Source organism: Pipistrellus hanaki, assembly GCF_964339955.1.
Source record: "Pipistrellus hanaki genome assembly, chromosome: 6".
NCBI lineage: Eukaryota > Metazoa > Chordata > Mammalia > Chiroptera > Vespertilionidae > Pipistrellus > Pipistrellus hanaki.
In genome coordinates, this window is record NC_140508.1 from 49,200,172 (window position 1) to 49,272,260 (window position 72,089).

Below are 72,089 nucleotides of genomic sequence, written 5' to 3' on the forward strand. Positions count from 1 at the left end.
TATTGTAGAGACTATAATATTAGGATTTATTCCAGATCCCAGACTCCACTACACAAATAACAGCCTCTGAGAGCTTGACTTTTTCCCAGTCCTTGATGATTTTCTCCCCTACTCAGAGAAAGAAATCAATGAATGCTTATTGGGAATATTTATAAGCCATGTCCTAATGCTGCCACAGAACATGACGAAATACTTTTTGGAGATAAATCAATCAAAGAGAGGATTAGGAATCTATTTGCTGCAATGTCCTAAATTTATGTAATTCAAAATTCCTGCTCTTGAGTAGGAAAGGCCTTCGATGTAGCCTCTCTCCAGTCCTGTAACTGATTTGTAGTCAGAACTTTTTCATAATTCCTGAAGCCATGAGCAGGCCAGAGGTGTAGAATCAGCTGGCAATCCCAAACACTTGGCAGAGGGCCAGGGATGTTGTGTTTGTTAGAAGTAGATGAACCTACTGTCCTGTGGGTCAGGCAATCTATTGAGCAAGGTGTCATCCTTTGACCGGAAAGAGGAATCACCTCACATTTAATGCTGATTTTATTTTTAAAAAATTGGTATGACTTAAATTTTTTTTTTAACTAAAGTTGGTGACCCCATTCTGTACCCCAAACCTATTAATGGTATGTGGATGCCAGCATTTGAGAAGCATCATGTAGATTCTCTACCTGTTTTCCCAATGGTGAACATGAAAATAGAAAAACTGCCCTTCATCTTTTAAAAAAACACACATATTTTTATTGATCTCAGAAAAGAAGGGAGAGGGAGAGCAAGAGAGAGAGAAACAGCAATGAGGAGAGAGAATAATTGATCAGCTGCCTCCTGCATGCCCCCTACTGGGATCCAGCCTGCAATGGGGCATGTACCCTTAACCGAAATCAAACACAGGACCCTTCAGTCCGCAGGCGGACACTCTATCCACTGAGTCAAACCAGCTAGGGCCCATTCATATTTAAAGTCCATCTTAAACTTTAATAATTTCTCTTTGTGTCTGTTTAATAATGTGCATAATATCAAGTACAGTGATAAGTATGTATACTTATATGAATACTAGAGGCCCGGTGCATGAAATTCATGCAGTGGGGGGAAGGTGTCCCTCAGCCCAGCCTGCACCCTCCTCAATCTGAGATCTCTTGGGGGATGTCCCCTGTGGTAGCGGGCTTAAACCGGCAGCCGGACATTCCTCTCACAATCCAGGACTGTTAGCTTCTAACCGCTTGCCTCCCTGCCTGCCTGATTGCCCTTAACTGCTTCTGCCTGCCAGCCTGATCACCCCCTAACCATTCCCCTGCCAGCCTGATTAACACCTAACTGCTCCCCTGCCGGCCCAAACACCCCCAACTGCCCTCCTCTGCCAGCCTGGTTGTCCCCAACTGCCCTCCCTTGCCAGCCTAATCTTGCTCCTAACTGCTCTTCCCTGCAGGCCTGATCTCACTCCCAACTGTCCTCCCCTGCTGGCTAATTTGGTTCTGATTCAGTTTCTATGTCAGCCAGTGTCAAAAGCTCCATCTTCTAGGCTGTCATTGGCTCCTCACAGTGCACCAGTTAGTTCTGATTGGTCAGTTCCTATGCCAGTCAGAGTCTTTGGGCCTATCAATGGGGCCTGATCAGAAAGGCGAGGCTGGTCAGCAGCCCCAGTGGAGGCCTGGAGAGAAATGGCGGCATGGCTGCTGGCCAGGCCTGGAGAGAAAGAGAGAGGCAAATCCTGATCAACAGCTGCCACAAAGGCTATGGATCAGATCCTGCTTCCCTCTTCAGGCCTTTCTCCAGGCCTGATTCGCAGCCCCCTCAGCAGTCCAGTTGGTTGAGCTTCCTTGTGAATATGATGGACCCAGGGTTTTTATATATTAGGATATGTAGAGTACAGAAACATACTCCATTTTTTTTTTTTAATGGATGAGGACCCTCAATCAGAAAGTTTGAAAATAGTTGACAGATTCATTAGGAATCACTCATATACATATTGCCAGAATTGTTTGCTTCTTTTAAGTCATTTAAAAGTATTTAAATCACATCAACTTTGCAAACCGTCAAACTTGTGTTTTGCCTCGATAGCAATGACCATAGAGAGAACTCATGCACTAATGGTCAAAGGTCACCAGCAGGAGGCTGATCCTCAGCCTCCTGGGGTCTATGCAGGCCACATCAGCCTCCTGCTGCCTGTCCTTGAGCTGTGCTGGAGCTCCATGGGCCTCATTCTCCATAGAACCAGGGAATTTGTGGAGCTGAAGATGGCTGCCCCCAGAGCAGTTTTGTCTACTACTGTCAACACTGGAACCCAAAGCCTAAGGCCAGCACTTGCGAAAGACCATGAATGTTCTGTTCATTAGAAGTAGACAAAGCTACTCTGCGGAATACCATGCAACTCTCCACTCCGAGTAACACGGATTGTGGGGGACTGAGCAACCGACCTCAGTTCCTACCTCCTGTTCTCATTCTCACCTCTTTCCAGGATGCTGTGTGCTTATCTTCTCAGTCTCACCATCCTTGCTCCCTGTGTGCAGAATGTCACAAATGAGAAGCCAAGACAGAATGACTTCACTGTCATTGTGCATATGCAGTTCATGTTGTAGAAGCAGAATTGTTGGAGATAGTTTTCTCTTTCTAACATGTTTTTAAAATTTTTATTTAAAAAAACGAATACTATAAGAACAAGGAAAACAATGATAGACAGGCTCAGCCAGAGTTGGAGCATCGTCTTGTGCACGGAAAGGTTGCCAGTTCAATTCCTAGTCAGAGCACATACCTGGGTTGCTGGTTCAATCCCCATTTGGGGCACATATGGGAGGCAACAGATTGAAGTTTCTCTCTTACATCGATACCTCTCTTTCTCTCCCTCTCCCTCTCCCTCTCCCTCTCCCTCTCCCTCTCCCTCTCCCTCTCCCTCTCCCTCTCCCTCTCCCTCTCCCTCTCCCTCTCCCTCTCCCTCTCCCTCTCCCTCTCCCTCTCCCTCTCCCTCTCCCTTTCCCTCTCCCTCTCCCTCTCCCTCTCCCTCTCCCTCTCCCTCTCTCTTTTTCTTCCTCTCTTCCTCTCCATAAGCATGTCCTTGGGTGAGGATAAAAATAAAGGAATAAAAAAACTGAAAAATTAAAAAGACCAGACAGTACCAGAGCAGGAAGATTATAGCTCTCCCTGGTCTCTCCTCCCCAGCCTGACTTCCCAGGAATTATTCCAGATACTTCCGGAGAGAGGTTGTTTTAAACAATCACGTGCACCTGTTTTTTAATCACAAAATTATATTCTTTATTCTGCACATTTTCCCAATGAAAAGTGTCTCAGCAAACTTTTCATATTGGTGTGTCTTAAGTCTACCCCCATTCCAAGTGTCAGTAAAGAATTCTAATGTATATATGTACCAAGATTTTCATTTTGGCCTCTTCTGGTGGACATTTAGGTGTTTCCATTTTTGCTATTACATTGTATGATGCAATGACTCTCCTTGTATCAGTGTGAATTATAAATGCTTAGTTACATGTGGGCATATTTGTAAGGTTGATTATAATAAATATGGCCACGTCATAGAAATTTATTTCCCCCCCAACTGTATATTTAGAGAGGTCATTTGCCTATATCTGCTTTAATACACAGTATTAAAAAATGTTTTTATTGTTATCAATCAGATAGTTGTTAGATTAACAGTGTATCTTATTTGCATATCATTAATTGTTAGTGAGGTGGAGCATATTTACAAATGCTTGAAGACAATCTGCACTTCCTTTCTCTCTGAAAATTGCTCATATGTGTCTCATTTGGTGGTTGGATTTTTTTTTTTCTGATTTGCAGCAGCACTTTTTAATTAGTAAGGACGTTAGCCTTTTCATATAGTATGTTGCAATAACTTTCCCAGTTTGTCACTAGTGTTTTGACATTTGGGTAATAGTGCTTCACACAGTGAAAACTTGTTATGTAGTCAAATTCCACAGTTTTATCTTTATGATTTATAAGTTTTGTTTTATACTCTTCAGACATCCTGGCATGCTGTTTAAATAGCCATCTGCAAAGATTTGGTGAATTTTTCTGTCTTTCTGATCCTACTCTTGCAGCTCACAGGGTGTGAATCTCAAGAATTTATTTCTTTATTTTTAATTAACATTTACTTTTTGTCTTCTCTCAAAAATCATCTCTTTCTCACAAACGAACAATTTTTAAAAAAAATGTATTTTTAAAATATTTTATTGATTATTTTACAGAGAGGAAGGGAAAAGGATAGAGTTAGAGACAGAAACATTGATGAGAAAGAAACATTGATCAGCTGCCTCCTGCACACCCCCTACTGGGGATGTGCCCGCAACCAAGGTACATGCCCTTGACCAGAACCTAACCTGGGACTTTTCAGTTCGCAGGCTGACGCTCTATCCACTGAGCCAAACTGGTCAGGGCTGAATAATTTCTTAATTTGCAAATTTGCTGACAAATTTTTTAGTTTTTAAAATTTATTTTTCAAAGTATCATTGACATATAACACTAGTTCCAGGTATACAACATGATGATTTGATATGTTCATACTAGTGGCTTGATGCACGGATTCATGCACATTGAAAGGAAATTAATTAGAAGAAATATTTTAATATCACTATTCGCCCTTTCTCTATAATAGAAATGTCAACCAAATTCATGATCAACAATGACAGATTGAAACATACACGTGTGATAGGCGCCAGTGAGAGCTTTATATGTATTGCACATGCGCAAGTCAATGCCTTTTTTGAATTGCCAGTGTGCGTTTTAGGTACTGACTGGTTGGGTTGGACAGTTGGATGGACGTACGGTCAGCCACTTAGCCTTTTATATCTATAGATATTGCAAAATGATCACCATAATGTGTCATTAACACCTGTCACCACACAGTTACAATATTGTTTTTCTTGTGATGATCTTTTAAGATCTTCTCTCTTAGCAATTTTCAAATATTGATATATGGGGTAATACAGTATTAATAACTACAGTCACCATGCTGAACCTTACATCCCCATGACTTATTTGTTTTACAGCTGAAAGCTTATACCATTTGCCCCCTCCACCATTTCACCAACCACCCAGTCCTGCCTCTAGCAAACTGTTCACTGCATACAGTATTTGTCTTCTCCTTCTGGTTTATTTTACTTAGCACAATGCCCTCAAGTTCCATCCTTGTTGTCAGAAATGGCAACATTTCCTTCTTTTTATGGTTGTATAATATTCCATTGTATGTATGTAGCATACTTTATTCATTTGTCTGTCATGGACACTTGGGTTCTTTCCATAACTTGGCTACTGTGAACAATCCTGCAGTGAATATGGAAGTGAATTCAGGATTTGTGAAAGTGACTTTTTTGTTTTAGTCCAGATAAAATCAAGTCCAGAATGCTCTCGTCCTTGTCCCAGAAGTCTGCCCCCCCTTCCTCTGTGTCCCAGAGGTCTGCCTCCACCTCCTCCAGGGCTCTGCCCTGCCTTGTCCTCCATCCTTCAGCATCCTTACTGGCCTCTGGACCAAAGAATCTGGCTTGGACCTAACATGGGATTCTCAGGCAGGAACCCATTTAAGTCTCTCACAGTGTTATGCTTATTTTCTTTCCTGAAATTAATGCATGCACAACCAGAGGCTAGTATGCTGCACATACTATGTTCCTTGTCACCTTTTATGACTAAAGATCACATGCCTCTTGACTAAGTTCATCACCAGGAAGCTTAGTGAAGCACTGCATTCTGGTGCTATTGTTTATTCTGCAGCTTTTGAAAAAAAAAATTAGGCATTTACTGAATGTTTATAATATTCGAGGTGTCAGAGATCAGCCACTTAAGTCCATGACAGGGGTGAGCTCACAGTTCCACCGGAGAAGATACAAGCTGAGAGACTGCAGTACAAGTGATTCATGCCACCACGGAGAGGCTGTGAGAACACAGGAAATACACTGAGAAGGAGGGTGCAGGTGATGTGACTTTGAGCTGGGACCTGAAGCGGGCATATGAAGTAGAATTCTTTAAATATGTCTTCTTTTTTGCAGTGGCTATTTCTTTGTACACGAGGCCATCCATCTGTTTTGTTGAGTAAAGGTAAACCTTTGTTTAGTAAAGGAATTGCAGCAATGAAGAGAGACTGTGTGGAATTATAACTCTAATTCCAAAAAAATCTTAGTAGGTTTTGTCTTCCTTCACACTGTAACTAACACTCAGGGACTTTGTTTAATGCAGTGTTTAATAAATTGGCCAGCAGAGGGCGCTGCCCACTGACAGTATCTCCACACAGGCAGCTCAAGGTATCACAGCACTTCAGGTGGTTTGCAAGTGCTTTGCTACTGTTTTAGATGAAAATACATGCCAGAAATTAAAAAAGGACTGTGCAGAAGGAACCAGATAAATGGTATAATTTTTCTTATTTGTGAACAAAGAGAAAAGAATGTCTGTCTATGCATCCACGTCTACATGATTATGAATGTACCTATATCTGTTTAGGAAGGTGATATGAAACATTAATTTTCTGATAAATAGCAGTGCTTCTAAATTCACTTGAAAATGGTTTTTATTCCATTATGTGATTTAATTTTCAATCTTACACTAAAGTAAAAGACCAGTTCCTAATCCTATATAATAAAAACCCAGTGACTGAATGGCGCAACGACCAGAACAACCAGTCAACCAGTCGCTATGATGTAAACTGACCACCAGGGGCAGATGTTCAATGCAGGAGCTGCTCCCTGGTGGTCAGTGTGCTCCCACAGGGGGAGTGCTGCTCGGCTGACCAGGATGAACAGTGCTCCCACAGTGGGCTGATCCCTGCAGGCCATGCCCCCCACCAGTTCACAAATCCTGTGCACTGGGCCTCTAGTATATTATGATGTAAACATTGAGGTAGATATTGCTTGAGTAGTAGCTTATTGTTTGAATAGTAGCAAAATATTGTGGTTCTGCAAAAAAAAAAAAAATTCTTATCTGTTTGCAAAGATATTTTAATTTGTTCCCTTCTAGGAATCCATGGATTCTAAAAGATTTTTTCAAATATTGATATATGTTTTATTGATTGTTTACAGAGAGGAAGGGAGAGGGATAGATAGTTAGAAACATCGATGAGAGAGAAACATCGATCAGCTGCCTCCTGCACACCTGCAACCAAGGCACATGCCCCTGACTGAAATCAACCGGGGACCCTTCAGTCCGCAGGCCAACTCTCTATCTGCTGAGCCAAACGGATCAGGCCTAAAACATTTTTAAGAGCATAATTTCCTCCCCTCCATCTTCTGCTAAAAAGGTTTAAAAAGTATCAATGTTTTTGAACCCACCTGCACTTGGTGGCAATCTGGAAAGCCCTTTGCTAGCATGGCTGGCACTTTAAGTCAATGCACACATTTGTGTTTTTCATTTGAATTGCAAGTTAAACTGGCCCCATGAATGCCACTGCCCTAATTTGCTGAAGCTCATCTATCCTATCTAATAAAGAGGGAATATTCTAATTGACCATCACACCCTCACAAAGATGGCAGCACAGCACCCATAGCCAATAGGAGGGAATATGGTAATTGACTGCCATGCCCTCAAAGACGGTGGTGCCCAGTCCCCTCAGCCCCGTTGGGGTGGCAGGCACGCAACATGACAAGCTTGCCCCCAGGTGGGTCTGGCCACTCCATGTGCCTGCCTCTGGAGTCCCCCAGTCTCCTCAGCCCCCCCAGCTGCTCAGGGCTGGCCCAATGTGCAGGCAAGCCTCAGATAGTGGCCGCCCAGCTGCCTAGGGTCACCTGAGGCTCAGGTAACCAGGGCTGGCCAAGGCTTGCACTGTCGGCAGGGGCAGCAGCAGAGGTGTGATGGCAGCATTACCTTTCTCTGATCACCGGGTTGCCTCCTGCCCCTGAAGGATCCCAGCCTGTAGAGGAGGCAGGCCGGGCTGAGGAACCACCCTGTTCCAGGCCTCTAGTTTGATATAAATATGGATTTCATCACGTGCAGACTGAAGACAGCCTCCAGGCACCAAGCCCTGAGTCATAATCACTGTCAAGAACCTACTTCAAATTTCTCATCTTAGGACAGTATTTATATTCCCAAAGATGTAAACTCCATGGCCTAATGATTTCTTACGAATTTATCAAGATATGTTTGATGACAGTTTGTAGCAAGTTCCTACTCTGATAGCTGTTGTGTGGAATCAAAACCCTTCTCTGATGCTTTAATCCACAGTCAGTGTCATTACTAACTTTACTTAGGTTTATGGGGTGGCACAATAGAAGTTTTAACCAGATAAATATTTTGTGCTTTACTGCCCCTCCCCCCACAAAGATATTGCCAAACTCAGACCATTAAATATTACTGGGGAAGCTTTGAAGGGAAATGCTTCTAATTTGGAATAATGCCAAGTAGCAGTTATGCATAAGTATTGAGATTTTGATAAAAATTAAAACTACTACTTTAGACTAAATCATGGCTTGTCTTAAATTGGAAGCAAATGTCAGCCTCAGGGGTGTTATAGCGAGAGGTCTGAAGATTAGCTTTGAGTCATTGGATTTAGCCCCTTTGCCCTGAGCGGCTGCCGGGGTACCTGTGGCAATCTTCAGCCATGCATCTTTGTGCAGACATAATCCTTCCATAGCACTGGTGGTTGGCATCTTATGTTCATTTTGGATTGGTGAGGCTACTGGAATAGCATTACTTGGGGTTGGTTCATTATGTAAAGGTCAGATATTGGTACAGGCTCCACTGGGAAGAGTAATGACAGCCTCAAGGTGTTATAGCAGAGGGCCTGAAAATTAGCTTTGAGTCACTGAATTTGTACAATCCTTTATTTAAAGTGACCATTGCTTGCAAATTATTGTTATCTTAAGAAAACCTTTTCTCTCTTTGTCCAGATCAACAATGACTGGTAATGGATTCAGTATAGTGGATCATTGCTTCGTAATTACCTGTAAATGTTCAGCTCAGGCCTGATCTATTTTATCCTGGGGAGTGAATACTGTGGACTCTAGCTGTCTGGCCAGGGGTCCAGTCCTCTTTGTCTAAATAACATTAATGCCCCTAACACAGTACGAATTCAAGGATTCCACTTCCACCCTTCCCAAAGCAGGGTGAGTCTTTCCTCCTTTGATAGCATTTATGTGGCATTCCCTAGGAAAAAGACGCTTAGATTCTTGTGAGGACCTAGGTATTAGAATCAAATAGACTCTGGCCTACCAATAACCAACTTTGTAGATTTAGGCAAGCAATTCAACTTCACCACCTCAGTTTTACCATCTGTAAAATGGGCATAATCACAGGCTTCTCTGAGGATTAAGTACCAACATGTAGTATGTAAAACATTGAGCAGTCATTACTGGTTAATTGTTAACATCAGAATTGTTGCTCTAACTGGACTTTCCTATATACTTAACATTTTAAAAAATTAATATTCTTTTTTAGGACAGTTTAGGTTTACAGAAAAATAGAACAAATAGTTCCGATACTCTTCTACGGTACACATAGTTCTGTCATTAACAAACACCTCCCATTTGGATGGCTCATTTGTTACAATGGATGAGCCAATATTGATACGTTATCATGAACTAAAAAGTCTGTGGTTTATGTTAAGGTTTGCCCTGGTTGTTGTACATTCTGTGAGTTTTGATGAATGCATAATGTCATGTATCCATTCTTACAGCATCATACAGAAGAGTTTCAGGGCCATAAACATCTTCTGTGCTCCACATCTTTGTCCCTCCCTCCCCTAACCCCATGTTACCACTGATCTTTTTACTATCTCCACAGTTCTGGCTTTTCCACCCTTTTCGGAATGTCAAGTAGTTGGACTCATAGTGGATGTAGCCTTTTCAGACTGGCTTCTTTCACTTAGTCATTTGTATTTAAGGGTCCTCCATACCATTTTGTGGCCCTACAGCTCCTTTCTTTGTATCCATGAACTAGAAGCCTAGTGCACAGATTCGTGCACTGGTGGGGTCCCTCAGCCTGGCCTGCACCCTCTCGCAATCTGGGACCTCTCAGGGGATGTTGTAGTGTGAGAAGTGGCAGGCGGCTGGGGAGGAGCTCGGGCTGGGCACTGTGCCGCTCCCGCTCATCCTGGCCCCACCGTGCTTGCTGTTGCCACCCGGTAGTATTGCCACAGAGGCCGGAGAGGCTCGCGCCACTGCAGCTGCGCTTGCCAGCTGTGAGCCCAGCATCTGGCTTGCATTTGTCAGCTGAGCAGCGCTCCTGCTATGGGAGCTCATTGATCACCAGGGGGCAGCTCCTGCATTGAGCTTCTATCCCCTGGTGGTCAGTGTGTGTCATAGTGACCAGTTGACTGGTCATTCGGTCGCTTAGGCTTTTATATCTTCTATACATATAAAAGGCTAATAGGCAAAGTGTCCCTGCAGGCATTTGACTGGGAGACTGGGAGTTCTATCACTCACTCTGATGTGTGCTGACCACTAGGGGGCAGTGCAGAATGAAAGAAGGCCCCAGCTGACAGCTGGAAGTTGGGGAAGGGAGGCCCTGGCCAGTAGCCAGAAGGCCTCAATCAACCCTGATTGCCTAGGGACCCTACCCATGCACAGATTTCGTGCACCAGGCCTCTAGCATATAGATATTTCATTGTGAAGGTGTTCCACACTGTTTATCCATTCATTTCCTGTTTCCTGTAGAATCTTTACTGCTTCTTTTTCTGTGTTGCCCACGACTGTGAGCCAAAAGAAGAACAGTACCACACATCACGGTGGCCTTGGGATCTGGGACAGTGCTTACCAAATAGCAGGTCTGCAATACATGTTTGTTTAAATATGAGGAGTAGAAAGAAAGGGCTCTTAAGTCAGCTTTGGTAGGATTCACTGTGGGAGGTGCTGCTGTGAATGGATTTTAGTCATTTGCTTGTTTTCTTCTTGGGAACCCAGAGGGTTTGGTGGTCTTGGGAACAGACCCCTTGCTGTTGAGTCTGCACTGACCCTGGGTCATGGGTCAGCTGGACATATTTCCAGATGTTTCCAGCTATTGGGAGGACCTCTAACCTCCCTGGAAGATGGCTTGATGGTGATTGTCACACCTCTGCTCAGAGAAGATTGAGTGTGGTTGGGGTTATGGAGACAAACTGGCATGTGACGTGATAAATTGTAGTTCCCTGGGGATCCCTACAAATACATCTCTAAACCCTGGAGTCTCTAGGCTAAAAGTGTTGCTTTAAAGTAGGGGTGTCGAACTCAATCAGAGAAGGGGCCAAAATCTAAAATCCAGCCTAAATCGCGGGCCGAATGGTTTACTGAACAGTCATAAACTGACAATGTCATAAACTGACAGCGGAGTGCAGTGATGACAGCGCGGTGCGGGCCACATTGCAAGGCCTGGCGGGCTGGATTTGGCCCGCGGGCCTTGTGTTTGACACATGTGCTTTAAAGCATTCATTATTTAATGGCTGCAGCAGAAGTTTTAGAATTTTCATAGATCAGGCAAGGAGAACATAATTTTTGTTGTAGGTGGGAAAGTTGCTCTTAATATCAACATTATGTGCATGAAAGAAGAGAAATGAAGAGTAGATGTGTATATATATATGCTCATTCTTATTATCAATTATGAAATGTGTCATTTTAACCACCTCCTCATTCCCTTGTTGGTGAGGGACAGAGTCCCTCCCTAGGGAGTGGGGATGGTTGAATGCACAGCACCGGGCTGTGGACAGAGGCTTAGTAGTCACTGCCCAGAGGAGACATGCATGCTGCCACTCCACCTGGGGGTGGGGAGCTGGCTGGGGGGACCAGCTGGTTGTGGAAGGCAGGCTTTGTAGTAACATGAGGGGAGGAATTTCCATGGGAGGAATGTGATTGGCTTGTTTGAACAATGTCACAGACTGGCTGGAAAAGGAAACACAGGTGGGATAAGCAGCGGCTGTACATGGTCCATATAAGGGACATTTGCAAGAGAATCTTTTCTTTTGGGGCAGAGTGAAGATGGGAAGTTGAGGTTAGACTCTTGGTTTCACTGAATGTCAAGCCAGCACATAATACTGAGTCTCCCCCCCCCTCCCAATCTTTATTGTAGAGACTGTTATAGATGTTCCTCCTTTTTCCCCCCAGTGCCTCCCTCCACCCGGTTCCCGCCCACCCTAGGCCTTCACTACCCTATTGTCTGTGCCCATAGGTAAAGTCAACAGAGCCAAATATCAACAGTACAACGATTGGAATTTCTTTTGAGAGCCAAATTTTTAAAACTTAAACTTCTTCTAACGCCACTTCTTCAAAATAGACTCGCCCAGGCCGTGGTATTTTGGGGAAAAGCCACACTCAAGGGGCCAAAGAGCCTCATGTGGCTTGCGAGCTGCAGTTTGCTGACCACTGTACTAGATCAAACGAAGAGAGAAGTACCAAAGAGACACCAGATACCTGTCAAGGATGATTCCTGAGCTGACTGTCTAGTGGACCAAATGTGAAATCAAAGTCCAGTTTTATACGGGGGTGCTGAACACCCACATGTGAAAGCAGGTGCGTGCGCCTGGCCAACGAAGCATAGAGTGGCCTCTGCCTGCAGGCGTGGGATTGTCCTTTATTTTCAATTACGTTTTGTCTTTTGGTGAGATTTTCCACATACCAACAGGTATCCTTTAAAGGCGCACACACAGAACAAGGTTTGCATGCCATTGGCAGGTAGAGAGGGTTGGCCATGTCATTCCTTGGACATCGGGGGCTCATTTGCTCTGTCAGGCTGGAGGGCGGGCACCGTTGATTGGAAGTGACATTTATTGTGCGAGTGCGTTTTAGATTAGCATGGGGTCGCCCACCTCTACATCTTGATGCCAACTTTAATGTTTATTCTTAGGCATCGCTGTGTGTTATTTCACGGATACACCTAGAGATATGCATGGCAATGCTGGGTCTGAATTCTCAGGTTTTGCTCAAGGGTGTTATTTTCTAGATTTTTTTTTTTTTACAGAAGCTAAGAACATAGCTCTGGCTCCCAAACTGTGGTACTTGCTCCTAATGTTTGACCCCACTGAGGGCTTCTCTGTTCCCTGAGAATAAATAGTAAAGTCGCTCACTTGTTTCTGTCTCTGCTGGGGGGCGGGTGTGGTGCGTGGGGAGGTCTGGTGCAGGCGTCACGGGGAGGGAGGGGCCAGCTCCCCTACGTGGGAATCGCAGGTGCTTCCCCGGCATCCAGGCCGCTGTTAGGAATTCTGTGACTCTGCTCAGGCCTGCCTTGGCATCACAGTGAGGGGGAGGGTTTTCGCCCAGTGGGGGCAAAGGCAGGACTGAGGCCAATTGTTAAAGTCCTGATGAGAGTTAATGCACTGAACAGGGATTTATTCTAGCCCGAGAGTCATTAAAAAACGAGTGCCATGCTGAGCTGTTTTATCTTGGCTGTGGATTTGGGAAAAGCCTCTGAGTGAAAGCATCTAAGAAATTCTATGAATAGCTTGAAAGTCCCTTCATATTGATAATAATTTTTGCGGCAGCAAAGAATTTCCAGTGTCCAGCAGTAATCAGCGGCCCACCGTCAGCCACTGGGGTGGAACTATTCCTCCAGGTGACCTCTCAGGCACGTGTCTCACCTGGGAGAGCAGAAAATGAGAATGTTTTATGTCAGGAAATGAAATCTGTCCCAGGCAGAGCAGCCGAGGGTGGCTGATGACAAGCTTGCTGTCAGTAATAATACTGTAAGCATGTAGTTGGATGGCGGAGCTGCGGTGTGCGTCAGTATCTCCATAATAGACTTCTCTCCAGATGTGAGTACCCAGAGATGTGCTTGGCAGATAATTGGCTCAGTTTTATGAGCTTTATTGTTATCTTGGTGATGTGATGGTGCCTGAGATCTCAGCCTCGGCAGAGCTGTTGCAACTGGGATTGCCCGAGGCCAGAGATTGCTAACTGTAATTACTCAGCCACCTTTGCATCGGCAGGTGACTTCAGAAACATAGAAATTCCAATCCTGGCTCTGCAAAGTTTGGTGGCGATTGTGCTTGAATAAATTAAATATTACATTTATATTGGTACCATGTGAGTAGTCTTCTAAGAAACAGCCCTGCTAATGGAAATGAAGAGTGTTGCATTAAAGATCAGACGTGTGACTTTGAAGATATCTGAGACAAGACAAGAATCATTTAACAAGCATTTATGGAGAGCCTTTTTTGGGTGTCGCATTAGAGTGTGCAATAATTGAAACCCCACTTTCTGATTTCACAGGCTTTTAATGAAATTACTGAAGGAACACATGTGAACAAAGAAGCCTGTGACCCATGTAAAATAAACCGTATGCAAACCAAGTGTTCATTTAGGCAGTTAGAAATTAATGTACATATTCTATTTTAAATCCCGAGGTTCTTTAGAGGGAGCCAAACTCCGGCAAATTAACCCAGCACTGGGGTATGCAGCCCGTTGGAACTTCACCTTCCACCCCCCTGAGTGGCTGGAGAGATAATGGGGGAGCACCTGCTGGGGGTGGAGAGGGAGGCTCAACATATGCCCAGCACATTAAAATATTCATTAGGGTTTTTGTAATTTGAAATCTCTGTGCTCTCCTAATAGGATTGATAGATTGAGCAGGTGAAAATACAGGACATCTGTTATAACTGAATTTCAGATCACCAATGAATATTCTTTTCCAATTTTAATAGACGAACTTTTCTAAAGAGCAGTTGTGGGTTCCCAGAAAAATGAAGCAGAAAGTATAGAGATTTCCCGTGGACCCTGCCCTCACTCATGCACAGCCTCCCCCTCAGCACCGTCCCCCACAGAGAGAGGTGCATTTTTCATAATCAATGAGCCCACCTTGACTTCATTGTCTCTCCAAATCCATAGCTTACCTGAAGGTTTACTCTTGGTGTGGCACATTCTGTGGATTTTGACAAATGTACAATGACATGGATCCAATGTTTTGGGATCATCCAGAATATTCCACTGTCTTAACTCTTCCTCTTTGTCTTCCCCCACACCAACCCCTGGCTATTTTTTTTTTTTTCCAAATTCTGTTAGGATTTTTTTTTTTAATTTCTTTATTGGTTAAGGTATCACATATTTGTCCTCAACCCCCCCTTCCAATCCCCTACCCCTCCCCACTGATGCCCCCACCCCCTATTGCCCCTGGCTATTTTGATCTTTTTATTGTTTCCATAGTTTTGCCTTTTCCAGAATGCCATATAGTTGGAATCATATGGTATGTAGCCTTTTCAGATTGGCTGCTTTCACTTAGCAACAAGCATGTAAGGTTCTTCCATGTCTTTTCCTGTCTTGATAGCTCATTTCTTTAGTGATGGAATAATATTCCATTGTCTGAAGACACGGCAGTTTATTTACCTGCTCACCTACAGAAGGGAATCTCGGTTCTTCAAGGTCTGATAGGTATGAACAAAGCTGCTCTAAGCCTCATGTACAGATGTTGTGTGGTCTTGTTTCTCACTGCTTTGGTTAAGTATCAGTAATGGGATGCTATGGTAACAGTCTGTTTAGTTTTGTAGGAAGTATTTTCATAGAAGTGTGTTCCCAATGTGTCAGTGATCGTGCATGCTGATGATCAAACACCTGAGGATCACATAAAATCAAGTGGATCTTATTCATGAAGTCTGTCTGTCTACTGTAAGAAAATGCCACAGCCTGTGGGACTTAAAACAACAGATTTTTACTTCTCACAGCTCTGGGAGGCTGGAAACCCAAGATCTAGCCACCTGCAGATTCCATTTTAGTGAGGACTTGGCTCCTGGTTCCTGGCTGCCTTCTTGCCATGACCTCCCCTGGGGGAAGGAGCAAGAGAGAGCTCTGCATGGTAATGGATATGGATGCACATTATGTAGTGACTTGCACTTTTATGAACACATATATCTTAATTTTTAGACTGTATTCCTTCCAGACCTGAAAGGGAATAATTTAAAAATGGCATTCATTTAGTATGCTGGGGGCTGCCATGGAAGATTTGAGGTGGACTTAATTAGATTTATTTTAATAAATAAATGGCTTCCCAAAGGCCCCATCTCCCAATATCATCACACTGAGGACTAGGTTTTAACATATGAGTTTTGGGTGGAGGGGGACAGACACATATATCCATTTCATAGCAGCAAGTAGATACAATACAAAAAGACTAGGAAAACATTGTTATGGACCTCGTTTCAATTTGGTACAACAGCCATTGGTTGGAGTCCTACTGTGTGTCAGGCACAGGGACTTGTTATTGGATCAACATGAGTGAATAAATGTCTTTCTCTGTAAAGTGGTTAGAGGAGAAATGGATGACTTACCAATAATTTAATGAACTGAACAAAGGCAATTTTAATTTTATGTAATGTTTGCCTATAATTTCATTATAAAATGTCTGTATATATATATATATATATATATATATATATATATATATATATATATATATTTAAGGCTTTTCAATGGTAATGAATGTGGATGCTGAATTGACATTTCAGTAGTAATAATGGTCACAGAACTGGGCATGGCATTAATGCCAGGAAAGAGACGGTTGTGCCAGGAAGAGGCCACGAAGGTGTCTAACCCTAAACATAGGTTAGAAGAGACTGCTTCTTAATGCTTTATGATCTTACTTTATCAACAAAATTGAAAGTACATTATGTAGTGACTTGCACTTCTATGAACACATACATCTTAATTTTTATATTGTGTTCCTTCAAGACCTAAAGGGAATAATTTAAAAATGGCATTTAATATGCCACTGGCTGCCATGAAGATTAGAGGTGGACTTAATTTGATTTATTTTAATAAATCTTTCATCTTTAATTTTTATTATTTAAAAATATATATCTCAGAACTTTCTGCTCTTCCAAAAGAGGAGAAAGAGGAATTTTTAGAAGTTGGAGCTACAGAAATACACACACTTGCATTCACCTTTGTTATGAGATTTAAGCCTGAGAGCTTTGTTGCAAATAAATCTTCTAAAATGAGAACAGCTAAAAAAAATTGCCAATAGATGTGAACCAAATGTTTTTCTAACAGGGAGCTAAACTGGATTACATAAATCAAATATAACGATGGTTTTCAGATTCCCATTTTCTCCAGGTCCATTTCACTCGATGGTTCTGCTGTCAGGGATCTTTGGTGGCACCCAGACCTCCTCTGTCTCTCTCCTTTTTTCTCTCTGTTCCTTTCATTTCATAACTGCTTTCTTCTTTAATTTGAACTTGAATCACAGTCAGTCATCCTTGTCATCTGTTCTTTCCTTTTTCTCCTTTTAGTTTTGCTTTTAGTTCTTTCAATTCTGCCTCTTAGTTCTAAACTATTTTATGCACAAATAGCTTTTATCCCAAGTTCTGAGAACTTTTCCAGCGTAAAGGTTTTCTTCACTTTAGAACAGGATCCAAAATGTATCTAGTGGAATGGGATCATTGGATTAAAAAGTCTGTGATTAAATATGTTCAACTTGATTTGTGAAAATGTTATTCACAAATAATGTTTGTGAGGGAGAAATTTAGTCTGTTTTGGTTAATTAATGGCTTTTTCTGGTTTATTTTTTTAAAAATCTTTATTGTTGAAAATATTACATATGTCTCCATTTTCTCCCATGGACCCCTTATAGCCCTCACTCCAGGCCTTCGCTATCCTATTGTCTGTCTATAACAGGAAAGATAGCAAATATTTCAAACTTTTGCAGCCACTCATCACTGTCTTTGTAGTGTGAAGGCTGCTTCGGGCAGGAGGAAAATCATGAGCATGGCTCTGTTCCAATAAAGCTTTATTTATGGATGCTGGAATTTAAATTTCATTCTGTTTTCACACATCAGAAATAATTTTCCTTCTTCTTTTCCTCAACCCTTTAAAAATGTAAAAACTGTTCTCCGCTTGTGTGCTGCTGGAGAGCCGGCAGTGGGCCCACTGGGGCCCTAGGTCGTGGTGTGCTGAGCCCGGGAGTAGTCCACAGTGCTGCTGTTGATGCAGCCCTGAGCGGTGCAGCCGGGCCTCACAGTCTCTCTCCAGAGCCGCGGGGACTTCTCCTGACAGGTGCATTCACAGAGGACTCAGCCTGTTATGAAGACGTTTTGCTCTTGGCTGAGATACCTTTGGACATGGCACACAGAGCCTTCATCCCCATGAGAGTGCCGACAAAGCCCCCTGCCTAGTGCCACGGTGGGAACATATGTCACACACGTTCCAGTGGGTGTGGGTGAATGACCTCTACTAAGTGCCCATCTGAGCACGTCTCTTCGGGGTGTGGGGACACAGGTGTTGCATTCAGTTTTAATCTCCTCTCCCCAGTGGGGCACATTTTTTGAGAGAGTTATTCATAAGTTTTATAGTTTTAAAAATTGTATGGCTCTCATGAATGGAATTTTTTTGTTGTTGTGTTGTTCACTTGTTTAGTATAAGTGTAGGGGAAAGTTATTGGTTTTTTTTCTCTGTTAATTTTGTACTCAATTATTTTTTGTGGTTTCCGTCTTACTCCTGTTATTCTCCTTCAGAGCCTACACGTTTCCCTGCCTTCTCTCTCTCTCTCTCTCTCTCTCTCTCTCTCTCTCTCTCTCTCTCTCTCTCCTCTCTCTCTCTCTCTCTCCCCCCTCCCTTCTCCCCCTGCCCTCCCTCTCCCCCTCCCCTCCCCCTCTCCCTCTCCCTGTCCCCTTACCTTCCCCCTCCTCCTCCCCCTCCCCCACTCCCTCTCCCTGTCCCTCTCCCTCTCTCTCTCTCTTCTCCTTCCAGGGTCAGCTGAAACCCTGGCTTCCATCCTAAAAGTCTTCCTCAAAACCAATTTCCTTTCCCTTCTCTCCAAAAAGAGGACCAGTCAGTCCCCTGACACAATTAAGCTATTCCATGCCATCTTTGTTGTTTCATAAACGGTTTGTTTTCTTTCCAGATTACAAACTGCATGATGACCGTGATCAGATTTCAGAATTATTCTCTTTACACCAATGATTTAGTGATGTGATCGTGAGTGTCAGTAAACAGTCCGTCTAGTACCCACTCCTACACACATAAAGCTGGTGTTAGCATGTTAACCTTCACATTCGCTGGTCCTTATAATGCTAAAAATATGCGTAAAGAACACGTGCTTTCAGAAGAATCTGCATTTCCAGTTTTTGCTTCATCCATCAATGATAACAGCTAATGATTCCCCAGGGAATACAGTCGCTTCTCTGGAAAGAATTTAAAATGCAAGCAAAATTTGGGGAAGGCAGGCTTGTGATCGCCCGGCACAGAATGACCAGGCGTCCTGGCTTGGAAGTTGTTCTGTTCCGCATGCAAAGGTTCCCCTGGCCATTTCCCAGGCGGCACGCACCCTGGGGCATTTGTCATCATAAGCAGACACCGCTTATGAGCCTGGGGCCCAGGAGGTCAGCCGTGGTGCGCGCTGCTGCCCATTACCGTTATTGATATCCACCCTGGAACCGAATCCGGGATCCTGTTTCCTTCACTTAATAACGTTTACATCGGGGGAATATGCGGGCCATAAAATTTCTCGGCCATTGTTACCCACTTCAGGGAAGCCTGCCCTCCCTGGAAACACAGCGGCTGCGTGGGTGCCTGTGTGACCTCCGTGGTCTGCTCTCCTCAGCCCTGCCCCTCAGCCCCACACCCCGGTCAGGTTCCGGGTGCCGATCCGTTTGCCCACGTCACCTGCTCAGCCGCCGCTGCACGAGCCTGGGTGTTAGCTCAGCTCCCTATGACACTGGGAGGATTAATTAAAGCACAAACCTGTAACGCATCTGGGAGAGTGCAAAATGCTTCCCTGCAGGCTCCGTGGAGCGGAAGTTGCACCAAGTCCACGGCTCTAAAACGGTGGGGTCAGAAATCACACCTTATACGCAACTGTAGGTGATGCGGCCTCTGTATTTTCTCGTGCCGTGATCATGACTGTCTCATTTCGGTTTACGGGCGGGAGGAATATATAATTAAATCCTTCAACTAATGATGCATGTGCATATGTAAATGTATCATCTCAAACTAGGTGCATGCCCAAATTTTTATAGTTTGGAAGCTCTTTCCTTAGCATGAGCGTAAACTCATAGCAAGACCCCTGGGAGTGGGCTAGACTGAGGGCCAGGTGAAGCATCCCGGAGGGAACCTTCCCCAGAGTCTTGAAAAATAGGGGAGGTTGTCATTGGTCCAGAAAGAGGAAAATGTAATAAAACTCCCCTGATTACGTCTTCCAACCCTTTGCTAATGATTAGGAAACCGTCACGTAGGCAATCTCTATAGATAGATCCCCAAAGCCGTTGTGGGGGCTGAGGGGTAATCAGAGTATTTTGCATAATATTTTCATTTTAGAGTCTGACTCTGGTGTGAATTTTATGTCCTTGCCTGACAGGCACACAGGAGCTTGGGCCTGAAATTTGCATATTCTTGAATGCTCATGCTGGGCCTCATAACGGAGATTTACAAACGTTCCCTTTTCAGGAGGCAGCCAGAAGTATATGCCCCTGGAAGTTTACTTTGGGGGTGGGGTGGGGTGGGGAAAGCCTACAGGGCCCATGATGAGAAGGCCTAACAGTTTTCTCCAGACGCCACACTACACAAGGACGTTGCATCCCAGTCAGGGTCGATGGAAACCAGCACAAATGCATGAGCCCAGCACTGGGTGTCATTAGAATCCCTGTGTCCGCAGACCCCTGTGCTGAGTTCCATGCACCTTTGCCGAGTAACTCTTCCTCTGAACCATCACAATGTGTTTGTTTGAAGATGGGTTTGATCTCCCTGGTATTCAGCTTGCTCTCTGCTAACCCTGCCTGGAGGCTGCTCCTGCGTGGACCTCAAGGAGAGGTGGAGATGGAGAGATGGGGATGCAGACACAGTCCCCAAAGGGTGGAGTAAGCAAGGTGTGCATGCAGGAAGGAGAGCAGGTTCTACACTGGAAACTCTCAATCTCGGTGCATTCAAGCAGGTGTGGAAACACTGGGACCCATGTCCCCGACAGTGACTCTGCCCGCAGGCTCTCACTGACTCTGAGTCAGCAGAGGAAAGAAAGGGGACAACCAGCACTGTCCATCCATCAGAGAGATGTTCCAGATGCAGGGGGCCTCCCTCCGGCCCCTCTAAGCCGGTGCTGAGCTTTGCCACGGGCGGGCTCTGTGTGGAGGTTTTGTTACAGCCCAGAGGGCCCCGTGCTTCTCCGGGATCAAAAGGAAACTGCCTGTGAGGGACACGGAGCTCTGGGTTTCCACCACAGACCTGGCCAGCCGCTTCCTCTCAGCTCAACCTGTGACTGCTTTTTCTGGAGACCAGAACTGCTCTGATGGGTCCTCAGTGGCACTGCCACGCTCCTCTGATTTCCCTCACCCGCATGTCCCCGTGGGAGCTGCGGGAACCTGAGGAAGAACCCACTCTGTCCCCATTAGACATAAAATGCCCCTGCTGCCTTGCACTGACTGTGCCATGTGAGAGCCAGAGGTGACGCTCACTGAAGTGGATGATGGGATTGTGCCATCCTAGGGGTGCCCTCTCTGTACCGGTTGTCAGGACCTCTGTTGGCGTCACGGCTTATCCGCCTGTGTTCTCCCAGCGCCTCGCACACAGCAAGCCCTCGGATATAAAGGCAGTGATTATTTTATGTTAAGGACAAAGCCGCACTAAGTGTGATTTGAACAGAACATATGTAGCAAAACAGAAGTTGAGGCCTTATGCTGTTAGGAGTAATAAAATAGAAAATAAAGTGAACATTTTAGGGTTGGCATCATACATAAAGGTTACGTTTTACCAGGGTTTTTGAAAGGTAAGTTGGCTACAACACAGATGCCCTAAGTAAGAACAAAGCTATTTCTTCAGAGCTTCCTCTAGCAGGTGGGTGGGCCCCCGTCACATGGGTTTGGCAGAGACTCAGCAGCAGACAGGAGGGCGGGAAGCTGTGTCATGACAAAAGGGAGGCGCCAGGTGTGCCCCGCTGCAGGTGTGGGGAGGCTGCAGGTGGGCTGACTAGGAGCGGGGCATCCTTTTTGATTAGTTCGAGGGGCCTGTTGGCTTTCTCCTGGTGATCCTAAGTTGAATGTGAGGACAAAAACTAGTTATTAGTTACTAGAGGCCCAGTGCATGAAAATTAGTGTACTTGGGGTAGGGGGGGTCCCTCAGCCTAGCCTGTGCCCTCTCGCAGTTCAGGACCCCTTGGGGAATGTCCCCTTGCTGACTTTAGCTCACTCCCCAAGAAATCGGGCCTAAGCTGACACTCAGACATCCCTCTGGCAACCTGGGAGCCCTTGGGGGATGTCCAACTAACAGCTTAGAACTGCTCCCCGCATGTCTAACATCCTTAACCATTAGCCAGACATCCTTAGCGCTGCCATGGAGGTGGGAGAGGCTCACACCACCATCACTTGGCTGGCCAGCCATAAGCCAGCTTCTGACTGAGTGGCAGCTCCTGCATTGGGTATCTGCCCCCTGGTGGTCAGTGTGCATCATAGCAACCAGTTGTTTCTCCATTAGGGTCAATTTGCATATTACCCTTTTATTATATAAGATTATTCACATCCTGGCTGCTTACGGCCGATTGTTTGGCTCTCTGGACTGGTTGCCAAAGACAATGGTTCCACTTCCTCCAAGTCAGACTTGCACATAGTAGGTTTCCTGGGCTGGTTACTGAAGGCAATGGGTTGGGTTCCTAGACTGGTTGCTGCAAAATGTGGGTCAGAGTTCAAGTTTGCCCTTATCTCAGAGTTTTTGAGACTCTGAGCACAGTGATGAGAATGAAAATATTTGAAAACATACAGAGAAGCCTTCACATTATGAGTAAATGCAGGCACACATTTCTCTCTCTACAATGAAGATTTTTCTGCTCACAGCGATTTGAAATGCTTTTGAAATGGAGTGATTCTGACCTTAATTTTTAGGAGCTCTCTAGGCCATAATTGGACAGTTCAACTGAGAGATAATTTTCCAAAGGGACAGTGGCAGAGTCCAATTTATTTTCTTTGCAATTAGAACAAATGCGATTCCTTAGGACAGTGGTTCTCAACCTTTCTAATGCCGCGACCCTTTAATAAAGTTCCTCATGTTGTGGTGACCCCCAACCATAGAATTATTTTCGTTGCTCCTTCATAACTGTAATTTTGCTGGTGTTAATGAATCTTAATGTAAATATCTGTGTTTTCTGATGGTCTCAGGTGACCCACAGGTGACCATCAGAAAACACTGCCTTAGGGCAACAGTGCTGATAAATTGTCCTGGAGAAAAATAGAGGTGGGGTGGGGGAGATAACATTTGGGAAAGAAAAGTTGGGAGAAGTGCAGGTGACTGGAGGTTCCTGCAAAAGGAATGGATACCTCCCAGGTCAGGCATGCCATCAGCCACTCACAAAGTGGAATTACAAGACCCTAGTGGAAATCCTGGCTGCCTGAAGAATGATTACAGGACCCACAGTGATCAGTTAAAAAGTGTGGAACAAGAAAATGGCTGAAAATCTGAGGCAAATCCAGGAAAATGCTACAATGACACAATGCTTTGTAGGAAGTACAGGTTGAGTCTGGTAGTTTTAAGATTGAGTACTTCTCATTATGAGAGAGAGAAAGAGAGAGTTAGGGTGGGAGGGAGGGAGGGAGGGAGAGAGAGAGAGAGAGAGAGAGAGAGAGAGAGAGAGAGAGAGAGAGAGATATCAATTTGTTATTCCTCTTATTTATGCATTCATTGGTTGATTCTTCCTTGACTGGGCCTGGAACTCACAGCCTTGGCATATGGGGACAATGCTCTAACCAGCTGAGCTACCAGGCCAGATGCTGTGGTTTAAAAAAGTCATTCCTGTCATTAAAATCTGTGGCCCATCTGCTTTGTTTGGATTGACTTTGCCTGGAGTGTGGAGACTGTTCGTGAATAGTGCCTGGGAAGCCTGGGCTCTGTGCCCTTCACAAGTTCCCACTGCACTTATTATACTTTTCTCCACATCATAAAGATCTTACGCCTTCTTCCCCCAAACACAGTCCTGGCCACTACCTCTTCTAGAGTGTCTGCTATACGCCAGGGACCTTGCTCTCTATGCATTATGGGTTCATTTTATGTTTGTCATTCAGATGCAGTTTTCTGTAGCATCAGTTTAGCTGTGTAGTATCACCAGTGTCAATTTCAATGTTCTTTTCCATTTTGAGATTAATCTACAATTCTCCCTTATTCTACTCACCTTCCATCCTGCTGGCTATTCCTTAACTTTGCACTCTTATTTCATAAAGAAAGTGCATGCTTGTGTCCTTTTCCCCCCTATTGTGGTAAAATATACAAAACATAATCATTTAAAAGTGCTGACCTAGGTTTGTGAAGTCACCCAATTGTTTAAATGCTAAATAAGACCCAAACAAAACTAAACATAAAAAATACTATGTATGCTCAAGAATATCTGGTGCATAGGCTGAAGGGACAGCTGCCAAGTGTATGACTTACGGTCTGATTGTGTCTGAACCAGGGGTCATTCTCCAGGGAAGGAAAAAGTGCCGTTACCCACTTTGGGATGAGTTTTTCTCTTAGCATCAGTGCCTTGATTTGTGATGGGGTGTTCAACTCCTTTTACCACTATTTCATGTAATTTCAACAGTAAAGACAGCAGAAAATGTCAAACATTTCTTCTTAAACCCATAAAAAAAATCCCAGTTTATCTCGGAACAAGTAAATAACATAAAATAATTGATAAGAGAAGCTTTAGACTTAGGCTAAGTGAGACATTCTGGTACTTTTCAATATTCTTATCTCTCCCATTACAGATTTCATGTCTAAAATGACTTGGATTCTGGCCTTGTCTGTGTACACCTGTGAGATTTCACCCTCGATGTGTGATCTTTCTGCTTTATCAGCAAGTGTGAAAGTTAAAGCAATATGTATACCTAAGCTCACTTTTAAAATATCCTCCTCACCGAAACCGGTTTGGTCAGTGGATGGAGCGTCGGCCTGCGGACTGAAAGGTCCCGGGTTCGATTCCAGTCAAGGGCATGTACATTGGTTGTGGGCATGTCCCCAGTAGGGGGGGTGTGGGAGGCAGCTGATCAATGTTTCTAACTCTCTATCCCTCTCTCTTCCTTTCTGTAAAAAAAATTAATAAAATATATTTAAAAAATAAAATAAAATATCCTCCTCTTCACATGAACAAGGTAGTTAAGTGTAGAGATGAGCCCATGTCTTGCTCCTGGGTTACATCTAGGGTGTTTTTTTGCGTCACGTGCAAACAGTGCCCTGAGGAGCGTGGTTCCGCTTCTAACAGGAAAGTTCAAGGCTTTCTCTCTGTCCCTGCATCTTGGCACCTGGATAAATCTGTCCAGGCTGCCATCGCAGAATGCCACAGGCTTGGGGCAACAGCAGACACTTCTTTTCACATAGTTCTAAAGACAAGAAGTCCAGGTTCAAGGTACAGCAGGGTCAGTCGGTTTCTGATGAGGTGCCTTCCCCCCTTTCCTGGCTTGCATATATATATATATATATATATATATATATATATATATATATATATATGGCCATCTCCTCTCTGTAATGTCAGGTGCCGTTCCCCTGTGCATGCACTTCCTCTTCTTATAAGGACGCTGTTCTATTGGATTAGGGGCCCACCCTATGACCTCCTTTAACCTTAATTACATTTTGAAAGGCTCCATCTCCACATGCAGTCCCATTGGGGGTTAGGGCTTCATCCCAGGAATATTGTGGGGACATAAATCAGTCCATAACAGTTCCTCTTCAGGGAACTTAATCTTTTTCTGCAGTGCAGCTTAGAGTGGGAAGACCCACCTAATCTGATATATAAATTGTGTGCTGGGATCATATAAATGACACCATAAATAGCACAGGTGCAGAAATTGGATATATTCTTACTTTTCCTTCTTTGTACTGATAAGAGAAGCTTTTGAGTTTACTTGATATGAAAACTTTTAAAATGACTTATCAGGGAAGCCCTCTTTGGTGCATGGTGAATGATGAGGGACTTGACCCGTGTTCTAAGTGTGCAGCTAAGGCATCCATGACATTGATTGACGGGGTTTGCATGTCTCCTGTGAAATAAAAAGTAGAATGCAATTCACTCTCTCCTCTTTTCAGAGACCATTTAATATATTTAATACATAAAATTGCATCTAGATTACTAAAATTGTGTATAAATACAGATTATACCTCTTCCTTTCTTGGCCTGTAGCAAAATGAGAGGCAAACCACTCAGAGGCCCGTAGGCCCAAGAGAGGTGGGTCTGGTGGTAACTAACCAGTTAGTCCTGCTGCTTCCTGAGATGAATGTTGTGGAAATGCTGAGGGGCCTGAACAATATTTTCTTCCAAGGCTGCAGGGTTTGGCAGCTATTTTTGTCCATTGCGTTCTTTTCCAATTATATGCTCTGTACAAACCTTTAGTTTTCTAACAAAAGATATGTTTGTGGCTAACTGGCATCGTGTGTGACAGAGGTCTAGGTGACAGCATGCAGGCTATTTCTTCACACTGATGTGCCCTTGGTATATCAGGGGTCCAGGGAGTGCATCCCTGTGGATGATTATTGTGCTAAAGGTAGTCCATGTGCAAATGACAGGTTTCTTTTCTTTTCTTTTTTTTTTTTTTTTCAGGAGTACTTCCTGCCTCCAGAACTGTGAGAAAATGAGGATATGTTTTTATTTATTTTAGAAGGATATGAGAAAGAGAGAAAAAGAGAGAGAGAGAGACAGAGAGAGAGAGAGAGAGGTGAGAGAGAAAAACATTGATGTAAGAGAGAAACATCGATGGGTTGCCTACCATACGCACTTCAACCAAGGATGGAACCTGCAGCCTAGGAATGTGCCCTGATCAGAATCAAACCTGCAACTCTTTGGTGTATGGGAAGATGCTCCAAAAAAAAAACAGAGTCACCTGACCAGGGTGACAGATTGCTTCTTTAATAGATGTAAGATGTATCCTCTTCCTACAAGTCTAGGCTTCCAGTATTTGTCTCCTGTGACCTTCCGAAGTCACCTCGTCGTGTATTATTCCTGTAGGATGTTGCCTCAAGCTTTCCTGCAGCTCCACGATGGAATGGCTGACCTGGTTCTCCTGTGGGTCCGTTCTCACCCTGGGATGGAGGAGGAGCTTTAGAAATGCAGCCTTTTTGCCTTTGAAATTTCGTGGCCACGAAATTTAGGTAAGTGTTTAGTGTGTCACTTGTCCTGAGAACTGTCAGCCCCTGGGCATGGAGACTTGCTACCTAGACAGATGGTGTGCTCCTGGTCATGGCTGTGCACCTGCCCAGCTCACAGGACTGTGCATTGGTGGGGGTGTTCATGAGGAACAAGAAGTTTCAATGCTTGTGTGCATGTGGCTACTTCTAAACTAAAAGTCACAAACAGTTGGGGGTGGACAAAGTAGAAAATGCTCTGCGGCTGTGGGTGTGAGACTGGAGCTCATTTTATAGAAATAGAAGGTTTCCAGATAGCAAAATAAGACATCAGAATTCTTAGCTACTCAATTGGCATATGTTATTATTCTCTGTGGGAGAGTTTGTGCCTGCTGTTTACATGACTGTACATATTGCGGGTAGTAAGCTCATTATCTTTTTCACAGTTTTTTTTTTTAAACCTTGTAATGTGTCCAAATTCTTTCTTTCTTCACTCTGTAACTTCATAATCAGGAAAAGGAGGGCCATTATACTTGGAGGTGTTACTAGGCACTTCTCTAGGTTTTGCAAAAGTTGACTGGATAGTGGCCATTTTTTCTGAGATTTGGTACAACCAGTGTTTCTTAATACTTTATTGGACTGTCATTTGTTTGGACCTTGTATGTGTGAAGCTGATCATTGGGAGATGGGGAGGAAGTAGATAAATTTACATTAGGAATCTCACAATCTTTAGGAAGGTAAGATACCAACATTCTCCCTATCCCAGCTGGGAGAGCTAGCCATGTGGTTTATGGTAGCATTGGTTGGGGTTTGGTGCCAGGGAAGGGAATGAAATCTCTTGAAATATAATTTCCTTGAGAAAAGTAGCAGTCTAGGCTAGTGACCCAGACTCAGGGCGTGGACCTAAGAATTCAAGGAGTAAAATGATTCAGACACAATAGATGTAGGCAGGTTGCCTCAATTCAGCAACCTCAGCACAGTGGTTGAGCTGCGAGGAACACTAGCTGAGTGTGAGAGTGTGAAGTCAAACCTCCACGTGGCTTGTCCTGGATCTTGTCCTTTCTGGAGGGCATCCTGGCATCAGTGGAAGAGCGTCTTCCATAGGATGGTATAGGATCATTCACAGCAGCCACTCTGTGGGGCAGTGAGAATACCAGCAGCTTGCAGATCACTGGGGACCAGATCCCTTTATTGGTGCTTGCACACAGGACTGAGACCTTGAGGGCTGGATCTCAGGCAGTTTGTGTGAGAGGAGGGGCGGATCCTGTGAGGATGATGGGAATTCCTGTTAGGCAGTGGGGACTTATTTGTTTGGCGTGGCAAAGAGAGAAAGAAGAAGAGAGGGAGAGAGGAGAGAAGGGACGAAACTCATCTGTTAAACTTTCTCAGTTGAATATGACTTTCTAGTTTCATATACTGTGATTGTGCAACGAAGAGTATTTCAAGTCAGGATATGTGGTGATGTGAAGATATAATATTATCAACTTTTAGCCTATTTTTAAAAATCAGTATTTCCTGCCCCTCTTTATCTTTCTCCATTCAGGCTGCCATGAGTTCATTCTATATTTATTTACTGCCTACTGAATAGTGGTGCCACGGAAATGTAAAGGGAAAGAAATTCGCAGGTTTTGAGTTTCAAAATAGACTTTCGTAGTCTATAGCAGAAGTAATAGCCTTGAGAAAACACTTTGAAACCTGAGAGGGAGGGAGGTTTCAGAGAATAAAATACAGTTGCAGTCTACTCAGTGTTACACATTAAGGGGAAAATCAGGCCTGAGAAAGATTGTACTGTCTTATACCGGTGTATAAGACGACCCCCTAATTTTACAGTTAAAACATAGGTTTAGGCCTATATTCGCTGTATAAGACTACCCCCCACTTCCGAGGCAACACCAGTTCTTTTTTTAATAGACCGCCTCTCTGACTCTGGCCAATCTGAGCAGGCTTTTTACTAGAACACAGTGTACATGTTCTGTACCCGAAGCTACACTGTGTTCTAGTAAAAAGCCTGCTAGTAATATAGGCCTAAACCTATACAATCTAGTAATATAGGCCAAACCTATGTTTTAACTGTAAAATTAGGGGGTCGTCTTATACGCCAGAAAATACAGTACTTGGAAACCCTTAAATTCCAGGGAATGAACATCAGTCAGAAAGCTCAGAACTCAAGAATGAATCTGGGTTTTGTCTGAGGTATCCATTCCATCAAGGCTGTGTTGATCAGGGTTTGCTTTGAGGAGAGTGGGAATGGTAAAATGCATTCCAACGCAAACAAAGGAATTTTTTGGGCCCTCTTCCCCTTGTTGAAAAGTTGTACTTTTATGGATACAGACAGTAAAGTGGTGGTTGTCAGAGGTGGAGGTGGTGGTGGTGGTAGACAAATGGATTAAAAGAATTAGAAAGTACAAACTTCCACCTAGAAAATAAATATGTCCAGGGGATGTAATATATAGCAGGGTGACTATAGTTAACAATACTGTGTTGTATATTTCATAGTTGCTGAGAGAATAGGTCTTAAAAGTTCTCATCACAAGAAAAAAATTTCTAACTAAGTGTGGTCATTTACTGTGGTGATCATCTCACAATCCTATCTAGTAAAAGAATGATATGCAAATTATCCATACCTCCCCCACCCTCCACAAGCCAATCAGGAGCAAGTATGCAAATTAACATAACTAAGATGGCTGCGGCCACAGAGCAAGCAGGAGGCTTGGGTTTCCCTGGCAATGGAGGAAGCCAAGCTTTCTGCCTGCCCTGGCCTTCCCTGTCTCCTCTCAAGGCTACAAAGTTTCAGTTATAGAAGATAAATAAATCCCAACAAAAATGGCTGCAGCCATGGAGTGAGCAGGAGGCTTGAGTTTCCCTGGAAATGGAGGAAGCCAAACTTCCTGGCCTGCCCTGGCCTGTGTTCAAGGCTACAAAGTTTCAATTATAGAAGATAAATAAATCCAAGATATCAGGGCCTCTGCTTGGGTTTCTGGGATGTGTGGTCAGCTCGCAAACCACCACATGCCGCAAGGGAACCCCCACCCTAATCCGGGACATCCTTCAGGGAAAACCAGCTGGCCCTCACCCATGCACCAGGCCTCTAACCTATCTAATAAAAGAGCAATATGCAAATTGACTATCACTCCAACACATAAAATGGCTGCCCCATGTGGACACAAGATGGCCACCACAAGATGGTTAGCTGGGGAGGGCCGTTGGAGGGGTCCCAGGCCTACAGGGGAGAGCAGCTGGGGGGGACTAGGCCTGCAGGGAAGGGCAGTTAGGGCTGACCAAGCTGGCAGCGGAGGGCAGTTGAGGCTGACCAGGCCTGCAGGGGAGGGCAGTTAGGGGCAATCAGGCTAGCAGGGGAGCAGTTAGGCATCAATGAGGCTGGCAAGGGAGTGGTTAGGGGGTGATCAGGCTGGCAGGCAGAAGTTGTTAGAGGCAAGCAGGAAGGCAAGCAGGCAAACAATTGTGAGCCAGCAGACCTGGATTGTGAAAGGGATATCACATTGCCCGTTTAGGCCCACTACTACTGGGATTGGGCCTAAAAAGGCAGTTGGACATCCCTTGAGGGGTCCCAGATTGGAGAGGGTGTAGGCTGGGCTGAGGGACACACACACCCGCATGCATGAATTTCGTGCACTGGGCCTCTAGTATCCTATATAATAACATGCTAATTATCCATTATGCCATGAGACATAATGACCAACTGCGTAAGAACCAGGTCACGGATCTGCAGGAGGTTTGGGCAGTGAACTACAAGCAGGCGGGAGAGCTACAGGAGGAGGCAGGGCAGCAAGCAAGCAGGAGGTGGAGAGCTACAGGAAGGGGCAGCAACCTATTGGCATAAGGATTCATGTGCAGGGCTATTGGTATGCAAATATTGAATCATTATGTTGTCTACCTGAAACTAATATAATGTTATATGGCAATTGAATCTAAACAGAAAAGAGAAAGTGTACTTGAATTTGCATATGTGACAAACAATACCCTGTGCTCCTTAAATCTCTGCACATGAGGGGTTTAAAACATCTCCAGTCTAGGAGAGGGAGACAGAGTGTCAGGAGAGATTGAGATCATAAGATTTAAATATGAGGGGACAAACCTTTCATGATGTTTAGGGTTCTCTGGTTGTACCTCAGAATTATGCTAGATGGTGCCAGAAATGCAAGTATGGCTCAAGAATTCTGTTCCTGAGTCATTTCAGCATCATGCCTCACCAGAAGGATAGAAATTGAGGCATTTTATGTGTAGAAACATAGGGATGGAGAAAGAGTCCTCAGTCTTCCATGGCCGTATACAGGGGGGTATACTGGCTGGTGTAGGCACTGATATCATCATAATTTTTGCTTAGAAATATGTGGAGTGCTTAGTGAAGAAGAGGAGACTTATCATGTGATAAATTGTGGCTATTGGAAGGGCAGGGCATCAAATATCTGATAGTTTTCTCTGATGATGTCTCCAAGCTAATCCTCTTAAATCAGTTAATTACTCTGGGAATTCAAGGGAGCATCCAAGTTCAATTGTAAAGTAAGTGGAAATGTCACAGCCTACTTTATAGCTTGACAGTCACACCTGTCACAATAGTGTTGAATTTGTGGATGCTCCAAAACCCCTCACACATGTATATCAACAAATTCTGATTTAAACAGATAAATGCCATGAGTGCTGAGAGATATATTTATGTGGAGTTCAGAGCTCAAGTTCAGGGGGAAGTCCATGGGTATCTGAGGAGGCAGATGAGCTGAACTAGCTCAGGTCATCACATGCTATAGTCAGATGAACTTTATTCTAGTAAGTTGGCTTATATAATGGAGTGACTTTCATATTTAGGAAGGGGCTTAATTGCAATTATTCTCACATTCATGGATGTAGCACAACTAGTATTCTGTATTGTGGGTGGACTTGACATTATGCTTTCGTACTTTCATACATCCTGAATAAATAATCTCTTTAGAAAATATGTTTTTATTGATTTCAGAGAGATGAAGGGAGAGAGAGAAACATGTGATGAGAGAGAATAATTGATTGGCTGCCTCCTACATGCCCCCTACTGTAGATTGAGGCCACAACCTGGCCATCTGCCCTGACTGGGAATCAAACTGTGACCTTCTGGTTCATGGGTTGATGCTTGACCACTGAGCCACATCTGCCGGGCTGAATAGTCTCTTTGATGTTTCATAGTAGAGACCTTGGCTTCAGTATTTACTTGAAGGATATACTCTTCCATTTAAGGTCACAAAAATGTAAGAAAGAAGAACAACAACAATTCTTAAAAAGAGTCACTTGTTACCATGTTAGGAGTTGTCTTTGTTTCCAGATGATGCTGGCAGTTTGTAGGTGGGACCACAGATCGATCCAGTGTTGCCTTCATGTTTTTGTGTAACATTCACGGAATCACAGCACTGTCAGAAGAACAATCCATCAGAAAAGCTTTGATGTGTTAGCCAGGGCGCTGTCCATAAGCTGTGTGTATAAACCAAAGTGTAATAATCCCCTTAAGATGTGTCTCTGCATTGTTGCATAATGAAAGTCATTCTTAGGCCGTGATTTCTTCTTGGCTATTTCATTATATCTATGAAAAATTTGATATTGAGGGCTAAATTTTTTTTATCTCTTTTGGCCCCCCATGGTGAATCAATTTTATGCTTTAGAATTATTTCCTCAATTAGGCCTCTGAATGCTAATATATTGCAGAGTTTAAACACAACCACATTAGGCATTTTCATGAAAAAAAAACACAGAGCTTTTAGTAGGATGCATAATGGGTATTTTATATTTCCCTCTTGCTGAAGACCTAGGGAATGGTTATATAAGATGTAAGTAATGTATGTGCAAGAACAAAGAAAATATGGTTTAAGCAGCTCAAAATCATTCTGTGAAAAGCTCCATTCTGTCTAATTCATTCACACCTTAGCAGCATTGCTCTCTCTTTCCCCTGGGAAAATGTGAAATATAAACCCTATAGAATTGTACGTGGGTAGGTAATCCTAATCTTTGTTGTTCCCCAAATCCATTTGCAAGAAATTAGAAGACAGCGCACCCATCTAAGGGTTAGGAAGAGCAGAATTCTGGGCCCAATTCCTCTGTTTTTTCTCTGTGTGACCCGAAACAAGCGAACAACTTTTCTGAATCCAGATTTCCTTTTTTTTTTTTTTTCTGAAATGGGCAAACTAACATTCCCTCAACATTGTCCCAGGTTGTAAAAATCGAAGAAGATATTAGATGAGACCGTGTTTGAAAACACTGGTCCACAAAATGAGTGAAGGGTTGATGAGAATCTAGAAAGTCATTCGAATTGTTTTGTTTGGTAAACTGAATATGTTGTCTCAGTGGCTCATAGTAGACCCCACTCTCATCCCTAGACTGGGGTGGGGATTTGAAAAATTTTAGCCTAAATGATTCTAAGCCCTGCCTTTCAGAGGCTGGTGTTCTGGTGTGACGTCATAGTTCACAAGACCCATCAGATAGAGCCTAATTGTTAAAACAACAACCACAGCAACACCCCTCTCCCCGAAGAGGTTGTTGGTAGCTGCTAACAAATGGAGGTCGATGGTTTGTACAGTTGTGTGTCACTTCCTTCCTGTGTGAGTGTGGGTTTTGGAGGTGACTGTGATGAGCCCATAGGTCTCTCCATCTACCTTGCTGGTAGAATTCTCTCAAACACATATGTTGGAGCACAACTTGGTTTTGAATGTGAATATTTATTTTTTGTAGCGTTCTTTTTCATTGAAGGTTTTTTTCCCCCTGCTTCTCTCCACAAAACCTCTTTAGAGTATTTTTCCAGTAAACAAGTCTTTACCTGACAAAGGAACTAGCTGGCGATACACCTTCAGAACCCCCGCGCTACGCTGCTGCTGACGTGGGCTGTCCCAGTTTTCTAAATGAGAAACCCGCTCCCCTCCGCTCAGTCTCTGAGCACCGCCAGCTGTCTTCCCTTTCCAACGCCGTGGAGATGCTTTGAGGCTGCTTGTGTATTTTGTTGGCAACATTAGTACAGAAGGATGCGAAGACGATAATAGCTGGAAAAGGTCACAGAGCCCCCCATAATTGACGCCGGCAATATGAAATATGGCCTGCTCCGTTTTTGTAACAAGGTAGATATTGCTTTCTTGTGGATTTGAAGGGAGACAAATAAAGCAGATTGCCTTTGCTATTACGTCTCCAGGTTAAAAGCTGCAAATCTGTGTGGTAAAGAGTGTCTTTCCTGGCTGTGAATAGTAAATTACCACCCCATCCTGCTGCCAGGACAATATGCTTCCAGCTTAATGAAGGAGAGCTGTGTGCCTCCTCCCAGCTATGTTGTGTAGGGTGAATGCACGCATTAAAAGAGGAATAGCATTGGGGACCCCAGTCATTTTAGTTTATTTGCCATCAAATATTTATCAAGTAAAATAATTATGTGGAATTAAAAAAAAATCAAGACATAAAGGCCAAATAGTTGGTTTTTTATTATCATAAAAAAAATTCCAAATGAATGATAAATAGCCAGAAGTGGCTTTGCATTGCAACAGCCATTGTTAGTCACGTGCCAGACCCGTTGGAAAGCTCTGGTCTGAGCAAATGGAGTAGGTCTTCTAGTGGGAAAAAGAAAGTTATCTGTTTCTGTTTCTATTGCATTATTTGAAATCAAAGGGCAAGCCAGGCTTAATCTTATTTTACTTAGTGTGGTTTCGGGTTTATTCCTTTGCTTGAATCTGACAGGCATTTAGGAAAACCTCTGCGAATGGACCAGGCTCACTCGTTCCATATTCATCACTAAACCTTTACAAATGAATGTGACAAGACACTCTTAACCAACAATGCCATTACGGGAATTCCTTCCAGGCGCTCTTAAGAATTCAAACAATTTCCACAAGTCAAAACCCACTAAGGAGCCCCTTGGAAACAGGTATCAGGGCTAAATAAAAATTCCCCTCCATTTATATGTTAAACCAAGTTTCACAAAAATCACATTTATTCTGAGGGAGGAGATAAGCACCATACTAATGGCTACTGCCATGGTTTACAAAGGGAAGAACAATAAAGAGACTACTTTCCAGGTATTTTAGAGGTAATAGAAATAAACCTCTAAAGAGAAGCATAAAATATTTATCGAGGAGTACACTGCGCTCTCCAGAATTACACAGGGCTGGTGACAGTGATGAAATGTGTTGCGGCTACATAGAGAGATGCTGCGGTTTTAATGTGCAAGTTATTGATTACCTGACGAATCCCAACAGTTTGTTTCCTGCAGTTACTTGCAACATGGGGAGAAGTGAAAACAACACATCCGTTTCCTAGGCTCCATTGCATGCAAAATGGAGCATGACGAGTTTCCTTCTCCCATTCATGAATGTGCGAATTGCCTAGAGAATTAGTCTCTTTGAAACCAGGAAGTATAACTATAGTATGCAATTATTGAAAATACTCATGTTTCCAGTTCCATTTTAAGACTGGCCCCTTTATTTGGTTCTCATTTAAAATCTCAACATGCAGTGGTACCCACTAGGATTTCTTTTTTTTTTTTCTAATGGCATCATCAAAGTATATAAAATACGGAACCTTAAGCAAATCAGGGAAAAAGAGGAGGAAATTGTACACTTTGAAATTATTTGGTGACATTTATGGCTTCACTTTCTATGTAGATGAGTGCTATACAGATTTAAATAAAATTTTAGTTATTCTGATGTCCACATCTTTTATTTTCTTTATTGTTGAACATCAGGCTTTAATTTTGAATATACTTACCCTCAAATAAGAAACAGCTAGTTAAGAAGGATCATGTTGTAAGGTATAAAAATGTCGAGTCACTATATTGTACACTTGAAATGAATATAACGAATGTAAGACTGTATATTTACTAGAACTATTCTTAAACAGAAAAATAAACTAAAAAAAAAAAAATAAGAGAGATAGAAACATAGAATCAGCCTCAGGATGACTGGTAGCAGATGAAAACTTGAGCAGGAAGGAGAGCTAACAACCTGAAAGCCACTGAAACAACTTTCCTATCAAGTTCTTCCAGCCCACTCTGTCCTACCAGCTGGGGTTTCCATCACATTCCCTTGTGACCACGCCCTATCTTAAGCTGTCACCTCCTCACCAGAGTAAACCTGAAGGAAGGTGCAGTGACCCCGGCTCTGTCAGTGATTTTTCTTCAGTGCCAAAGGGACTGTCAAAGTGGAATCAGAACATAAAATAAGACCCGAGCAGACAGTTCTTGGTAGTGCTGTTGTCTCTTTGAAAAGCTTCACCTTAATGGATGATGAAGCGAGAAGGTGAAGAGGCGTTCAGGGGAGAGAGTTTATGGTTCATGGGCTTTTGATGGAATTGTGTACCAAATCCATCTAAATGGTGTTTGTCTCCTTGCCTTTCTTGAGATAGGAATATCTTTATATATTTTTACAGACCATAAAAATTTATCTGCATTTGTATACAAATAGATTTTAATCAAATCACTTGTGAGTTATAATATATGAATCACGTACTGTTCTGTATACTTGCAAGTACACCATAGAGTAGCTAATTTTTTAGGGTGAAAGCAATGTGAACACTCTTGCGCGACTGACCTGTTAGGAATGGTAGGCTGCCATATGGAGGAGATTTATTTAATAATTATCCCAGTCCAAAATCTAAAGGCTTGAAATCACAAACACATATAAAGTGTTTCAAATTGAAATGTAATATTTATCACAAGGGAACATGCTAGCGAAGAGATAATATTTATAAAAAATTTTTATTAATAAAACTTGCAAACATCTATACAATTAGAGGTAATATTTTGACTCCCAAAGTCCCATCATTCGGCTTTGGTGATTATCAGCATATGATTAATCTTGATTCATCTAAATCCCTAAACACATCCTTCCTGCTTTCCTCCTTCAGGGGATTATTTTGTGGCAAATCTCAGACATCATAGCATTTCCTTCTTAACTGCTTCAGTAGGTATCCCTAAAAACAAAGTTTTCTTTTTTTAAACAACTTAAAATACTATACTATGATCACACATAAAATGTTGCTACTATTCCTTAATGTCAGGAAACAGCTCATCAGTGTTCAGATTTTCCCCAATTGCCTTCTACATGTTTTTGTTTTTTAGCGGTTGTTGGAATCAGGACCAAACAAGTTCATATCTAGAGGAGCGCCCCTCCACTCCCCCCCCCCCTTTTTTTTTTTTTTTAAATAACTATAACTCTCAGGAAAGAATATGTCTTTAGGATTCTAGAAATCCATTTCTACAACTACATCTGATGCTCCTGTCTTAGCTTCATGATTTGGTTATCTTTCTTTCTTTCTTTAAAAAATATATTTTATTGATTTTGTACAGAGAGGAAGAGAGAGGGATAGAGAGTTAGAAACATCAATGAGAGAGAGAGTCATCGATCAGCTGCCTCCTGCACACCCCACACTGGGGATATGCCCGCAACCAAGGTACATGCCCTTGACTGGAATCGAACCCGGAACCCTTCAGTCCCCAAGCCGACTCTCTATCCATTGAGCCAAACCTATTTCGGCTGGTTGTTTTTCTTGAGCACATAATTCTCCGCACAGGCATCATCCTCTGAAGACTCACCCAAGCCAAGCAACATTTCTAGGTGCCCATTTTTTTTTTTTTTTTTAATGGATCCTTCAAAAGAAATGAAACTCTCCAATGGGAACGGTGACCCAAGAGGATGTGACATTTAATTGGGGCACTTAATGTTCATAGGGTGGCCACGACTACCTCGAATGTGAAGTGTGTCCTTTCATCCATTTTATCTTGTCAAAAATTTCATGACCTTTTCTTCTCCCACAATCTGTACATATAGAGTAGAATTTAAAAAGTATTTTTGGCAATCAAGATTTTCTTCTGATCCTTGTGTGAAAAAGGAAACATTTATGATCTTGAAAAAAGCATATGTTAACTTCCTTTGAATTCTTTAGATCAGCTAAAAGATGAATTTGCCATTTTAAGACTATAATATTGAAAAGATCTGTCTTCAAAGTGAACTGATGCAGGAATACTTTTTTTTTTTTTTTTAAATCTTAGGGAACTTATATATTTTAAGGGAAACAGCCACCAAATTTGAAAATCAGTATGTACCTAATGGATCAGGCTTTTCAGAGAACCATGTCTCAAAAAATAGAGCTTTTGATTTCTTAAAATGATCTCTGAAGTCCCATCTTGAAATACATAAGTCAACAAATTGAATTTTAATGGAATATCAAGGGTGCTTTTCATAAGGCTCTTGAAAGAAGCTTTGATAAAAAGGAACACAGAGAGTTATCAGCTTATTCTAACGGCATTGACTTGACTCCAACATTTTATTTTTAAGCAAGAAAGGATATAACATCAAGGACAGAGAGGAAGACAACTTGTTTAAAATCAGAGCTGGCACATCCCACCTTGTCCCTCTCCGAGAACTTTCTCCTCAGCCCGCTGAACCACCTGGGTGAGCACCAACCACTCAAACCGCTTATACACTGCAGCTGCTTCAGTAGGTAGGGCTGTAGTTGCCTCTTTTTAATGGCCATATAACCATTTTATTTTTATTTATTTATTTATTTAATTAAAATATTATATGTGTACATACCTTACCAATCCTCCCCTCCTCCCCCATTCCCAAACATGCCCTCCCTCACCATAGTTTTTCCTCCATTGGTTATGCTTAGTATATGCATGCATACAAGTCCTTCGGTTGATCTCTTATTAACCATTTTATTTTTTATTATAAAACAGAAGATGAGGCCACTGTGTTGTGTAATATTCAATTAAATATTGCTGTAGACTTCCTCCCATCCATTTAATAATATAATATTTAAAATATAAAAACAACTGGGTTTCCGGTACAGTGATGCTGTGAGACAGGACATTATCATTCCCACAGACACGTGGAGGACCTCTGGGGTTGGATGAGCAGCCTGGGTAGCATGGTCAGTGGCTGATATCTGCTCCAATATGATGTGCTGGTTTAGGATTCAGCCAAACTCTTGTACTTTAAGCTGTCAGACAATCTATTGGGTCGGCAACTAAGTAATTGCAGGTTTCACACATATATGGCTTCAGTTGAATTTTTAGGTTTGCAGACGTAGTACAAATGTAAAACACATTTTGTTATTTGATAGTTGGCTATTCAGCTGTTAATCAGTAAAAAACGTTTTTTGATCTGTTTTGTAGTTTTCGTTTGGCGTTCGTTAAAAAATGGAAAATCAAAAGGAACATTTTCGTCATATTTTGCTTTTTTATTTCCTCAAAGGGAAAAACGCATCGCAAGCTCATAAAAAGTTATGTGTTGTTTATGGTGACGAAGCCTTAAAAGAACGGCAGTGTCAAAATTGGTTTGCCAAATTTCGTTCTGGTGATTTTTCACTCAAAGATGAAAAACGCTCTGGTCGTCCAGTTGAAGTTGATGACACCCTAATCAAAGCAATAATCAATTCGGACTGTCACAGTACAACACGTGAGATTGCAGAGAAGCTTCATGTATCACATACATGCATTGAAAATCACTTAAAACAACTTGGCTATGTTTAAAAACTCGATACATGGGTTCCTCAAGAACTGAAAGAATCATAGTTAACGCAACGCATTAGCAGCTGCGATTTGCTAAAGAAACGTAATGAAAATGATCCATTTTTAAAACGACTGATAACTGGCGATGAAAAATGGGTTGTTTACAACAATATCAAGCGGAAAAGATCGTGGAGCAGGCCAGGTGAACCAACTCAAACAACATCAAAAGCTGATATTCATCAAAAGAAGGTTTTGTTATCAGTTTGGTGGGATTACAAAGGAATTGTCTACTTTGAACTCTTACCACCCAACCGAACGATCAATTCTGATGTCTACATTGAACAACTAACGAAATTAAACAATGCAGTTGAAGAAAAGCGGCCCGAATTGACAAATCGAAAAGGTGTTGTATTCCATCATGACAATGCAAGGCCACACACATCTTTGGTCACTCGGCAAAAATTAATGGAGCTTGGTTGGGATGTTTTGCCACATCCACCATATAGTCCTGACCTTGCACCATCTGATTACTTTTTGTTTCGATCTTTACAAAACTCCTTGAATGGTAAAAATTTCAATAATGATGATGATGTCAAATCGTACCTGATTCATTTTTTTGCTAATAAAAACCAGAAGTTTTTTGAACGTGGGATTATGATGCTGCCTGAAAGATGGCAAAAGGTCATTGATCAAAATGGGCAATACATTACAGAATAAAGTTATTTAGTTCCATGAAAAAATTGTCTTTGATTTTCTTTAAAAAATCCGCAATTACTTAGCTGCCGACCCAATATTTTATGGTGGATGAACTTGGTCTGTCAGATGTAAATTGAAGGACAAAAATGCCAAGTGTCAAGGCCAACCATGGTGTTGTTTTACATCTGGTAGAGTTTTCAGAGTGAGTCTTTCAATGATTATTCGTAGAATGGGGATAGTTCTTGAACCAAAAGGAAAGGCAACAAAGAGAACTGCTTGTAACAACATAAAACATTTTTATTAGCATATTCAGGGTTTTAGTTGAATGCCCATCTCTCTGCTGTTCCCACCCCACATCCCATCATTAGGGAAATTTCCAGGAAAATAGTCATTGGTTATTCTACCATTGGTCAAGCACCCAGACCCTGGGCTCCTTTTAAAAAATGTATTTTTATTGATTTCAGAGAGGAACGGAGAAGGAGGGAGAGATATAAACATCAATGATGAACCCTAGGAGGTTTGGATCAGTGGATAGAGTATCCGTCTGCAGACCAAAGGGTCCCAGGTTGGATTCCAATCAAGGGCATGTACTTTGGCTGCAGGCTCCTCCCTGGCCTGGGCCCTGGTCAGGCTCTTGCAAGAAGCAACCAATCGATGTGTTTCTCTCACATCTATGTTTTCTCTCTGTCTTTCACTCTATCTTCCACTCTCCCTAAAAATCGAGGGAAAAATATCCTCAGGTGAGGATTAACAAAAAGATAACAAAATCATCAATGATGAGAGAGAATCATTGGTCGGCTGCCTCCTGCATGCCCACTCCTGGGGATCAAGCCTAAAACTTGAAAATATGTTCTGACTGGCAATTGAACTATGGCCTTCTGATTCACAGGTTGATGCTCAACTGAGCTACACTGCCCAGGCATCCTGTTTTTTTTTTTTGATAAATATCTGTCTCAAAGTGTCTTGATAGAGTTTCCTGAAGACTGGTCATAATTTGTCGCAATATTTAAATTATTCTTGAATCTGTGGATACCTGAGCACATATGGATAATATTTTAAACACTATTTCTTTATTATAGAGCTATTTAATAAAATTCCAGAGTGCTCAAATTGACAGTGGGATTAACAATATGTTTTATTTTCAGTTTTTGAACAAGAGGAACTGGGCTTCCCAAGGGCATTTCTAGAATGCAAATACAGTTGTAAATTTCTGTTCTTGAGGAAGTCTTCTCATTTCAGTTATTTCTTAGCTGTCACATAGATCTAGGGGGAAGAAAAGCCTTTACTGGTCATCCAGTACTTTCCCCTGTCTTAGGGTGAAAGCCTAAGATAGATGAGGATGTTTTATACTAAAAAAAAGACTTTTACAGGCTGACACACTAGAAATCCTTATAGATTTGTTTCTCCTCTGGAATCCTATTGATTATAAACCTATAAAACCTTGAAAATGATCAGTTTTCTAAGATACTGTGATGCAGAAACTATATATTTACACTGGAGGAGTAAAATAGATGATAAAAATTATTGTTTTAAAAAAGTTTCACTGATGTTATTTTTTAAATTTAATTTTAAGAATGCCATTAAAGAAACGTAGAGTATAATCTTTAGGTTTCTTGAAAAGCTATTTTAAGAAATTAGATAGCCCTCGTTGGGTGGTTCAGTTGGTTGGAGCATTGTCCGATCCACCAAAAGGTTGGAGGTTCGATTCTTGGTCAGAGCACATACCGAGGTTGAGGATTCAGTTCACTGTTGGTGCATATATGGGAGTCAAACAATTGCTGATTCTCTCTTATATCAGTGTTTCTCTAATTTCTCTTTCTCTCTCTCTCTCAAATAAATTTAAAAAAATATCCTCAGGTGAAAATAAATAAGAAATGAGATAAATGGTAGTAAAAATAATTAAACTTAATTATACTAGAACTTACAAAATTGTTTTGATAACTCCCAGAGAAGTTCCCATCTGATGTTTTACTCTCTTGGTAATTGTCATGCAGATCGAAGAGTGAATTATAATAATTGCTTCTTTTTTTTTGTAATTGCCTTAAAAAGAGTAATATTGTGTGTTTCTGTTTTTTGACAATTTTAAAATTGTAAAATGACTACTACCATACTTTCAGCTGTCTCTAATTCTGTCTTGCCAAATTAAAGGTTTAAAAGGTAAAATGAGTTAAAAGACTCTATTGTAAGGTCTAAGTACTATTAGGAGTTCTAACAGGATAACTGTTTTTTATCTAAATTTATGCATGCACATGACAAGAGGTACCATGCCACTGAGTCTTGCAATCTGTTTAAGTATTGATTTCTTACTTTTTATTTTATGCTTTCGATAAAACCAATTTTCAAGAGCATATTATTCAAGCATATTGGTTTTTTTCAGTACTGCAGCTAGGATGAAGGTCAATACAGTATCTGTATGTGTGTGTGTGTGTGTGTGAACATATGCATGAGATAATTTAAGTATATACCAATTTTCATAAAATTGGCCTGGATTTTTGAGGAGTCTGAGATGTAGCCTAAAAATGAAGATACCAGGTAATCTTCTTTGAGTGGTAAGTTTCTACCTTTGGAGCTTTTCTTCATTATTTCTTATCCATAGAATGTCTCCATCTCTGAAGCTGACTATAGACTTAGTTGCTACCTGGTGGGGATTTGGAGGAGGGTCTTCAAGTATCATAGGAGCCATGGATTACAAAAAAATCCCTTTCTGCTTCTGGGACCATCACTTAATTAATTAGTGGAGGAAATTGATTGTATGCCATGTGACAAGAATTGAGCTTGTACACGTGCTGAGCAGCTCAATCGTGACAGGTTAAAATGGGGACATTTATTCTTGTATACAAATGGTTTGTAAACGTTCTCTTTTAACAGCAAACACTGTTTAAGAACTAACTTTACTTAGAACCTCATCTCCAGTACATAGCATCAATGAGGTGGGTTTGCTTAGGGCTGGTGGCAGGCTGAACACCTATAGATATGGTGTCTCTGCTGATTGGGAGCCCCTAAAGGACTCAATTGTAAATGTTTTGTCCATTACCCGTGGTGTTCTTGGGTAAAGAGAGGAGAGAGGGAGGGTCCTGAAGCTCCATCTCTCAGCTTCCTCTTACCTGTATCTTCCTAGAGATTGTTGTTCCAGCTAATTCAGAAGAACCCTAGGGCTTCCCGAAATGCAGTTAGAAAGCTGCTCCTCCGGGTGGTGTTTCTGGAGTAAAAGTTACTTCTACAACATTTGAGGATACACTGATCTTTCTTCTTATAAACATAGCACTTATATCTTCTCCTGATTTAAAAATACTCTGTTAAATAAAAAGCAGGAATCAACTCTTTCTGGTATGAATGTGTAAAAATATTCAGCAGAGGGGACTTGAGCAGTCAGACTGACCCACCCTCTTGCTGGAGTTTGTGAAATTACTTGAGGACTCTTGATGTAGGGTAGCTGGTGCTGAGGGAACTGGAGCCATCTAGCTATTTGGGGGAGTGGGAGGCTTTTTTAGCTATTATTTTCAGGGACAGTATTTCACTATTAAAGGAAGAGTTTTGTCAGAAAGAATAGGAAAGAGTATGTGCAGAGGAATTCAGCATATGATGCTCCTCATAGAAAAACAACTTCGGGTTCAAAGTCGTCCAGTTGCCGGCCAACCAAGAGTTTTGTAATTGATGCATTTTCTGAGCTTCAGCTGGAAACAGAAGAGCTGATTCCTGGTAGAAATGATCATTGATCAGTGATCTTTCATCCATTTTCTCTGGAGGAGCTGCAACAAAGTTTTCAAAAGGGTTTCTTTTCCAATATGTGTGGTAGAAAGATAATGATCAAACTAAAATGTTGAGAGACTAATCGCTTGAGAATGGAATGGAGAGTGCATGGCCCCAAAACTTTCCCTTGACCTCTGTCAAGCCATTGCCACCCCAGTCAATATCCTGCCACCGCTAATGAGAAACTGTTTGTGCCGCTGCTGATTGGCCATCCCCCGAAACTCCTGCGGAGGGATGCCAGGGCATTCAATGACATGGCTCAAAAAAGAACAAAAGTCCATTTTCAAAGGATCCAAAACACACTAAGTGGTGACCCGAGCTCTGCTCTCTCCATTATTGCTGTTAGGCTGGAAAGCTAATTAAAAACCTCTGCTGGCCCAGATGTATGTCTGGTGTTCTAAAATCTGTCGTCTCTACAGGACAGACAAAAACGGCCTCAGCAAGGCTTTGACGAGACTCCTATCTTTATGTGTTTATTGATTCTCACCCCAAAATGCCCACGTTCTGTCCCCAGCGGACCCAAATGTTGTGGAGGAAATTTTACTTCAGCCTGGCAAAGTTTCTAATGATGTGGCCAAAGACAGGGAGGCGATTATCTCTAGTCTCATTAATCACCCTGATTTAGTTGGTTCCTTAATTATCTATTTTCAAATCCTGTTTTTCTCAGGCCTCAGCAGAAAACCCTTGAAGAATTTTATCTCTTGATGGTTCATAAATGAAATTATGAAGGCTGGATATGGTGCAGCTGATTGTATTTGGTGGTGGCAGAGATGGGGTCAGTTGATAAAGAAGTTACTTTAAAAAGTTCCGCTGTTCTGGGATGTAAATATAAATCACCAAAATGTGGCAAGAGGATGGAAAGTGCTACTTTTAGTAAATTAATCACTATTTCAGTAGCTTTACTTACAATGGTCTGATAAAATTTTGAGGCAAACATTCAAGGATTGTGCTAGATTATACATGGAAAACATATAGCTTGCAACATCAATTATACTATGCAATTATATTTGGAGACCATTGGTAATACTTGCAAACACTGTTGCTGCATTTAAAGATGCTAAAAATAGGAACTGTTAGGGTAGCTCCTGCTGAGTACAGTGTGGGAGCTGGGGAAGAGGAGGCTCCGGAGAACGTTTGGGAGATGGTTAGTGAGTCTTAGCTACACACCAACAAGAAAATGATTTCTGAAGAGATGTATAACTAATATATGCACAGAGGGTCTGTGGGAGAAATAACAGACTTGACCTTTTTATCTTCTTTGTAAGAAATAAGGAAAAATAAATGAGAAGGAAAACAAAATCATACTCACACTGTTTAAACAGATGTGAAGATTGGAAATAGCTCTTCATAAAACCTGAGCTGAAGTGAGTTCAACATGGCAAAGGGAGCAGATACGTGTACTTGCAGGTGTGGGGTGTGGCTCTGTGCCTGCAGGTGTGGGGAGTGGCTCTATGCCTGCAGGTGTGGGGTGTGCTTTGTGCCTGCAGGTTTGGGGTGTGGCTCTGTGTTTGCAGGTGTGGGGAGTGGCTCGTGCCTGCAGGTGTGGGGTATGGCTGTGCAGTGGGGGTGCTCTGGGCATGTGTACAGGGAAAGGCATGCTCGAGAGAACAGGGTAGACGCCTCACGTTTTGAATAATTTTTATAAAATTCCTCCAAGATTACTATATAAAGAGGAACCAGTCACAATTTAGCATTTAATTGTTTTTGTTTGGTGGAAATTGGGGAGTGTAGACTCCACTGTTCCATATCGTGGGTAGCTAAGGCCAGGGTCCTGTTCTGCACCTTGGTAAAGGCCTTAGGAATGAGCTAACTCAGCACCCTTCAGGACTGTGTCAGTGGGGGCCTGGGTGTGTGCCATCGCAATCACAAGTGACAGCCACACTCGTCACTGTGGGCACATTTCCAAGAACATCTGCCCTTTCCACTGGTTGGTTTGTTGGAGAGGTTAACTTCGTTATGTTGTATTTCTAATGTTGAACCTTGATATTCATATTTTCTGTAACAGATATAGGAGGTCCTAGAATATCTATGCAAATGTGTTAGTGATTGGGTATTTATATGTGTAGAGTTAGTTTCTGTGGGTGATCTTGTCAACTATGTTACTGGGAAAATGAGGATCATCAGAAGAGAATTTCCATAGCTTGGCATGTGCAGCCACTCCACCTGCCCTCTAACTGTGCACACTGGATCCCTCTCTCCACTCTAGGACATCAGTCCAGCAAGTCCCCTTCTCTCTTTCCCTTCACTGGCTCCTCCCCACCCTCACAGCAAAACCAGAGACCTCACAGTGGCATTTTAGGTGCCACACCACATGCCCCAGTATTCTATGACTCTAGTGCCTCTGCCCCAGTGACACCATCCCTTGCTTATGTATGGAGCACATGAAGGCATTTTCAGCACCTTCTGCCTCAATGACCATCCCCCAGATATTTTCAGCCCTCTGCACCCCATGTCTCCAGCTCTGTCAGCTTTTGCTCAAATGCCCCATTCTTACTAAATGCCAATTTCATATCTCATTATTTATAACTAGAGGCCTGGTGCATGAATTCGTGCACCCAGTGGGGACCCTCAGCCTAGCTTGTCAGAAACTGGCTCTCTGATATCTCCTGAGGGGTCCTGAATTACAAGAGGGTGCAGGCCAGGTTGAGGGACCCCACCTGTGCGTGATTGGGGCTGGGAGGGATGTGGGAGGTTGGCCAGCCAGGTAGGGACTTTGGGTGGGCTCCAGGGTGTGTCTGGCCTGTCTCGCTCAGTCCTGATTGGCTGGTTCTCCAGCAGCAAGCTAACCTACCAGTTGGAGCAACTGCCTCCTAGTGGTCAGTACATGATGTCATAGCAACTGGTCAACTAGTCGACTCTCTGCCCCCTGGTGGTGAGTGTACATCATAGCGACTGGTCAACCAGTTGACTCTCTGCCCCCCTGGTGGTCAGTGCATGCCATAGCGAGCAGTTGAACGGCCTTAGCATATCATTAGCATATTATGCTTTGATTGGTTGAACGGACAACTGGACGACTGGACACTTAGCTTTTATTATATAGGATTGGGCTTTTATTGTATAGGATTGGGACCTCCCCCCACTCTATATAGAAAATGCCTGATTCTGTTCCCTTTGTCTGCCTAATTTTAATCCATAGCCATTATCATAATATCTCATGTTAGGTATCTTATTTATTTTGCTTCTTTTATTGCAACCTCTCTCAACACCCATGCAGCTACTTACTGGAGACTCTCACAGGCACTTGTAACACTATCCAGCACACAGGAGGCGTTAGTCAGCGGATCACACATTAGAGAAAATCCACTCTTGCCATTGGCATATTTGGGTGTATTTCACGTTCTCTGTTTTGTTTTAGAGCTATGAAAAACTTGGTCCTTCTTCACTGGTTCTTAAAAGACAGAATCATAAGCTCATTAAGTAAAATAAAGGGAAAGACCTGCATATTGATTACATATTATTTTTCATGTTTATTACTATTAAAATACGTTTTTATTGATTTCAGAGAGGAATTGAGAGGGAGAGATAGAAACACCAATAATGAGAGGGAATCATTGATCTGCTGCCTCCTCCACACCCCAAACTTGAAGCCTAGGCATGTATCACAACCGGGAATCCAACCATGACCTCTGGGTTCATAGATCAACATTCAACCACCGAGCCACCCTGGCCCGGTTCATATGTTTATTATTTAGGACATATTTATATCCTAAATAGGCTTGTATTTTCTTGAAATAATTCCTAAGCATTTTAGTCAGTTTTTCTTTTCTGCAAAATATAAATTCCCTAAGAAGCAACAACAATAAAGACACAACACAAACAGAAGAGAAGCCAGGAGTCAAAAAGAGCTTAGTTAGTAATCCTGAGCAATTAGTGAGCCTCGTGCTTCGGAATCCAAATGACTCCCTGCGAGAGCCTGCACTGATGGATTTGCTCGGACCCCGCGAGCGAGCGCCTGGCTGCTTCTCTCCATACAGCAGGAAAAGCGAGAACAGAGGCATTTATCTAGGTTACTCAAGTAAACTCAACCCAAACTACCTTCCACCTGACTCGCTTCTCTCCCCAGGGTGCCGCCAGAGTGCTGGAGTTATTAACAACAGAGCGGCTTTGGTGCAAACAAGAGCAGCAGCAAAAACCCCAGAGCAGCGTGTTCTTACTTTCTCTCCTGTACATGAGGTTCAGGAAGGGTGCCTTTAATTAAAACACACACACACACACACACACACACACACACATACACACACACACACTGAGTGGCCAGATTATTATGACCACCCCATCAGTACTTCGTTGGGCCACATTTTGCCTCCAATACTGCGGCGATTCTTTTTGGCATTGACTCCATGAGACGTTGAAAGGTGATGCGAGGAATCTGACACCATGCCTGATGAATAGCACTGTCCAGTTCTGTGAGACTTGATGGTATGGAACCAGTTGCCTGATGGCTTTTTTAACTTCATCCCACAAATGTTCAATTGGATTGAGATCTGGTGATTGTGGGGGCTACCTAAGCAAGGTAAAGTCCCCCTCATGTTCTTGAATCCATTTCTGCACAATACGAGCACTGTGGCATGGCACATTGTCTTGTTGGAAGAAGCCATCTCCATTGGGATATGCCATCAATATGATAGGATGAACTTGATCAGCTATGATACTTAGGTATGTTGTGCTATTTATTCAGATGTTGTTCCACATGAATTAAAGGGCCAAAATTATGCCAGAAAAACATGCCCCAACCATGACACTGCCCTCACCAGCTTGAAGGGTTGTACTCATGCATGTGGGGTGCATGCTTTCATGCTGTTTCCACAAAACTCTCACTCTGCCATCTGCATGATGCAACTGGAATTGTGATTCATTGGACCACATGACTTTTTTCCAATGCTCGACTGTCCAATTCTTGTGTTCCTGTGCGAATTGGAGACGTTTTATCTTGGTAACTGCAGACAGCAAAGGTGTTCGAACAGGCCTTCGCCTTCCATATCCCATATGATGCAGTTTATGGCTAATTTGCCTACGAACAACAGGTGGTCATAATAATCTGGCATCTCTCTCTCTCTCTCTCTCTCTCTCTCTCTCTCTCTCTCTCTCCCCCTCCCTCCCTCCCTCCCTCCCTCCCTCCCTCCCTCCCTCTCTCTCTCTCTCTCTCTCTCTCTCTATATATATATATATATATATATATATATATATATATATATAAATTGCAGAGAGAAAGTGAAAGGGAGAGAGATAGAAACATCAGTGATGCGGGAGAATCATTGATTGGTTGCCTCCTGCATGCCCCCTACTGGGGATCAAGCCTGCAACCTGGGCATGTGTCCTGACCCAGAATGGAACTGTGATCATCTGATTTATATAGGTCCATGCTCAACACTGAGCTACACCAGCTGGGCAGGGTGCCTTTAATTTTAAGATGGAGACAACTTTGGGTAATAACGAGAAAAAGAGCAGACACTTCTGAAAAAGTTGCTCCTACATTCCTGGTCTAGATATAAGGCTTTTGCACTTTTAATAGTCATGACAACACTGTGTGTTTGTAGGGGTGCTTTTAGAATGCCCATTTAACAGAGAGGAAAACAGAGGCACAGAGAGGTTGAGAGCTTTGCTGTTGTTCCCACATCTAGTAAGTGGCAGAGGGGCAGCCTGGCCCTGGCATCCAGGCTCAGGACCTCTACAGTCGGCGGCCTCCAAAGGGACACCACCTGGCTCTCTGCTGTCTGGCAATGCCCACCGCCTCTGTGTGAGTCACGCCTCCTGCGCAGTAGCTCCCTCAGCTCATCCTTCTCAATGTGGGCTTCCTGGTCTTGATCATTCCCTTCTCCATCCCTCTCCTTTTAGCCGTGGTGTTAGAGGGTATTAATGACTATCTTCCCTCCAAGAAGCAGGTGTCCTCACAGGGGCTTTTCCAGAGGCGCCTGTCTCTCCAGGAGGAGGTCTGGTGATTAAAGTTAAGGTCTGGGGCCAGGACAGTGGTGTGTATGCCACTTGCTGATGTGACGTGGCTATCGATACCAAGGCTCAGTTTATATAGTCTAACTAATGCTCTATCATCAGACTTTATCTTCTTGTGTCTTCTTGGCTGCAAGACACACAAATAGTTCTGGTGGTGTGAATAACAGGAAAATATCCCTCTGTTTTTCTCTCTGATGATGGTTAATTCTAAAAGTTTAGAGAAAATGTGTTGACATGACTCTTAGGTGATAATAAACAATATCTTAGTCTTTATGTTTGAAAGCAGAAGTTTGCTTTTCTTTCCACTGTATTTGAGGAATTTAACCTGTTGGTTTGTCACTGGGGAATATTTGCATATTGAAAGGAAAGAACAGGGTGTTTCTCCAGGCCTGAAACATGGGTTTGGAGGAGACAGACTACAGGACCTGTGCAATGAGTCCATCATGCTGTGCCACAGGTAGGACTCCTGGGGGCAGCAGGGTGCTGCTAACATCTCAAACTTGAGAAACTACAAACCCATTCTTCACTGGGCCTCGGGCAGGTACTCAGTTACCTGGTGTGGTCGGCCGGGATGCTCCTTCTCTACCTCTGCAATCTCCCAACGGACAGGTGAACCCGGGAGCCTCTACCAGGGAACACCTGTCATCCTGGGACACCTGTCCGAGCTTACAGAGGTGCTTGCCCTCTATTTTCAAGTATTCTGTAAGACGAGTGTTAAAATAAATTAAAATTCTGGCCCTACCAAACATGCGGATATAGTCAGCTTCCTCACCCTCTTGTGACAGTAAAGGAACAGTTACTAACTGGAAATCACTCCATTGTTTTGCCTGGTCTTTTGAATGCTCTGCTGTAATAATATGCTAAATTATAAAAATTGTGATCCTAAGTAAAAATTATGGATTTTGCATGGATTCATCTGAACTGTAATTGATTGCCTAACATGGAAACCATGCCATGTGAATTATTTGGCGCAGTGCTAATATTGGCCAATTTAGAAGGTAATTATAATCAGCACGGATTCTCTCCACTGCACTTATGAACCTGGCCACAGTGGGAGAGCGCATGGGGCTCCCCACCATGCAGAAACCTCTCGGTTCTTTGGAAGACATATAGCCCCAGTTTTTAATTATATTCGGCTGGAGTTCTTTTTAATTTTATCTTACTAAAAGGAAATGGGTTTTAATATGAGCAAGGTGAGGCTCACGTTGTAAAGGGAGCACATTAAACCGTTGATAATACTTCCCACCGAGATGAGTTTCACATTTAACATGAGATAAAGACTATTCTTTACATTAAAAATTTGATCAATTCAAGTGATAACCAGAATTCAATTTAAATACCATCTTGATAGCATCAGCCTATTGTATTTCAGGATAGTTACCATCCACACCTCTTCATACAGACTTCGTAGCCTCCAGAAGAATTTACTGGTTGGGAAAATGAGATGCAGACTGCCTATCCCACCTCCTGAGAAGGTTCTTTAGTGTTCCATGACTTACCCAAGAATCCACATGTGCCCTTCCCCAATAGCAGTGGCAGGAAAAGAAAATTCCCCTCGTCTTGAAGGACTATTTTAGACATAGATATTTATAATATTCAGAAGCATTTAGTATTCAGAAACATAAATGCATTTTATTTTTTCTGATATATGCAGTCTATTAATGACCAGAATTGACTTATAACAAAAAATAAACCATCTGCAAAATAGCTCTGTGCTCAAGTGTAATTTTTTTGTTTATAACAATGAGAAACTTAGCTTTTTAGTATAAAAACAGTATTTACATGCATGGATTTGGTCACTGCAAGCATATAGATTGGGAAGGATAATTTTTTATTATTTTAGGCTTCAAGATTGCTCTTGAAGATGGGCAGAGAGGAGGTGGGTTGAGTGCTCATAGGCATGTACACAAGAAGTCTGTGGACAAGAGCCTGTATCTGGGGAAAGGTGGGGTAACTTGGAATTGGGGTTGTTTTAGAAGCATCATGCCTCCTTAGGCTTTTATTGTTACAACAGTTTGAACTAAAATTAACCTCTAGATTCAATCTGCAGGGTAGGTATTCTTGAAAAAGCACATGCTTCTACAAGGTGAGATCTAAAGACTAAACATAGAGATTCCAGTAAAATACCCAGAGGCTTGGATTTGTTTGGAAAAGTCAAGGCGGAGGTTGCTGCTTTCGGCTAGGTCTCTCTAGATGCCCCCAACCTTTTGGAGAATCCTCCTCACAGACTTTCCAACCAAGTCCCCTGCTTCTCCACAGTTGCTCTGTAGTTAATTCTTTATACAAAAGCTACAATGCTCTTTTGAATCTAGAAATTAGATAACTTCCCTTCCCTGTTCAAAAGTTTTCAGTGGGTTATCATCCTGTCTAATAAAGAGTAATATGCAAATTAACTATCACTCCACTACACCAACAAGCCATGTCCACAAGCCAATCGGAGCAAGTAGGCAAATTAACCCAACCAAGATGGCTGTGGCCAGGGAGAAAGCAGGAGGGAGGCTTGGATTTCCCAGGCAATGGAGGAGGCCAAGTTTTCTGAACACCTTGGCTGGCCCAGGCCTCTGCTTAAGGCTACAAAGTTTCAATTATAGGAAATAAATAAACCCCAGATACCAGGGCCTCCGCTTGGATCACCAGGGGGCCTGACCAATCTGCAAATCAGATTGGAGAGGGTGCAGGTTGGGCTGAGAGGACTCCTCCTTCCCCCCACCCTGTGCACCGGGCATCTAATCACACACAATAAAAATCATAGTCTTTACTTTACCCTAGAAGTTCTTACATGATATGGGCTCTAATGAGGAGGCAGATCTCACCTCCACACCTTTCTTCCTTGGGTGAGCCCCAGTGGTCTTCCTGTAATTTCTTTAAGATGTATATATGTTTTCCCTTTCAAATGTTTGCTCTTGCAATTCATTGATATTCTTGCAGGGTTGACTCCCTCACTTTATCAAAATTACCATGCACACCTGTATCAATCAAAACACCCTTCCCCCCAAGTACAGGTTATCACCTCACTTGGCTTTATTATTATTCATAACACCCCTAAGTGTTGTTGTATGATGACATTTATAATTCTGTTTCTTAGTTGTCTGTTTTCCCAGTACACTGAAAGCTCTGTGAGGACAGGAGATTTGTCTATCTTGCTTGTTATTTTACCTGCAATATCTGGATGAGGCTAATATGATAAGTAACTGAGAAGTAGTTGGTATCACCAAGTGACATCAGTAGTCAGAGCCACATAGAGCATAAGAATCACCCAGCTGATCCCTGCTGTAGCCCTCACCCACAAAGTGAGATATGATAAAACAAATGGATGGGTTTAAGCCAGTACATTTTGGGGGTGATTTGTTAGGCAGTAGTCAAGATTGGTTTCCTTATTATCACATAATATTATGAAACAAAGAAGTAAAAACAAAGCAGAAAATGATACTAAGAAAACCTACAAAGATTACTCATTATTCTTACTTGATTACTTGTTACTAAGTTTAAACATTAAGTTAAAGAGCTAATATTTGAAATAAAAGGACATTTTCTAATTTTCTTCTTAGACATACATTTATTGCTTCATGCCAAAATGTCTATAAATTGTGATTACCGTTATTACAAACTAGGGGACCAACACACAAATTTGTGGGATATGAGGCTGCAGTAGGCACAGGGTCTTGGTCCATTATCCGTACCCCCACCCAGCCCCTCCTGCCACAGCCCCCTGGTCCCCTGTCTGCCAGCAACCCCACTTTTGCTGCCACTCCCATGCACTGACAGCACTGGCCCTGCTCCCACCCACTGACAGCATGGAACAATTGGGGCTGGCACCAGCAGTGGGTACAAGCAGGGGCTGCTGCCCTGATCACCCCTCAGGAGCAGGGGGAGGTGGAGAAGCTCTCAGGTGTGATCAGTAGCTGCCAGCAGCTGGCACCCAGCACCAGTCCACTGCTCACACACACTGACAGCGCCAAGTGATCAGGACTGGTGCTGGGTGCCAGCAACTGGTGCGAGTTCTGGTTGGGACTGTGGTGCACAGGAGCAAAGAATTTTCAGTAACCACCTGAGGCTCGCCCTGATGACAGCAAAGGCTGCCCCACCTTGGTCTGGTGCCCTGGCTCACCTGCTCCACCATTCCACCTTGGCTGATGCCCACCATGTTCCTCACTTTGCCGCCTGCTGCTGATGCCTGCCATGTTCGGTGCATGCCCCCTGGTGGTCAGCACACATCATAGTGACTGGTTGTTCGGTTGTTCTGCAGTTCAGTCTATTTGCATATTAGGGTTTTATTATAATATATATACATATATATATATATATATATATATATATATATATACACACACACACACACACACACACACACACACATATATATGTATATGCTTAATTTCTACCTATTCTACAGGAATTTATTGTGTATTAGCAGACTCAAATATAGGGTAGAGCGTTTTAGTGTGGAGACAAAGAAGAAATTACAGATCAGTGAACAGGAGTTAAACCCTGTAAAGTATTTATGAGTAAAGTATAGTCTTTGTAAACCAAAAACCCCCACAATTAATTGACTTGCCCTGGGCTCTGTCAGGTTTGCCAACATTTTAAGATGAGTGAAAAGTTGAATTTCAGAGCTAGAATGTGTATTTTTTTTCTCAGAACTTGTGTCCAACACCATTTGATAAGGATGCTGTACCAACCTCGTTGCCTTGTGTGGCCTTTGATGTCAATGAAAATTGTGCACTTCAAAGATGAGCATGTGATTTAAATTCTTCGTGGGAAGAGCTGCGCTTGCAGGAAGGGAATGGTGTGCTGAGGAGCTAATGATGTTTTCCAGAGATCCCTAACCAAATCTTGTGCTTCCAGAGCAGCGGGAAAGCAACTTTTGTTTATAGAGGAACCTGTGCTTTCAAATTAAAGTATTTCTGTGCCAGAAACATTTGCTCTTTTAAAGCTTCTATGTTATTAATAAAAATAGGTTGCAGTGTGACTCAGTGCTTAGAAAAGTGTCTCCATGAACAGGTTTAGAAAGAGTCTTCATTCTTACTTAAAACTTATTGAGGAGATTCTTTATATTGTTGATTTTTCCTTCTTAATGTCTTGGCTGCAAATTTTTGGCTATATTTCAGTTATTTAGCAGAGAGTGTTCAGTGAGAACAGAAGGGGACAAACCACAAAGCAATTAATTTAGCTTTTCTGCTAAAATGGTTTTAATGCAGTGTAATGCTGAGGTCCACAACAATAAGGTTTCTCAATTACTTTCATAATTCACTTGTTTGTACAGCAAGTCACTTAATTATATTAATATCCTGGATTTGTATAAAAATACTTTTAACCCATACACAATAGAATGAGTCACTCTTCTTTGTATAATTTGCATCTAATGTAGTGTCTGAATCATGTTGAATACTTAATTATATGTGTTGAATAACATTATTAATATCAATTTTTGTCAAAATGCTTTAGAGTTACTAAAAGAGAAACAACATATGAAATAATTCTTTTAGCTTTGGATGTAATTGTGATAACATTGTGTATGTTTAAAGTGTACAATGTGTTGACTTGATACATGCATATATTATAAAACAATTAGCACCATAGTATTACCTAACATCTCTATCAGTTTACATAATTATAATTCCTTTTATTTATTGATTGATTGATTTGAGAGAGAGAGAAACATTGATTTATTTTTCCATTTATTATGCTTTAATTAGTTGATTTTTATATATGCCCTGACTAGAGATTGGGCATATTGGGACCACACTCTAACCAACTGAGCTACCCAGCCAAGGCCGATTAGCATTTCTTTTTTATGTGAAAACATTTAAGATATACTCTCTCAGCAACTTTCCAGGTATTAACTATAATTACCTTGCTGTACATTAGATCCTCTGAACTTATATGTCTTATACATGAAGTATGTACCCTTTGACCACTGTTACCTTATTTTCACTTCCCACCTCCCAGCCCCTGGTAACCAGCATTATACTCTGTTTTTATTAGTTTGGCTTTTTCATATAACTAAAATCATGCAGTATTTGTCTTCCTCAATCTGACTTTTTCACTTGGCATAATGCATTCAAGGTCTCTCCAATGTTGTGGCAGATGGCAGTATTTCCTTCTTTTTATGGCTGAATACATTTCCATTCTGTATATACCACATCTTTTTTTATTTATTCATCTGCTGATGGACACTTACGTTGTTTTCATATCTCGGCTCTTGAGGACAGTGCTGCAGTGAACATGGGAGTGCAGGCATCTTGTTGAAACCCTGTTTTTGTTTCCGTTGTATAAATACCCAGACCTGAAACTGCTGGGTCACATGGTATTTGTATTTTTGAGGAACCTCCATACTGTTTGCCATAGTGGACGTACCAGGGTTGCTGGGTCACAGCTAAGACAGGCTAGAATGAGTTCATGGGCCACTGTGGGGTCCATAGCTGTGGTTGAGTTCTGCATGCTTAGTATCAGGTGTATGGATGGATGAAACTCCCCCTGGGTCCCTTGGTGTATGGTACGGTAGCACACAGATCCCTCAGAGGCACTTTTTCCTATGGATGGAGAGACTGTTGGGCCGGGGGATGGGCTGAGAACAAACACAAGGAAGGTCTTATGCCATGATGATGCCAATGTTACTTTCTAAAATGTTTATACAGTTTGAACATCCATCCCGTGGAGTTACCAACAGTATGGAAAAGAGAATTGAGGCATATTAGCTTCAAAGATATGAGCATAATATGGAAATTTCAAGATTTTTCAGAAATGGTAATTTAATAGAAATTTTGAAATTTTATAAGTATGCATCGTCTTTTAAAAAGTAGTGACTGCTTGGCAAATGTAGATTTTTATTCTTGCTGACATTTTGAGAGAACATCTGCAACCGAGGATGCTGCAGTTGTGAAAAATGTCATAGGTTTTTCACGCACCCACTTCTCATGTCACAGAGTATTATCAAGGTTTTTGCTTCGGAAGTGTTTTTGGCTGAAGTAGCCTACAATCTGTCTTGCATGTAGGCATGCTGGAAAAGTAACAGGTTTTGTTACTTTAAAAAAAAAAAACCCTCTTTTTGAAAACATGTTTTATTTTGGGAATTTCACAATAATCTAGTAACTATAGTGAAATAGCAGACAACAGTATCTTAATTGGTTTAATTTCTCAAGAATGTGTTTGTCATTTTGTTTGTATTGCTTTTTATCTGCTTTCCTAATTTTCCTTCTCATCTTCTCTTTGCAAATATTTTATCTTGAATTTGTTTGGGACACTTTTTCAGAATCACAAAATATTAGAACTAGAAGCAAACTTAATGTTTAACCAATTACCTTATTTATTTATTACTATTATTATTTTTAAAATATATTTTTATTGATTTCAGAGAGAGGAAGGAAGAGTGAGAGAGAGAGACAGAAATATCAATGATGAGAGAGAATCATTGATTGGCTGACTCCTGCATACCACTTACTGGGAATTGAGCCCACAATCTGGGCATGTCCCTTGACTGGAATTGAACCCAGGACCCTCAGTCCACAGGCTGATGCTCTATCCACTGAACCAAAGCAGCCAGGGCTATTTATTTATTTAAATATACAACAGGCATATCTTTCCCAGTATTGTTTCCTCTGCTCTGAGAGGAGAGAAACATCTTAGTCCCTCGTTATTTCAAATCCAATTTAAAATGTGCCTTTTGTGCAAGTTTGTGTATTTGTATTTTATGCAAAAACCCTGCCTTTCTATGTAAGAGGTGAAGTCGTGAAAGATGTGAATTATAGCCATAAGGACCCCAGGTTCCCTTTGTACTTACTAAGTGCTTCGTAAATGTTACTGTTTGGCTGACTCCTAAGTAATAAGATTTAATTAATGGGAAATGGAAAAATACCTGCCCATTAGTGGAATTTGACTTTTAAATGATTTTGACCTCTGAAGAAAGGGAGAATTAGCGTTTGTTTGTCTTCTTCTTGACTCCTCTGATCTCAGTAAAGTCACACCCATCAGACTTTATGAGGCTAGGAAATTTCACTGCCCACTGAGCTTCTGAACTACAGCTGTGGCCCCCATGGTATCTTTCTATGGGTGTGTTTCACTATGGAACAACCTGATTAAAACAGTCAAAGCAGTTCCTAGACGCCTTATTATTTCCAGGGAATATATGCATCCCACATTGCAAATTTCTAAACACAAATCAAGCTCTTATAGTATTGTGGGCTAAGGTAATATAAAACTCATTTCTAATAGCACATAACATCAGACTATATATACATATACACACATGTACACATAAACATACACATTCACAACTGATTAAAAAAATAAGTAAGTAGCTATGCTTAAAAACAAACAGAAAAAAATAACCTCCCCTAAAAAACCCTAAATTTCAGAAGAGCCATTCAGGTAAGAATGACAGCTTACTCTTTATTAACAGGACTAGAGGCCCAGTGCATGAATTCATGCATGGGTAGGGTCACTTGGCCTGGCCAGTGATCAAGGCCTATTGGGGGGCCAGCTGGCCAGGGGGAGGGACTGTGGGAGGTTGGCTGGCTGGTAGGGGAGGGACTGTGGGAGGTTGGTTGGTGGTAGGGGAGGGGCTGTGGGAGGTTGGCTGGCTGGTAGGGGAGGGACTGTGGGAGGTTGGTTGGTGGTAGGGGAGGGGCTGTGGGAGATTGGCTGTGGGAGTGCACTGACAACCAGGGGCAGCTCCTGCATTGAGCATCTGTCCCCTGGTGGTCAATGTGCATCAGTGACTGGTCAACTGGTCATTCTGGTCATTCTGTTTGTTCAGTCGTAAGAGTTACTTAGGCTTTTATATATATATATATCTATATAGATATAGATATAGATATAGATATAGATATAGATAAATGAGAAAAATCAGGTGATTTTAAAATTAATACATAAAAAGCATTTGATGAAATCTAATAATTCTATATGATTAAAAAACAATTAGTAGAGTGGGATAAGAAGGAAAGTCATTTGGATTAAAAGCAGCTGTAAAAATCTACAGTTAACATCATAATGTTGCAATATTGACCACTGTCCACTAAGATACGAGGCATGGATGTTTACTTTAATCACTTGTGTTTAACATTGTCCTGGAGATCCTAGTCAATGAAATTAAGAAAGAAGAAATATAAAGGCATTTACATCAGAAAGAAGAAGGTAAAAATATTTTTATTTGCTGATGACATGATTGTGTCCATAAGAAATCCAAAGAAATGGTTAAAAGTCTCATAGAGCTATCAAATGAATTTAATAAGGTTCAGAACAAAAGTGAAATATGAAAAATAATTTTGCTATATATAAGGAAGGAAATTAAAACACACTAGTTACATTAGAATGAACCTGCCCAAAGATAGTGAAGAGTAATTCTAATAAAATATGCTATGACCTTGGCAACAGGCTTTTGTTTTTTGGGGCAGAAAATGATTGATTCTGAAATATATATGGAAATGCAAAAGAATCAGAAGAAATGAAATGATCAAAACTAGGAAAAATAAAGGAAGAAAAATTGGTAAATTATGCTTCATCAAAACTGCACATTTCTGCTCATTAAAAATTATAATTAAGAGAGTGGATATAAGATTACAGGCTAGGGGAAAAGTTTTGCAATGGATAAGTAATCATGTCAAACATGTACAAAGAACCTCTACTGATAAAAGTAGGAACCTAATTAAAAACCAGAAAAATTTAAACAGTTTACAAAGAAAGTATACAAATGGCCAATGAATACATAAAGTGATGCTCAATCATTAATCATCATTAAATGCAAATTCAAACCACAAGGTATCTTTATATTCCCACCAGAAATGGCTAAAATTAAAAAGACTGACAAGAGCCAATGCTGGCAAGAATGTGAAACAATTAAAACTCTTATTTTGCAGGCCATGGCACAAGATGGTGTAACTTTTTTAGAATACTGTTTGACAGTTTCTTATAAAATTAAATATTTCTCTATTCTACTATCCAGCCATTTCATTTCTGGATATTTACACAAGGAAAACTAGAACATATGTTCATATAGAAAGAATTGAATAAGGATGCCTAAGCAGCTGTATTTATAAGAGCCAAAAAATGGAAGCAACTCAAAAGCCCACTAACATGGATACACAAATGATGGCATATTTATATTATGCTGAGTATTCAGCAATAAAAAGCAATGGACCACTGATAAACAAAAAACAGGGATGTACGTCCAAAAATTATTTTGAGCAAAATAAGCCAGTCACAAAGGTGTATAAACCACATACATGATCCCGTTTATAAAAACTTTCAGGGCAGATAGCACTCATCTGTGGTGACTGGCATCACAGTTGTGGCTGGGGAGGGGACAGTTTGACTGGAGGGGAGCACAGTGGAACTTTCTATGGTGATAGAAGTGATCTTTATCATGATTAGATGGTGGGTCTTCCAAGTGCCAGAGCTCAGCAAACTTCCTGAGGTCTGTACATTTTGTTACACGTACAAAAAGTAACAAATTATTTTCTGAACCCAGAGCAGCATATATTAAATATGGATTCATGCTAGGCGAATCAAAGGAAAATCATAGAATGTTAAAGACAGAGAAATATTAAAATAAACCAGAGAAGAAACAGATAGCCTATAAGGAAAAATGATGAGAACAACAGCAGAGAAAACAACAGTCACTCTAGAATTTTATTTCCTGAGTAACTATGATTCAAAGTGAGAGCAGGTAGAGACATTTCTCAGAAAAATTTTAGGATAATTCCTAATAAATTAGTTTGACTGAGGAATATTGTGAAAGAGACTCTACCCAACATAATTATCATTCAGAATTGAAGGGCAGATAAAAAGCTTCACAGATCAGAAAAAGCTAAAGCAGTACATCACCACCAAACCAGTATTATATGAAATGCTAAAAGGTGTTTTTTTAAGAAGAGGAAGAAGAAGAAAAAAAAAAGATAAAAATTATGTACAACAAATATATATTTATCAACAAGTGAATCTAAAAGTCAAGTGAATTAAAAATCTGAGGAACAGAATAAACTGGTGAATGTAATAGAATCAGGGGCATAGAATGGGAGGGGATTGATAATTCTCAGGGGGAAAGAGGTATCTGTGTGGTGGGTACGGGAAGAGACTGGACAAAAATCATACATCTATGGATGAGGACAGCGGGGGCAGGTGGAGGGGGAGGAGGTAAGGGCAAAGGGTGGGGAGGGGACCAGGTGGAGGGGAGCTATGGGGGGAGGGGGAAAGGAGAAACAATTGTAATAATCTGAACAACAAAGATTTATTAAGATAAAAAAAAAAAAGAGAGATGAAACCCATAGGGAATGAATGGTAATTAGCAATGACAAACCTCTCCTTGGGTTCCCTAGGATGTGAAGGGGGAACCACTGGGAACTTTATCGTCCCCACAAGTTCTCCCTCCTTCCCCCCGAATCAGTCATAGATAACTGCTGTCCAGTGGTGCAGTTCTTCCCCAGGTGCTACCACAGAGGTTGGTGTCCAGTAGCCTGTGTGGTGTGGATCCAGCCCAGGTTGCACCTGGTTGGGAGCAATTGGGAGGCACAGGCTGGAGGGGAAGAGCTTTGAGTCACCACAACTTCTAGAAACATCTTTGAACCTCTCTTTTCACCAATATCGTTTCTCCCCTTGTTTGTGGTAGAAGTGCCTTTAATATTGGTATCTATGTTAGCCATTGAGTAACTGCTCTGATAATTGACATGGATCCTGAAGATAAGGCCTTTGTCATTATTTGAAATACCTGGTGTGAAAAAGTTCAGGTAGGTTTAAAATTGTTTTATATCTCAAGAAATTTCAATATGACATTTCTCAAAGAAAGAAATGGAAATGTTGTTAAATTTTTAAAATGTAATTTCAATTATTGTACATTTTTGAGGTGTTGGAAAAGTCACTTTAGGAATTACCAAAGCTGCTATCAAAAGTAACTATCAAAGGTGATTATCAAAAATTTGAAGAGACGTTAAAAGGTCTTGTTCAGGAATTGCGCACAGATATTTCAAGTATCCATCCTGATAGTAAAAGTGAAATATATATCTAAAGTAGCCTCAAGATTTTCATTTATATATTTGAATAATATTTGGAAATTTTATGCATATTTAATATTTAACATCTATTCCCCAATATTTAATATTTAATATAAATATTTAATTTAATAATATTTAACCTACTATTCCCCAATACTTGTTTTTTCTCTTATACCTTTGCAATGTTAAAAAAAGTAGAATAAAGTTGTTTTTTTCACTGAGCACCATATGAATGTGCCTGACTGCTTTATCTATCCCAGTGTACCAAATAAATATTTCCTTTTTCTGTATAGATAATAATGTAAACATGTGTGGAAGCATAACACTAGAATATATGGATACATAGATTATTTTCAAGTATATATTAAATGTTTAAAATCTGTCCACATAATGGAATAAAATAACTATAAGAATAGAAATTAACAGAAAGTGCAGATATAGTAACAATGAGTGTGATAGCCTGCATGGTCCTCCAATCCCCCAAAATGTCCATGCCTTAAACCCTGGAATATATACCATACATAGCAGCAGAGACTTTGCAGATGTAATTAAGATTATAGACTTTAAGGTAGTGAGATTATTCTGGATTATTTGGGTGGGTCGAGTCTAATCACCTGTGCCCTTAAAGGTGGACAATTTTCTTTAACTGGAGTCAGAGAGATGACTAGAAGGAGAAGTCAGAGTGATTTGAATTGTGAGACGGGCCTGACCTGCTCTTGCTGGATGGGGACTACATGGAGGCATGAGCAGGAATGTGGGCAGGCGCTAGGAACAGAGACTTCCCTCACCTGACAGCCAACAAGAAAACAGGCACCTTGGTCCTACAACTACGAGGGGCTGAGTTCTGCCAACAAACTGATGAACCTGGAAATGCATTCTCCCCTAGAGCCTCCAGAAATTTATGCAACCCTGCCTACACCTTGATTTTAATACCCGTTTTTCCAATGATCTGATTGGTTGAGTGGTTCATCTTTTCTTTAACAATCTAGTGATTTACCTAATTCTGAGCTTGCCCATCAGTCCAATGTGTGGCTTGAATTCAGGTCACTTAACATTCTCAGGCTTCCCAGCATCTGGACAACATGGTAGAATTGCAATTTCTGGTCCTTGTGGTGGAAGGAGAACATGTGGTTAATTTGGCCCAATGACGCATGAGGAAAGGTGGTCACTTAACTTCAGTGAGTGAGAAACCATCCAGGACCAGTGATGCTCCAGATGGTGATGTCCACAGAGACACAGAGAAGGATGTGCAGCTTCTGCAAGAAATAAAACCTCTGAGACTTGAGGGTTATTACCATTCTGTACTTTTCTGGATGTTTGAAATATTTCATCATTAAATTTTAAGACAAAAGATCTTTATGTAGAGAATATATGGAAAGAACAATGTTGATACCAAACCATCCCCACTGGGATGGTTGCCAGGTTGGCAGGTGTCATGGTGGAGCTGATCTCAGCCTCAGGCAACATGAAGAAGTGTGATGGGCAGGCAGTTGATGCCAAGAATGCCAGCAATCCCCAAGGATCTCTATTGCACCAGGGGATCACACACCTAGAGACCATGACATCAGAATCAGAAGGCTGGTCAGAATCAGAGGGAGTGACCAGCACCTGCTCTTGGTCCCAGATGCTGGGGTCCAGGAGTTATGCTTTAGTTTCTCAGAGAATTAGACCAAATTTGTCTAAAGAAACCAGACTAGAAATTAGTATCCAAAGAAATGAGACAAGGAGCCTATTAATAGAGTGGGCGGCCAAGCAAACCAGCAAAAAGGCAGTGACCTGGGGACTGGTTGGAGAGTGTTTACCTCAAATTCTTATCCACTTAGAACCTCAGAATGTGATCTTGTTTGGAAATAGGGTCTTCACAGATATAATTAGTTAAGATGGTATCATACACAATAAAGGTATGTCCTAAATCCAACAACTCCTCTCCTCTTCAGAAGGCCATGTGATGACAAAGAGGAGCATGGGGGGAAGTCAGCTCCATGAAAACAGAGGCAGGGGTTGGCATCTACAAGCCTAGAAATACCAAAGATTTAAGCAACCACCACATCTGGGAGACAAAAGGAAGGATTTTTCCCTAGATCCTTTCAAGGGAGCAAGGCCTTTATATATCTTGGCTTTAGATTTCAAGCCTCTAGAACCATGAGATAATACATTTCTGTGGTTTCAGTAGGCCCAGGATTCTATGGATGTTGCCAGAATTTGGGTTAAGGGAATGGGGTCACTTCTATCCCAGCATTCTTGTCTGCAGCCAATGGATCTGCCAAGGAGGACACCACACAAGTGATTGTGATTGTCATTGGTCTGCACCCACACATGCTTTCCACCTCTGTTCTTAGCACTTTGAAGAGTTAACCATAATTACATAGCTTTCCCTATATTTTGCACTAACTAGAATTTTTTTAACCACCCTAAGTGTTACAAGAATCTGCAGTTTCCTGCAACAATTAATGATCGAGAAAATTACAGTTTGTGCTACTTCTATACCTCTAGGAACCCCTACTGGCAATCTAAATGTCATTAATAAAATATGCAAATGATGTGTTTGCCTCCTCTTCTCAGTTCCAGATAACCTAGTCAATCGGCCTGCTTGCACTAATGAGCTGTCTGATGAAAGCTAGCCCAGTGCTGAGAAGGGCACCAAGAACCTCGACCCTCCTTTCCTCTCTCAGGCCTACATGCAGTGTCTGACGGAAGAGGAAAGAGCTCTGATTGGTGTTCATCTGAAGTCACCTGAGTGTTCATTAAGGGCTGTGGGCAGATCTTCATTGGACCATTTCCTCAAACAAGAGTAAAGAGCAGCCATACTTTTCAAATGAGCTCTCTCAATATTTAAAGGTTACTATGTGGATAAGATTTCAGAACTTCCTGGGAATGTGGAGGAACTAGGTCATACAGTTTTGTAAAGCCACATTTATTTAATCTTTAAGAACATTATTTCAGCATGATATGAAGCATTACTGTATGACCACATTTTTAAAACGAATGTTCTGTTAATACCCTTGTGCTCAGAGACACTTTCAATCTGTTAGGTAAAAAGGAAATGGGTCGCCATAACTACTTAAATAGGTAGAGAGTTAGGAAAACTTCTTCCCAATGTCAGTGAAGAATTCATAAGGATAGAAATGAGAGAAATATAAAGGAGTATTTGGGAAGGAATTGGATAAAAGTTGTTTAGTCATTTCTAAAGGGTTGTTTTTCTTTCCCAGGTAGGAAATTTCCCAAGAAAGGGACCTTTGTAGTGAGACAGAATTAAGGGTGGCCTTGCCTACCTCACGGGAATAAAGCACGCCAACAGTGGCTATGAGTGAAAGAAAAATAAACAGAGGATGCAGTCTCTGTCTGGTGTGGTATACAAGATCGGGTGTACATATCCATCTGTTTGGCACATTTGATGTCATGTTTTCAGGTGGTTATGAAAGTCCCGTCTAAGCTGTGGGCTTGGGTTGAGAGTGTTCTAGTCCATGACCCAGTAGGCAGAACTGATATGGGCCGTCCCATCTGCATCTCCATCGGTTTACTGTATTATGTTCAGACAGAGTTAGACACACAGGCGATGGGATGAAATGTGGAGCCTTTCCAGTCTGATTCTTTGAGGGATCTGGGTTTTTGTACCCACCAGGAGATCCATCTTAGCAGGTACCCTGCTATCCAGGGCCAGTGGAGGGAAATAATAATTGTGATTTTCAGATGAGAGTACTGAGGTCCAGAGAGAGCATCAGCTCCTAGGGGATAGGACATGCCAGTGGTTTGCTTTAACCACTGTACCATGTCAGACAGAAAGATGTAAGGTGCCGGTTTAGAGCAGTGTGGGGGAAACTTGAGTATCTCCCTCAGGAAGATGCAGCTTTTATCTTCCATATTTTAACTATCTCTGCAAAAGTGTCCGTGATTAAAATGTTCCTTTGCAACTCTTCTTGGGCTTTAACTCTACTGGGTCTTCACCTACTTGAGACAGGTTCCGACTGGTGCCTGGATTAGCTTGCTGCCCAAGATACTCCCTGTTTCCCTTTCCTGTCCACACATTCTGGGCAAAATAGCATGGGGGCACCCACCCGATCATACGAGTGCCCATCAGAACGAGGACCCTGGCTCGGAGATCCTGCCCAGCTTCCTCTCGGGGTCCTGCCAACCTCTGCTCTCCCCTGCTTCTGCTCAGTGAGGACTGTTATGCCAACACTGACCTTAGGTTGAGTATCTCAAGGACCTACAGTAAATGACTCTTAAATATATGACTTAATTAAAAATTCTATCATTTTTCTATATCATTGATTTCTTATTCATTTGTGAAATGGTAACTCTCCCAGCAGCTGCCCATATGATTATGAGTAGCCTAGACTGAGAGATGATTCAATAGCACATGTTAAGTAAGTAAACTTGAAACCCATTGTCCATCAGCTGCAGGTCTGTGTATTTAGGAGACAAACAGTGGATTTCACCTCTGTGCCACTGGTTCAGATCCCATGGTGGCCGGGAGTGATTACAGGGATCCTTATGGTCATGATAAACCAGTTGGTCTCTAAATAGGAGTCTGGCAGTGAAAGGAACTTTCTTATATTTCTTTTTCCAGCCCTTTCATTCTGATTTCAAATGTCAGTGTAAAACACATGAAATGCCATTCTAAAATATTTATTAGATTCTTAAGGTGAAACACCAGTTCTGCATCGGAAGAAAGTTTCATAAAATCTCTTCAACACCACTAAAATAATCCTGCCCTTTGGTGCCTTCTGAAAATGTAAACCTTGCCTTTAAAAATGGAAGGACACTAATTGACATATTAAATATATGTATCAAAGTTATTTGCCAAATGGACAGTTATGGCAGAATATGTGTGTTCAAGTCAGAGGCAGGCCAGGCTCTGACTCAGCTGTTAGCTTTGTGGGGGGCCAGCACTTCCCAACCTGAAGGCCTGGACCAGAGCACCAACCTCCACTGGTTGTATTAACAGGTAGGAAATGGAAGACTTTCCCAGGAGGCTTCTCTGTCTTGGGTGTGGCCACAGGTGCTCTCTTCACATCCATTCAGTACTAAGAACCGAGCATTAAAAATGTGCCGAGGATGCACAGATAAATATGGTAAAGTCCTTGTCCTCAGCGTCCCCTGTCAAAGTCAGTGTTTTGAAATAATTCTTGATTTCAAGGTCAGGAGAGGAGAAAGGGAGTTTGAGGGCCTATGGCCCGTCTATGAATTTTCATAGAAACTGGAATATGTTTGCCTCTCCTGACTTTTTTTTTTTTTTAAAGTATGCTTTTATTAATTTCAGAGAGGAAGGGAGAGGAAAAGAGACATTGGAGCATCAATGATGAGAGAGAATCATTGACTGCGTGCCTCTTGCATGGCCTCCTTCTTCACCTCCTTTCCTCCCCCAACTCCTTCCCAGGGATTGAGCCTGCAACCTGAGCATGTGCTCTGACCGTGAATCGAACCATGACCTCCTTGTTTGGAAAGAAAACAAGTAGGTCAATGCTCAACCACTGAGCCATGCCGGCTGGGCAAGAACATTAATGATTCTGATTAAAAAGCAGACCTAGTGAATGCTAAGAAAAATATATTCTAATCACTTGTAAAAACCGACATTTCATAGCTTTAGTTTTTGACTAATTCTCTAGTCATTACTATTTTTCTGGAGGGCCCTAGCAAAATAATACATTTGGGAAGCTAATCATTTGGGTATGTAGCTCTGTTCAAAATGACAACCTCATTCTTTTTTCTAGAAAATCTATGTGATAGGATGATAAAGATACAGTCCTAGAATAGGATGAAAAATGAGTTGTCAAGAAAGATTTGATTTTCAGATGCACAGAGGTGGTAACAGGCTAAATCAAGGATGGATTTTCTTAGAGTCATGACAGAGGAGTGCTGGATGGCTGATTGCATTTGGGGGATGTGCATGGACGGGTCTGAGAGCAGGAGGGAAGTCAGTGTGTACCTGTTGAGGGAGGAAGCAGCTGGAATTGTCTTAGCGGCAGGAAGACTAGTAAACCAAAGGAAGCAGTTCAGCAAGGTAAAGAGTGTAACATGTCAAAAATGTCAAGGAGACTGAGGATGGAAGAAACATTTATTTGATGTGGGCAGAAGGAGGTCCTTTCTTAGTTCCCAGCGCATGGTGGTGGTCCAGTTGCTCTCCCTGCTCTCCAGGTAAGCTCAAAGGGCAGCTGTGATCTAACCTGACTTTTCCAGGCCACTCCTAAAAATAGAAGACATATGATTTGTCTTTGGTCTGCAGTGAACGTGTAAGCATGTTATAATCAGCAAAGTAGCCCTGTGCTTTCATATTAGGCATGCAATGCTTTTCTCGTTTAAAGAAGGGACGAAATGAATCAACCTAAGAAAGTCATTGTTTTATACTTGTGTAAACAATCCCACTGGAAGAGGAGGATTGGATACAAATATGGTGGCACTAGTTTAATTTTGGAGATAGACCACACACACCAAGGATATTTATATACTGATTGCACTTGCAAATGGAAGAGGCCCAGGTGCCCTAGTGTAGAATTTTGCCATCAAAACAGACACACACTCTCTCTGTCTCTCACAAACACCTCAGAGTGATTTGTCCCCAAAGGAGTTTGCATTTTTTAAAAATTTCTTTATTGATTAAGGTATCACATATTTGTCCTCAGCCCTCCATTCCACTCCCCCCCACTCATGCCCCCACCCCCCTATTTTCCTTGACCACTGGTAAGGCTCATATGTGTGCACACAAGTCTTTTGGTTGATCTCTCCCTTTTATCCCCATCTTCCCTTTGAGGTCCAACAGTCTGACCCATGGCTCCTTATCTCTGGGTCTGTTCTTGTTCATCAGTCTATGTTGTTCACCATTTCCCCTAGATGGATGAGATCATGTCCTACTGGAAATACACTTATAAGAATAAAAAATGAGACAAGCAATAATCTTTATGCTGAAAGGTATATGAAAGGAGTTTGCATTTTGAAAATCTTAGTCCACATCACATTAAAAAGCATATTTTTGCTTCTTCTTTTTCTTTTATTTTAAGTATATTTTATTGATTTTCCACAGAGAGGAAGGGAGAGGGGTAGAGAGCTAGAAACATCAATGGGAGAGATACATCGACCAGCTGCCTCCTGCACACTCCTTACTGGGGATGTGCCTGCAACCAATGTACATGCCCTTGACCAGAACCGAACCTGGGACCTTTCAGTCTGCAGACCGACGCTCTATCCACTGAGCCAAACCAATTTCAGCTATTTTTGCTTCTTTAAAGTAATAAAAGCAGGTCGGTTGTTCCCGAGTGTTCACAGCTAATGAGCAGCTGGGGCCTTGCCTAAAATTTAATAAACTCATTGTCCCGGGGGCGGTGTGGGCTGCTCCTCCCTGTGACTGACCTGGGTGTTCAGATGAGAATCATTCTTCTGTGTTCTTATTACTGGATACTGCTTATCCTGTGGCACTTACCCACGTCATCCAATTCCCAATTTATATCAACTGTATTTGGCTTTCTTTGTCTATACATGAATTAAAGCTATAAGCACCTTACATTTTTACCCCTTAAAATGGTTGTTATTACTAATAAATACTTTAATTCTACAAAATCAAAGTCACTCCGGTGGATGTCACACGAGGCAATAAAAAGTGAAGAAAAAATTTCTCAAAGGGAGAAACTTGATAATCCCATAGAATTATTATTAAAGAAATAATTGGAATAGCAATTCTGAATAGCAAATAATTGTCCTATGAAAAAGCACAGTTGGCTGCAGACAAAAAGGAAAGCAATGTAAGGGACTCATGTGAAAATTAATGGTGAATATTGAATTTCCTGGGTTTTATTTGAAATTGCCAGGCATGCTGTTTTCTTTTGGTCTCCTGATTTCCCTCCTGGGGTTGATCTTTTCACTGTGGTGCTTGGTCATTCTCTCTTTATCTTGCAGCGAGTCAATTCTATGGCAGTTTGAGTTCTGCGATTATTATAGAGTGGGACAAAATTCAAAAGTAGGCCAAAAATGAGAACATTTTTAATGTTTTTGTAATCATCTGCTACAGTCTCTTCTTGCCCCCGATAAATGTATGTCCTTCTGAGCCACTCACCACACCAGAACCCGTTGTCCCCACTGATCTGAGCTTTTCACTGTTGCATCCTGACTTCTGAAGGTTGACAGACAAGCTGTCTCCTGTACACAAATATCTGTTCAGATGCTGCTTTGCTAAGTGATGGCAGGTCAATACCTTTTAATATAGTCCTTCGGAATCATCCCAGGTAACACACATATACCCGTTCTAGAGAATTATGCCTTATGCTAAAGGAATTATTTTAGTTCAAGGATCCCAGGCCTCTTAGCTATGGAAAAAACCCAAATCTTATAAATAAACAAGACTCCAAAATCATAGCACATTACATTTATTTCCCTGTGGCTACCACACTGGGAAATGCTTTGAGGAGAAATGGAGAGTTTATATAAGACAAGTTGCTTAGCCTTTTCTTTTTTTGTGACCCCTCAATGGAATATAATAGCATTTAGCTCATATGACTGAGCAAAACAGTAAGTGTTTGCTCCAATAAGTTGATAAACACGGCAGCATTTGAATTGTAATGGCCTGGTTGACAGTGCCAGCTGGCTTATCTTGAGCCCATGACATCTGATTGTGCCTTGCATTCCTTTGAGCAAGTTATCGCTCAGCTGTCTGTCTTGCTAAGTGAGAATAAATAGCGATGCTTCAATCTTGCATTGTAATATATGGTTTTTCTCAGTCAGCACAAAACTCGTGAATGCTGCAAGGATAAACATGCCATTAAGCACAGGGTATCATTGTTTGATAGGACCTTCTCAGATATTAAACTCAAAGGTGAATTGCACATTGTATTAACTTTTAATTTTCAGCACCTTAACCATCCTCTTGGCTAGCAAGTGAAGTGGCTCCTGTTCAATGCTCCTGACTTTTCCTCCATAGCCCCAGAGCTTGCTTTGAAGGAGAAAGAGGCTGTGTGGACAGGCGAAGATGAATAACAAGGCAGGGAAAACGTTGGAATGGGAGACTTCCTGGTGATTCTCATTTACTTGTACTTTGGTTGTTCTCACCAAAGTTGGAATGAAAGTGAATTCCTGTGTCACATAAGTGTACTTGAGTTTCATGTTTAAGGTAGGAAGCAAAGGATATATGTCCCCGAAATCAGTTCCTTGTGATTATTTTTATGTTTTAATGACTTCCAAAAGAAAAAGGTCAACTATCATAAAGAATGTAGCATAATGGTTTCCTCAGGGGCCAGGCACTGGTGAGGTCTACATTATTGCTGTTTGATTTTTCACTGTATCCTCTTCTGAATACGAATTAAATATACTTTGAGATATAGTTTCAAATTAAGGAAAATTAATGATCCTTTTGGATAATTAGACTCTGTTATGCTATATTAGTCTTTAAGAAATTTAAGAAACTATTCAAACTTAAATTCTTTCTCTCTTTCTCACTCTTGAATTGTTTAGATTTTCAAGGGGAAAAACACACTCTTACTTACCTGAGCTGTTGAGTTTGCAGTAGAGACTCTGTAGATATTTATAAGTCAGAGGTGGATACAGAACTGAGACAGGTGCATTTCAATTTCATGTGGAGAGTTGATCTTGCTGTGTGGACCATAAAAGGTCAAAACTCAGATAAGAGGAGATCTCATGTATGCTGGATGAATCCTTATGTAATTTGAAGTTGTTTAATTATTTTACAAATTAGTAGCAACCTGAGTGGTTCTGTAACCACTGTTTTTGTGGACTGTTGCATCTACAACAAAATGATATCTTTTGTAAATGCATGAGAACATAATTGAATGGATGGTATGTAGATATAAACTTGCATTTACATCTTCAGGCATTAAAAAATTCTACAGATTATAAATCAGGGAAATTTGTATTTCCTTGAAATGGTGAGGAATTATGTGAGTCAGCCTCTTGTGAATAGTGTTATGAATATGCCATGTGATTGATCAGGGAGAAAGGCATAGTGACTGTGGAGTATATAACAGTCAAGCATGGTATTCTAATACTCTTACTTAATTGGCTGTGCAGGAGATTAGAATGATTAACTCAGCTCTGCCTTTGAGTCATGGGAGATGTCAGTTAGGGAAGGACCAGCAGGAAAGAGCAATGTGACCTCACTGGCTTGTGCCATACAGGCCTGGATTCTTTACTGATGACCATGAACTTGGAAGAAGAGCATTTGTGGTGTCCAAGTGCTGGATATAAAAACCTGGCCTCCATCATTTACAACAGGGTGACCAAAGATGGCACTTAACCCAAGATGATATCATTAGTAGGGAGGTGTAAATAATGATACTAACATTTGGTGATTGTGAGGATGCATGAACAGGCATGAGAGATAGTTGTATAACTAGAGAGCACTGCATGCAGGCAGCTGTTTTAATTAAT